General features: G+C 50.1%; 2 protein-coding genes and 1 long non-coding RNA gene across 3 annotated transcripts; all 3 read right to left on the bottom strand.

Annotated features, from left to right (window-relative positions):
• Positions 1-384: 384 nt before the first annotated feature.
• LOC139051872 (uncharacterized) lies at positions 385-6,582 on the bottom strand. Its single transcript, XM_070528910.1, has 2 exons — positions 5,784-6,582; positions 385-576 (listed from the first exon to the last, which is right to left on the bottom strand). Exon 1 carries the CDS (start codon positions 6,527-6,529, stop codon positions 5,966-5,968), a length of 564 nt encoding a protein of 187 aa, XP_070385011.1. The 5' UTR covers positions 6,530-6,582; the 3' UTR covers positions 385-576; positions 5,784-5,965.
• A 6,578-nt stretch (positions 6,583-13,160) lies between these two features.
• LOC139051851 (uncharacterized) lies at positions 13,161-28,062 on the bottom strand. The gene is made up of 2 exons (XM_070528879.1): positions 26,916-28,062; positions 13,161-16,358 (listed from the first exon to the last, which is right to left on the bottom strand). The coding sequence occupies exons 1-2, from the start codon at positions 27,821-27,823 to the stop codon at positions 16,271-16,273; spliced, it is 996 nt and encodes a 331-aa protein (XP_070384980.1). The 5' UTR covers positions 27,824-28,062; the 3' UTR covers positions 13,161-16,270.
• A 5,820-nt stretch (positions 28,063-33,882) lies between these two features.
• On the bottom strand, positions 33,883-41,795 carry LOC135914127 (uncharacterized). The gene is made up of 3 exons (XR_010568210.2): positions 41,540-41,795; positions 39,831-39,967; positions 33,883-34,730 (listed from the first exon to the last, which is right to left on the bottom strand). It is a non-coding gene; the product is annotated as an uncharacterized lncRNA (long non-coding RNA).
• Between the last annotated feature and the right edge of the window lie 19,153 nt (positions 41,796-60,948).

Here is a 60,948-nt window from a genome sequence, read left to right as displayed (position 1 = left end):
TGATGAAGACCCCGGTCAAGTTCCTAGGTCAGCCGGGGAGCACCAGAACCGGTACGTGAAAACCTGAAAGACTTAAGAACAGTGATTAGAAGTGGTGACAGTGACTGCCCGGGCAGCACAAGTTCCCGGGCAGCCATCGTCACCAAAACCCAATGAGCAAGCGCTTAGGGAACAGTGATTAGAAGAGGTGACAGTGACTGCCCGGGCAGCACAAGTCCCCGGGCAGCCATCGTCCCCAAAACCCAATGAGCAAGCGCTGAGGGCTACTTAAGCCTCCATCCGAGACATTGACGTACCTGTACCAGGACAAGGACATTTAAGGTACATGAGAAAGAAGGAAAAAGATAAGTAGCAGGGAACAAACATGAATGCGGCGTGCAGAGGCCTGCGCCAGCGCCTAAGTACAGCCGCTGCTAAAGAGAGGAATAGGGGGAGCAGGACAAAAAGAAAAGAAAAGGAAAAGAAATATAGGAGCGGAGTGTAAGAAGGACGTGCACGGAAGGGGTAACAGGTTTGGAATCCCTGCGCGCATCCATGTCCGCACCGCCCGCACAGTCGGGAGGGCCACCGCCAAAGCTGCGACAGCGGGAAGCCAGGAAACAGAACCCAGAGCACGGCGTGAGAACCAATGGACACCGCCAGGTCACCGAGACCATCCAGGTCCAGGCCGCAACATGGAGAGCAGGACACAAGTTAGTATGAGAGCCCGGAAAGTGCATGGCGCCCGGACAACCCCACGGAGGCCGAGCCTCCGATGCGTCGAAGCCTAGAGGCGGGAATATCTACCGTATGCAGCCGGTGCCCCCGCAAGCGGCGCCAACGGCCGCACAAACCAGGGCAGGCAAGACGGTCAGCAGTGGACCAAAAGGGCGAGCAGTAGCCTGCTGAGCACTACCCGGCAGCCACAGTATGGACGAGAAGCGTCAATCGCAAACCAAACCGAGAACGCCGGGGTCCTAGAAGCTGGACACGTTGAGACAGCCACGGCTCCAATGCCGGTCGTTCTCGTACATTGAGCGAAGTGACCATTCGGGGAAGCTCCGTAGAGGAGCTGAGTGCATGGGCGTGGGGTCAGCCACGAACCCCCAACCGACGCTGCATAGTTAGTACCGTCAGAAAGGGTCCGGAAAATAGGGAGCGCGGGGTTCAAGTCGCTGGATATAAGGGGCCAGCCACAGCGCCCACACCGGCCACTCCGCAGCAAGCGGCTGTCCCAGTCGCTGGAACGCCCAGCGTTGCAACAAGGTTTGCCGTAACAGAGAGTGCATGGCCACGCCACTGTGCCCATTGCGTTCACCATGCATCGACAGGAGGCACGTCCCGCGGGCTGTCCGGCACCGCCGAGCTCACCAAGCGTTCGATTCGGGTAAGAATGGCGCGATTTCGGGCGCTTTGAAGCAGCAGCGGGTAATCCGCAACCCTAATGGTCTCGCGTGAGGCAACGTCCAGGTGGCCCGCCAGCGCCCGCGTTAACGTACAATCAGTGAGGTAATGCTGAAATGTTTCGGCCAGCCCGCCACACGGACAGAGCGCGGTGCGCGCAAGGCCAAACCGGTGCAAATAATAGGGGAAGCGGCCGTGGTCCGTTAGAATATGAACTAAAGAGCGGGAAGGCGGGAAAAACGCAGGGATCTGCACGACGCTGGGCACCCAGTGCATTAGAGCTGTATCGCCATGGTCAGACCGCCACCTGAGGCCCCACTCACGGTGCATCTGAGCGTAGAATTTCGTTTTAATGGCTCGGATGGAGGTGCGCAGTACGCGCGGGAGGCCATAACGTGCAGCACTAGCGGCAGCGTGATCTGCGAGCTCGTTTCGCAGAATGTTACGGTGCCCTGGCACATGATGCAGAGCAATGGAGAAGCGAGCCGAAAGACGCCGGAGGGCACGCTTAAGCTGCACGATCCGCAAGTCAGTAGAAGTGAAGGCAGAAATGGCCGACAAAAGGGAGAGACAATCGGAATATACATTTACTGCGGTAAACGATGTCGGCATGAATAGTAAGTAGTGAAATGCCTCTTGCAAAGCCACCGCTTCTGCGCAGTAAGCACTGCTCGCTCCCCGTATGCGAAATTTCCCTATGTGGAGAATGCGGTGCTGAGGGCTCATCACTACATACGCGGCTCCCGCAGAGATCTGTGTAAAGGAGCCCTCCGTGTAGACGTGCAATGCAGGGCTAAGGGACTTACTGAAGGCTTGGCGGGGAGTGAGCCGGCTAAACGGAAACCTGAATTGATCAGCCGGGTGATCGGTCCACCGATCATAGCCGTATCCGATGTTTTCCGGGTGAAAATACAAAGGTCCGAAACACATCGGCTGTCGTAATGTAAATAATCGAAACTCGGCCAGGGTTCTGTCCAATTCTAGTGTTAAAGGCGGCGCCCGGGCAAGGATCTGCAGTTCCGCTGTTGGCGTGGTACGATACGCTCCCGTAAGAGCAAGCAGCGGAACCCGGTGTAATGATTCCGCCTTGTCCCGAAGCTAGCTATCGGGGCAGTCCGACCACCAGACCGGAGCAGCATACGTGATGATGGGTAAAATTGCCTGGCGATACAGCTTCTGGAGAGTCCCCGGTCGAAGGGAATAATGAAGGCGAAGATAAGCTAAAATTTTGTGAGTGGTTCGCTACAATTTTTGCTTGACGTAGTCCGCGTGCGGTTGGAAACCTAATCTCGAATCAAATACTACCCCAAGAATTTTCAAGCTGTCCTTCTTTCGGAGGCGTCCCCCACCCATACAAACTTTGAGCCCCTGCCCCGCGACCGAAGCTGTGCCGTGAGGGAACGCCACAAAAAAGGATTTGTCCACGTTAATGGCGACCCTGACCTCTTGAGACCAAGCGTGCACGCGATCTAAAATCCGGGCCGCCTTTCTTTCAATGTCAGCTCGGTTCACGCCAGGTACGACGATGACGGTATCGTCAGCGTACGCCTGAGCGAACGCATCTCCGGGGAGATCTAACTCCAGGAGCCCGCGGACCACCACATTCCATAAAAGCGGGCTGATGGGGGACCCCTGGGGACTCCCCAATGTAGGTGTTGCGGACACTTCTCCGGAATGGGAACGGTACACAACCGTGCGATCAGTTAAAAAGGATCGGAGTAGGTTAAATAAGTTACGAGGGCAACCGTGGTGCTGCATGTATGCGAGTACTTGCGGGTGCCAGACGGAATCAAAGGCACATTTAAAATCAATGGCGATCAGAATAGCCGGCGTTTTTGACTGTTTCAAGACTTGGAGTCGGCGGCGCAGTTCGTACAAGGCCATGACGGCACTCCTTCCATGAGTAAAACCGAATTGATTTGCGTGGATAAGATGAGAGGAATGAAGAAAGTAATAAAAGCGGGAATTTAATAATCTTTCAAGAATTTTGCCAAATAGTGAATTCATGACAATAAGCCTGTAGGAGCCCGAAGAATCCGGAGGGCGTCCGGGTTTAGGGATGAAAACCACCCTGCCCTTCTTCCACTGCTCTGGAAAATGTCCCAATTTTAATGCCGAATTGAAAATAAAGAGAAAGAAACCCGGGTGATAGTGAAAAAGTAATTTGAGAATGGGAAGGGTAATGCCGTCAAGGCCCGGGGCCGAGCCGGTCCGACCAATGTGCAGGGCATATTCTACCTCAGACAGGGTGAACAGTTTGTCATCCCTTCTTGCGACAGCCGGGGCACCTGCGATTGCGCGTAATTCCCTGTGCAGAGCAGTGTCGTGCGCCGAATCATCACGGGCAACCTGCGTTCGGAGCACTAACGCCGCGGAATCCAGGCCGTCTTTGGTCATGGTACCCGCCGGCGAGCGTAAGGGCGGCAACACGATGGGGTGGCGGAGTTTTTCAAATGCCGACTTGAACGCTTCGCCGAACATGCTTTTCCGGGAACTTTCTGTACAGAAGTTCTTGAGTGCCTGAGATTTGGCTACCTCAATTAATCTTCTGTAGGAGACTCGCGCACGCACGAACGCCAAACGGAAGGCATTCCGTAGGGACGGGTCTCTAGTCTTTTGATAACGTCTGCGCAATGCACGAACACGGTTGCGTTCGACAGTTAATTCCGGCGACCACCAAGCATTCGCTTTGTGGGGCCCCCGTTTCGGCACCTGCAAGTTTCTCTCGTAATGGCGGTCGTACAATAGGTAGAACTTCTGGATGATACGGTCGAGGGCCTGGCCAGTATACACCGGTAGCTGTTGCACCGTCGCGAACCAGGGCTCGTTGACTAGCCAACGGGTGAGGCGTAAGCGGCCCGCGAACGTGAGCTTTTTCCTGAGCAGGAGCGGCGTTCCCTCAAACGAGAAGACGATGTGGCGGTGCTCGGAAAGTGTCTCCTCCTCCGACACCCGCCACATGTACCCTATGTTGGCCAGAACAGCACTGGCCAAGGTGATGTCTATCCAGCTCTCGGTATAGTGGTTTTCATACGTAGCTGCCGACTCGGGATCGTTTAAGATATGCAGATCATGAGCGCAGATCAGCTGCATCACCGCAGCACCCCGGCCTTCACAGCCGCCACGACCCCAGTTAACATGTTTGGCATTAAAGTCACCGGCTATTATGACATTGTCTTCCTGGGCGCGTGTTAGACAATCAGATACTGTATCCAGGAATGGGGCTATGTCCACATGCGGCGGCGCATAGAGTCCGAGCAAAAGAAATGTGATATGGGGCGTGGACAATTTCACCGCAACGACGTTGCGCGTTGGCCAAGGCGTTGGGCGCGCCCCGACCACGTGCGCACAGCAACGGAGCAACGAAGCCTATCAAGGGCTCGCAAAGACGCGCGAAGGCGTTCCGAGCCGCCCAAAACTGTGCGGGCAAATAACGGAAACATGAACGCGCTTGGCGCGCCGCAACCCAGCCCTCAACACGGTGGGGCCAATGGGCAAAGCCAGGAAACGCCGAGAAGCGTTGCACGCAGCCCGAGCGGCACAGACAAATAGCACGTCATACGTGATCACGGGCACTTGCTTAACATTGTGCCAATGACACGGCGGGGCCATGCAACGGGGCTCTGAGACGCCGAGGGGCCTTCCGCACGGTTCAAGCGATTCGAACAAAGGAATGCAACCCTGTTGCCACGCGTGGGTGCCACGCCGACGTCAGGAACGCGACAGGTCGGACCGGCAGGGCCGCAAGACGTCGGGAGGCCTACGGCGGGTCGCCGTAATTGGTGCGCGCGCGGAGGCGCGCCACCTTTTCAACGAGCACGGGACACGCTGGGAAGCCGGTCGGGTGGGACGCGTCGCCGAGGCCCGCCCTATCGCACTCGGAGCAGCGCACCTCGGCGTCCCCCATCTTCACTCTGCACGTGGCGGCTAGGTGATTGCTGCCGCACTTCAGGCAGCGCGCCTTAGTCGGGTCCGCCTGGTGAGGACACGTCGTGCGCCCGTGTCCATACGTCGCACAAAACGTACCGGTGGGCACGTGTAGGTCTTCGCGCGCGCGCACCGACGTCCACCCCACCGTGAGCCGCGGCCGCGACATGACCCTCCTAAACCCGTCCGGGTCAAGTTCCGCCACGTACGACCGCGCGCCCGCCCTTTCCCCAAACGTCACGCGAACCTTGCATTTGTCGAGGTCGAGATCCAGACTCTCGTTTCGCTCGTTCAGCGTGCGCAGGAAGTCATCCGCGCCGATATCGGGGTCGACACCCGTGAACTTCACGCAGGGGTTGCATGGCGGCGCGACGCGCATGAGGATAGACGCGCGCGTGGCTGGGTCGGCGGCTATAGCCTGCTCGAGGTTGGCTAAGGATTGTTCGTTACCCGTAAACACGGTCAGTCCGTACCGAGTGTGGTGCAGCGTGACGTCCCGGATGTTCTGGGCTCGCGGGTCCACCTTCGACTTGAGGAGGCGGAGCACGTCCCGCGCCGGCGTCGCGGTCGTCGAAACAGGCGTCAAGAAGGCGACGTGTTTGTGCAGTGTGCCGGGCCTCCCCGCCGCAGCGGCCGCCGCCGCAACACCACCGGGTCAGCCGCGGGCCGCGCCGGCAGAGGGCGCAAGGCCCGTCTTCAGAGCGGCCGCGTAATCCATGCGGCCGGCGGGCGAACCCGCCGAGCCGCCAGCGCCCGAGGGCGCAGAAACGCCACCCGCGGGCGTAGCAGGACCGCGGCCGGCACGCCCCGGGCCGTCCACCGAGACCACGAGACCGCCCAGCCGGGCCTCGGCGACCGCCAGGCACCCCCGCAACTCGGCCGCCTCCCGCCGCGCCTCGGCGAGCTGCCTCTGCAGTACGCAGGCCAAGGAGGTCTGCCTGGACGCCTCCAACGCCACCCGCAAGCAGATGGTGGCCGACTGCAAGAGCTTGTCCACGAAGAAGGTGCGCGCCTCCGTGGGGACCCGGTTGGCCGGCAGATTCGCAAACTCGAGGACCGCGCGTTCGAGCTCCTCTTGGTCCATCATCGACTGGGTCAGGGCCGCGTAAGGGTCCGCTGCCGCCACGGCCGTGATAGCGGATTTCGCCGAGGCCTCGGACATCACCTCGTCCCTGTCGTCATCGGCGGCCGGGGGTTGATCGTCTTCAGCAGCCTGCATCCGATCAACGAGGGCAGAAAAGCGAGCGACCGCCGCGTCGCCGTTCTCCGAAGAATCGGGTCCCCGCGTGCGGGGCAACTCCCCAGCGGCCAAGGGCCGCGGGGGGGGAGCGAGACGGCGACGCGGTCCTGCCTCTGCGCGAGCGCGGCATGGCCAGGCTCAGGCTCAAAGGGTATGAGCCCTGGCCATTTTGTGCCCGGTGGCCGGCCGAACAAGGATTCACTCGAAAAACGAAAATAAAGCCCTTCCCCGCCCGGTTTTTGCGCCGAATCGAGTCCCTGCACGTTTAAAAACAACCCCAGCTACAATTTGGACATGGCGAATCGGAAATACCTGGTTTTTCTTGTGAAATCGCGGAGCCCGACGCAGCCGGCCAGCCAGACACTTGCACGCGCGCTCGTGTACCGCCCCAGTAAACTTTATTTCTGTTGGCCTCTAGTGAGCCACATACGGTGAACTGGACGTGGCAACGCTTTTGACGCCTTAGTCCGGTCATGCACTCTAATAGAAGGCCCCCCGCAGGGGCGTCTGCGTCAGCAGGCGTTTGGTGTGTTGCGACACCACGTACCCGAGCACACGAGGGTTGGACCCTCCCGCGTGTAGCCGTGCGCGGCTTAGCCGTGTCCAGGGAAAGGGGGATCCTGGGGGTTCAGCCGATGCCGGGTGTTCGGACCTTTAAGGCCCCCCGGCGGAGGCAACACACCTCTTTGGCCTCTGCTTCACGTAGACGGCACCCCCCGACTGACCCACCCGGGGGAAATCGGCAGTCGCCTTTTCCTGTCTCTCTCTCCTTCAACTCTTCGTCTTTCTCTCACTTTCCAGCTTTCCTGTCTTCTTCTCACTTCTGAATTTTTGATCCTTCTGGCAGCTACGGTTAACCTTGTGTGAAATAGCCAAGCTCGGTTATATCATATTTGGTTATAGTGGTTGTGTACAGCTGGCAATGGCAGGCCTCGTTTATTTACAAGGCCTGTCACGTCCCCTTGTTGGGCTCCATTGTGGGTGGCTGACACCACTGCCGAAATTACTCCAATTTTTATGGCTTCTTCTTTCCCCAGGCTTCCTAATCGCCCTCTCGCAAAAAGAGGGCGCACCGAAGAATGCTTCAACTTCTTTAATAAGCCCACTGAAATTTTTCCACGTTTCCACGTGATCACAGCGAAACCCCCGACGAGACCGTAAGAACTGTATCACCTTTCGTTGTCGTGAAATGCCTAACTGAGACCCTAGGTGCAGGATACAAAGTCACGAAAATGGCCAGTGCTGACATTCTCCTTGAAGTCCGTGATAAAGCTCGGCATGAAAATCTGCAAAAGCTCATCTCGCTTGGCGACACCCAAATCTCTGTAAGTCCTCATCGTTCATTGAATAGTACACGAGGGGTAGTATCAGATCAGCACCTGCTGGAACTGACTGAGACAGAGCTCCTAGAAGGCTGGAAAGAGCAACACGTTACGAATGTACAGCGAATTAAGATCCGACGTGACGACAAAGAAATTCCGACAAAACACCTCATTCTTACCTTTTGTACGAGCACACTCTCTGAACAAATCGAAACCGGCTACATGAAAATAAATGTAAGACCATACATTCCAAACCCCCGACGCTGTTTTAAGTGCCAAAGATTCGGTCACGGCTCTCAGAGCTGCAGGGGCCGTACCACCTGTGCAAAGTGTGCATCACATGATCACCCTGCAGATAACTGCAATGAGCCTCCCCACTGTGCAAATTGTGACGGTGAACACCCGGCATACTCTCGCTCTTGTCCCTTGTGGAAGAAAGAAAAAGAAATTATCACGCTGAAGTAAAAGAAAATATTTCCTTCAAAGAAGCTAGAAAACGCCTCTGGTTTGTGGGGCCTTCTTTCTCCGACGTGGCACGGCAGGGGGCAGTGCCACAACGGTTCTCGGCGGCCGTTAGGACCACGCAAAGTGGACCGACGGTAGCGCCACTCGCCCCCACTGCGGGATCAGCTAGTGCTGTTCCGCAACCCAGCAAGAGCCAGCAGTCCACCGGTCCTGCGGGCTCCACGACTTCTAGGGACTCTGTTCGCACAGAGAAGCCCGAAACACCCGCGAATGTACACCGCGAGCGGGCATCCAGCGCCTCTATGGAGGCGATGGATACATCAAGTGTATCGGCGTCTCGGACGCCGAAGGATCGGCGAAGCTCTCAGGAGCTGCCCAAAAAAGGCAAATCCCGCATCACAGGGCCTGGCAAGGTTCCTGTGGGATAACATAGTTTTCCTCTCTTTAACACACATCACTATACACTTTCACTATGGATACACAAATATTTATTGGAATGTCAGGGGCCTTCTTCACAATCTAGATTATGTCAAGGAACTCCTACATAAATATAATCCAAAGGTGCTGTGTGTTCAAGAGACTCATCTGAAAAGCACACAAACAAACTTTCTTCGTAACTACTCCATCTTCAGAAAAGACCGTGACGAGGCTAACGCGTCGTGCGGTGGCGTAGCAGTTGTCGTAGACAAGTCTATAGCTTGTCATCATGTAGCCCTACAGACACCCCTCGAAGCAGTATCAGTGCGACGAGTTCTTTTTAATAAGTTGGTTACTGTTTGCTCCATTTACATACCCCCAAACTATCACCTTCACAAAACAGACTTCTACAACCTCATAAATCAGCTTCCGGAACCCTACATACTCGTGGGTGATTTTAAAGCCCACAACACCCTGTGGGGAGATTCCCGTTGTGACGCGAGAGGTCGGCTGATAGAACATTTTCTTTTGACATCCGGTGCATCCCTATTTAATAAGAGGGAGCCGACCTATTACAGTATGCATCACAACACATACTCATCTATAGACTTAGCAATTGGTACTGCTAATCTTCTGTCTCACCTGAAATGGGATGTCATCAAGAATCCTTTTGGAAGTGATCACTTCCCCGTCACTCTAAACTTAACAACACAGTATGATTCTCCACCGCATGTCCGTCGATGGAAATCAGCCTCAGCCGATTGGAAAAGTTTTCACGAATGTACTTATTTACCTCGGGACTTTTGAGAATACTATACTATAGATGATGCCGTATCATATTTTACTCATTTTATTATCGACGCAGCGCAAAAGTGTATACCACAAACAAATGGTCTTTCATCCAAAAGACGTGTCCCGTGGTGGAACGAAGATTGCAAAGAAGCGCGAAAGAGGCAGAATAGGGCATGGGGCAGGCTTCGTCGATCACCAAATGCGGAGAATCTAATTGAATTCAAGAAGGCAAAATCACAGCGCAGGAGAACACGACGACGTGCTAAGCGAGAAAGCTGGGAAAGGTACATATGTAGTATCAATTCGTACAAGGATGAGGGTAAGGTATGGAACAGGGTAAACAGATTAAAGGGCAGGGAAACACAACCGCTTCCTTTAGTAAACGCTCAAGGCGACACCATGACAGATCAGGCAGACTCCCTGGGCAAGCATGTTCAAAATATTTCCAGTGCATCAGACTATGCGCCAACTTTCCTAAAATTCAAGGAACCCATAGAGCGAGAGCGCCTTGAACGAAAATGCGCAGCAGATGAACCTTATAACCGTCTGTTTAGTCTCGCTGAACTGAAGGCTGCTCTCAGTTCCTGCGGCAACTCAGCATCAGGCGGTGACCGCATAATGCATGCAACGATCAGGAATATGCATCCAGAAACATTGAACACACTTCTGTCTCTTTACAACACCATGTGGGTATCTGGGCATATTCCATCCTCATGGAAAGAAGCGATGGTCATCCCAATTCATAAGCAAGGCAAAGACCCCGCATTAGCCAGTAGTTATAGGCCAATAGCACTAACGAGCTGCATGTGTAAATTATATGAAAAAATGGTTAATCGGCGTCTAATCTATTTCCTCGAAAGCAACCGTCTACTTGATCCCCTTCAATGTGGTTTCAGGGAGTGTAGGTCAACAATAGACCACCTTGTTCGCATTGAGGCAGATATTAGAAAGGCTTATATACACAAACAATTTTTTTCTCTCTGTATTTCTAGACTTGGAGAAAGCCTATGACACAACATGGCGATTCGGAATCCTTCGAGACCTATCTGCGATGGGCGTACGCGGCAACATGCTAAATATGATAGAAAACTACTTGACTAACCACACGTTCCGTGTTAAAGTGGGCAATGCCCTGTCCAGGCTATACACTCAAGAGACTGGTGTGCCACAAGGAGGCGTGCTTAGCTGCACCCTCTTCATTGCGAAAATGAATTCCCTCCGCAAAGTCATTCCATCGTCAATGTTTTATTCAATGTCCTGTAACCTTGCTGTCTGAGAGCACCAAGTCCAACTAGGACTGAACAAGGTCTCAACGTGGGCTAACGAAAATGACTTCAAGCTAAACCCCCTGAAAAGCTTCTGTGTACTTTTTTCTAGAAAGAGAGGCTTGATACAAGATCCTGATATGCTGCATGGACAACACATACCACTCAACACTGAACATAAATTTTTAGGCATAATACTTGACTCAAAACTAACCTTCATTCCTCATATCAAGTATTTGAAAGCTAAATGCCTTAAAACAATGAACATCCTGAAAATACTGTCACATACAACATGGGGAAGCGCCAGGAAATGCCTCATGAACCTCTATAGGAGCCTTGTACGATCGCGCTTAGACTACGGTGCCGTTGTGTATCACTCAGCTACACCCAGTGCTCTGAAGATGCTGAACCCTGTGCATCATGGTATCCGCCTCGCCACTGGCGCCTTTAGGACGAGTCCGATTCAAAGCCTCTATGTCGAATCGAATGAATGGTCGCTCGATCTGCAGCGGTCGTATTCTACATTTAATTATTTTCTGAAAGTACATGCTAACAAAAACTATCCTTGTTATCCCACCATAAACGATATGACCTCTGCAACACTCTTTCATAACAAACCTACAGCCAGAGAGCCATTCTCGATCCATGTGACGAAGCTGAGCGAGGAGATGGATGTTCCTATTCATGGAAATAGTCTAATGGCTTCTGCCAAGCCGTTTCCGCCGTGGTTGTGGCGAATCATTGACTGTGACACGTCATTTGTGGAGGTAACGAAGCACGCTCCAGAGGCGCACATTCATATGCATTTTCTGGAATTACAATTTAAATACCCTTGTCCAGAGAATTACACAGATGCCTCTAAATCACATGCTGGCGTGTCTTACGCAGCCGTCGGCCCATCCTTTTCCGAGTCCGATGTTCTGCACCCTCAAACAAGCATCTTTACAGCAGAGGCGTATGCACTGTGGTCGGCTGCGAAACACATTAAACAGTTAAAATTACGTAAGGCAGTCATATACACAGACTCATTAAGCGTTGTGAAAACATTGATGTCATGCTTCAACCACACACATCCAGTAATTGCAGATATTTTCTCTCTCCTCTGTACCATTTATGCCTCTGGCCAACATGTAACGATATGCTGGGTGCCTGGACACAGAGGTAACGTCCTGGCAGACCAAATTGCTACCTCCTTAGACACAAAAGCTTCCAACATGTCCGCAGCCGTTCCGGTCTCAGACCTAAAGTCATACTTACTGAAAAAACTCAGAACCTACTGGCAGCATAAATGGGACTCTGAAACCCATAATAAACTCGACACTGTTAAGCCACATTTAGGATACTGGCCATCACTGACCAAGTCCAGACGAAGTAATGTCCTATTCTGTCGTCTCAGAATAGGGCACACTTACGGTACACATATCTTTCTGTTGAGTGGCGGTGAACGTCCAATGTGTAGTAGATGTGGGGAGACACTCAGTCTTCAGCATGTCTTCCTAGAATGCCGCGAAACACTAGTCGAGAGGAAAAAACACTTCCCTTTAGCATACAGTCAGTGTATACCACTTCACCTGGCACTGTTTTTAGGCAAAGAACCGACCGCTATTTCACATGCAATCTACCTTAGGCTTTTTAAACGACGTTGACACGCTGCATGTTTTATGTGCAAGAAATTCGTAACACGGCCTCTTGCGAGAAGTCACTGTTGCGATGTGAACGTTTGCTCTAGCACATGCCTCCAGGCCCTTGTACTCAAGGGATCAGCTGAGGCTGTTGTGCTATTCGTCAACAACAATCACCTTTCCATTTTTATTCATGTAACACTACTACACCATTCTTGTACATCCTATACTTATAGCATACCCTACTTCAGCCATCCTCATATTTTTATTCCTTGTGTATTTTATGCAACTTATAGCTCTTAGTTTTAGGCCTCTCTACAGCCACGTCACATCAGCCATTAGTTAATTCAGTACTCGTCACCACTGCCTTGGCGCTTTTTGGCCACACTTGGCCCTTGTGCCAATAAACACTACATATCATCATCTAATAAAAGGTCATACAAAAATTATTTTTGGAACCCGTCCTCGCGTTTAACTCTGCCCCTTCAAACAAGAAAAATATCCAGAACTGAAGTTTCCGCCTTGTTTGTTGGGCTGAGGTTGCCCTGGCGCTATCCAATTGTCATGTGGCGGGTGTTCTGCCCCAGTACACTTTTTCTGTTGGCCTCTAGTGAGCCATATACAGTGAACTGGACGTGGCAACCCCTTTGACGCCTTAGTCCAGTCACGCACTCTAATAAAACGCCATACAAAAATCCTTTTTGGAACCTGTCCTCGCATTTACCTCTGCCCCTTCAAACAAGAAAAATATCCAGGACTGAAGTTTCCGCCTTCTTTGTTGCGCCGAGCTTGCGCTGGCGCTATTGAATTACCACGTGGCGGGTGTACCGCTCCAGTAAACTTTATTTCTGTTGGCCTCTAGTGACCTACATACGGTGAACTGGACGTGGCAACGCTTTTGACGCTTTAGTCCGGTCACGCACTCTAATAAAAGGCCATACAAAAATTATTTTTGGAACCCGTCTTCGCGTATAACTCTGCCCCTTCAAACAAGAAAAACATCCAGGACTGAAGTTTCCGCCTTGTTTGTTGCAACGAGCGTGCACTGGCGCTATTCAATTACCATGTGGCGGGTGTACCGCCCCGGCCGACTACTTCCCCGCTTATTCCCGAAATCAAAGCAAAAATAAATGGTGGGGAAAACCTGTACCTGCAAAGATGCATACCAGGTTTAAAGCCAATTGAAAATAAATGAAAAGGGGTTGTCAATTAATACCCAAAGCGCATATTTTGTGAAGAAAAGCCAATTGGACAAACAAAAGTGTGCGGATAGGTAACGCGTTTGTGTCCTGAGGCGTCTCAGCGAGCTCAGAAGCCCTCGCGTCGGGCTTTTTAATGAATATGAGTAAAGAGTCAGAGACGAGGGGTGGCATGGACATGCCGTAAGCAAAAAGTGAATCCCCCCGTTCCCCATGAAAAATGGAAGGAAATATACAAAAATGAAAAGAAAGAAAAAGGGGAGGAAACTACAGACAGTATGGGTGAACACAGTCATGAAAATGAAAAGAAAGAGGGAAGGAAGAAAGAAGAAAGGAAAATAAAACGTAACACAGACGCGGCAGGCGGCACAAAACACAGGAGCCGTGACAGGTCTGGTGCAGTGCCACGGGTCGTAACTCAAGTCCTCACAGCGTACACAGGCTTACGCGCGTTCAAAATCTACTGAAGGACAGCTCGTTTGCGGGACCCTCCCGTGAGGCACACACCGAACGAACGCGCACAACCGTAAAGGGAAAGAAAATAAAAGAAGAAAAATAAAAGCAGGACAAAAAGAAATGGATAGAAAACTCGCGATTCACACATAGTCTTTGGAACAGCACCCTCTGTCCTGGTGACATCAAACGCGTCGTGTGGACAAACGTGGGCGCGACTTGACGGGCGGCCTCCGGATTTGCGAGCGGGCCGGGAGCCGCATCCATATACTGTGTAGGCGGTTCACAAGCCTCTACTTGATGGCTTGGCACAGTACATTCCTCCACGAGGCCGAACGGAATTAGACACAGTAAGGCGCAGCTTGATGGGCGGCCTCGGGATGGGCAACCGGGCCGGGAGCCGCGTACGTCTACTGCTCAGGCAGTCCGCGGGTCTCTATTAGATGGCTGGGCACAGTCTGTTCCTCCACGAGGCCGAGCGTATTGATACACGAAATGTCTTAAACAGATAAAAGACAATGAAAAAGGAAAGCATACAAAGAAAGCACAAAAAGCACAGAAAGCACTAAAAGGGAACAGGAAATAAAAAAAAAGTGCAGTCGCAGGAGACGCATTGCACGCGCAAAGCGTTCTCGCATTAGTATTTCAGCCGTGGGCATAGTTCGCTGAGGTACACTTCTCACACGGCGCAGGCGACTCCTGGGACGACGGTCGTCGTCTTCAGTCATGGGCAGGCAGCGTCGGACACCTCGACCGGCGTCTTCGGGACGGGCTGACCGTATTTAGCTACGCGCGCACTCAGCCGCGTCTGGCGCGCCCCATCGCAGGCAGCGGTGCAACTGAATGAATAAGTGACCTGGGAGGGCGTTGGAGGCATGTTCCCCCTGTCCAAGGGACACGGACGAACAATCCCGTGGTCGCCAGCGCGTACGGCGCACCCCGACGCCACCCGCCTCGAGGCGGAACCAATCGGTAGCGCGAAGAAACTGGGGCCCTACCTATCACACTCCGAGCAGCGCACCTCGGCGTCTCTCATCTTCACCTTGCAAGTGACGGCTAGGTGGTTGCAGCCGCACTTCATGCAGCGCGCCTTAGTCGGGTCTGCCTTGAGGGCACGTCGTGCACCCGTGCCCATATGTCGCGCAAAACGTACAAGTGGGCACGTGCAGGTCCTCGCGCGCGCGCACCGACGTCCACCCCACCGTCAGCCGCGTTCGCGACATGACTTTCCTAAACCCCTCCGGGTCGAACTCAGCCACGTACGACCGCGTGCCCGCCCTTTCCCCGAACGTGACGCCGACCTTGCACTTGTCGAGGTCGAGATCGAGGCCCTCGTTGCGTTCGTTTAGCGTGCGTAAGAAATCGTCCGGGCCGATATCGGGATCAACTCCCGTGAACTTTACACATGGGTTACGTTGTTGCGCGACGCGCATTATGATGGACGTGCGCGTGACCGGATTGGCGGCTATCGCTTGTTCGAGGTTAGCTACAGATTGGTCGTTGTCCGTAAATACGGTCAGCCCGTAACTGGTGTGATGAAGCGTCACGTCCCTGATGTTCTTGGCGTGCGGGTCCACGTTTGATTTCAGAAGGCGGAGCACATCCCTCGCCGGGGTCGCGGTCGTCGAAACCGGTGTCAGAAAGGTGACGTGCTTGTGCAGCGCGCCGGGCCTCCCCGCCTCGGCATCCGCCGCCGCAGCACCACCGGGTCCGCCGAGGGCCGCGCCGGCACAGGGCGCAAGGCCCGCCCTCAAAGCGGTCGCGTAATCCATGCGGCCGGCGGGCGACCCCGCCGAGCCGCCAGCGCCCGAGGGCGCAGGAACACCAACCACGGGCGCGGCAGGACCGCGACCGGCAAGCCCCGAGCAAGCCACCGAGACCGCGTGTCCAGCCAGCCGGGCCTCGGCGACCGCCAGGCGCCTCCGCAACTCGGCCGCCTCCCGCCGCGCCTCAGCGAGCTGGTCCTGCAATATTCAGGCCATTCCACCCTGCCTAGTCACCTCCGCCCTCAGGCCCCAGCAAACGGCGACCGCCTCCAAGACCTTGCCCATGAAGAAGGTCCGCGCCTCCACGGAGACTCGGTTGGCCGGCAGGTTGCTGTACACGAGGACCGCGTGCTCGATCGCCTGCAACCGCTCCTGCGCCCGGCACCCGGCGGCATCAGAAAACGCCGCCACCACCGCCGTCACAGCAGATCGCGCCGAAGCCGAGGACAACACCTCATCCCTGTCTCCACCGGCAGCCGGGGGTTGATCTTCTTCCGCAGCCGGCAGCTGATCAACGAGAGTACAAAAGCGGGCGACGACCGCGTCGCCGTCCTCCGAAAAATCGGGTCCCCGCGAGCGGGGCGACTCCCCACACTGTAAACGGAAATAACTCCGAGGTGGGAGTATAATGCTTGTCCTATAGCGACCCCCCGGTTCGGAGTTTATTATGCTCCGTATGATCGGAGTAGAATTTTTACTCCGTGCGAGCGGAATTTTTACGTGAAATTACGGGAGTTATTTTTTCTATCTTTTCTTTCTTTTTTGCTTTGCAATGGACGGAGTTTTTTCGAGGTGCAACGGGAGTATAAAAAGAGGCATGACGTGAGTTTGCGCGAACATCTTTACATACAGAGGCTGCTGGTCAAATATCGAAATATGCACACGAGACCGCGTCAAATTCGACGAAACAAGTAAATGAAAGCACATATATCATGACATACATAAACATTTCAAAAACGCCCAATGCAGAAATTTGACACACATCCCACGTACACGCGATACTCAAGAAGCGACGGTGCCAGTTTATATAGCCACGATACTGTGTGCCTCGTAACCGCCTAGGGAGCAGCCGTGCTGTTTTCAGAATTACGACTCACATGCTCGTTCATACGAGATGTGCCTCTGATATTAACAGAATACGTTAATCAACACAAAACTGTTAATTCAGAATAGTGAGAGAAAAAAGTTAATGGCGTAAATTTTCACAAATAGCAAGCCATTCTTTTAGTGCTGGAGCGACTTCGCACACTGCATGCGTTCGCGGCCAAAAAGTAGTGCGTTAGGTACAGTAAGCAAGAAAAATGTAAGTGCGTCAGCTTCATAGCAAAATTAAATTTTTGCGATATTGTGGTAGCGTAGCAACAAATTATTACGTGTGAGCATGACCCGCAGTAGCCGACGTAACACCGAAAAATGCGCAGTCATACATTTTATACACCGCACTACTTGCTCCGCGTCCGAGCAATATCTCTCGGTTGTGAAAAGGAGCTACATCGCTGATCTGTCGAGTGAATCCTTAAACTCGGAGCCAGCAGGCATGCGTCTAAATCAGTGTCTAGGATAGAGCGTAATTTTATTGCAATATCGGAAGCGACGACGTGACCAAAACCTACATGAGCGATAACAATTCGATGCACTTCGCTCAATAAGAAGCTTTATTTAAAGCAGGGGCGTAGCCAGGGGGGGGGGGGGGGGCTTATGGGGCTTGAGCCCCCCCCGAAATTTTTTCGTGCTGTCATGCACCGCCGACACAAACAACTCTCGGCGCCGGAAATCATGCTCGATTTTTTCTAGAATGTCCTGAATTCACGCTCTAAAAGACATTTTAGCTCGAACATTGCGAAATCGGGCTGGATTTCGCGGAAACGCCCATGCATCTGGAGTCATATATTGTAACGCAAGGAGCCCCACCGAGCACAAGATTTCAAGGGCATTTTCATTTCATTTCATTTATTGTACCCTCAGGGCCGAAGCATTACAGAGGGGAGTGGCAAAAAGAAAAACATTTCTGTGAAAAGATACTTATACATGGAGTTATATAATGTAACAATGCAAATACAAATACTCTAATTAACAAATCAAAATAATACAGATCACCACACTAGAAAATAATGTAAAATGAGTAGGTGATACAGGCAAGCACAAGCAAACAAGAGAAAAAAAAACGAGAAATAACATGCGGTAAAGAACTAATTAGTTACTGTTAAAGCATTTTTGAAATGTTGATGGTCTGTAATTTCTGCAGTAGTGGTAGGTAGGTGGTTCCACTCTTCACAAGTCCTGGGGAAAAATGAATATTGAAAAGTAGAAGTCCTGCAAAAAGGAACGGCTACTTTATGTCGGTGGTCAATGCGTGGTGATACGTACTGGGGAGGAAAGATGAAATCATCGTGTAGAGAACGATGCTGAAATATGCGGTGAAAAAGACACAAGCGATAAAACTTACGGCGAGATGCTAGTGATGGAAGTTCAAGGCTCGATTTCATATTAGTCACACTTGCGGTTCGAGCATAATTAGACATAATAAAACGTGCAGAGTTATTTTGAACCATTTCGAGTGAATAGATTAGATTGTCATGGAAAGGGTCCCAAACAGAAGCGGCGTATTCCACCTTCGAACGAATCAGTGTTTTATAAAGTAAGAGTTTAAGAGCCTGAGGAGCGCGTGAGAAATTCCGGCGAAGATATGCAAGTGTTTTGTTGGCGCTGGCGATTATGGATTCAATGTGATCATTCCAGGTTAGTTTTGATGATATAGTGACGCCAAGATATCTATATGACGATACTACTTCTAAAGGAAAGTTATCAAGATGATATGAAACATTTGCATTAGTAGATCTAGTTACACGCATGACTTTGCATTTTTTAGTGTTTAATTCCATGCACCAAGTCTTACACCAAGCGGACACAGAATCAAGATCGGACTGTAGAATAGTAGTATCGTTAGGACTAGTTATTTCTCGAAATATTACACAGTCATCTGCAAACAAGTTGATATGGGAAGAGACGCAGGAAGGTAAGTCGTTAATGTAGATTAGAAAGAGGAGAGGGCCAAGCACCGATCCTTGTGGTACTCCTGAGGAAACAGGACTCGGAGGAGAGTCAGTGTTATTAGTAGAGACAAACTGGGAACGATTTAGTAAGAAACATTCGAGCCATGCAAGCAGTTTGGAATCCAAATTTAGTAACTGCAACTTATATAAAAGGAGATTATGGCATACTTTATCGAAGGCTTTTGAAAAATCTAAAAATATACAGTCAGCTAAAGAAGAACGATCGAGGATGGCATGAAGACGATGAGTGAAACATACGAGTTGAGTATCACACGAGAATGTCTTGCGGAAACCATGTTGTGAAGGCGAAAAAAATGAATTCGATTCAAGAAAAGAAACAAGATTTGAAAATAGAATATGCTCGAAAATTTTACACGGAATGCTAGTTAGCGAAATGGGGCGATAATTTAGAGGCGAGCGTTTTGAAGGCGAGCGAGCGTTTTGAATTAGAGGCGAGCGATTTGAAGGCGAGCGGGCTCGTCTCGGCATCTCGTGGAGGCCGCGGAATCTACGGAGCGCTTGGATTTCAATTCTGAAACTTTGTGGGTATAAAGTTCTCATAACATTTTAATGCGAAAGGTGCATTGACATTTACACAGCCGTGCTTTAGATGTTCGATTCCGGAACTTTGTGGGTTTAATGGTGTTCTAAACATTTGACGCCCAAGGTGCATCGACCTTTCTAAAGTCGTACATCGGGATACAAGTTGACAACCACGCAGCGAGGTCCGATGAGACAAAGCGTTGTGGTGGTTCATTTGTGCCATCAGGTCGCAGAAAAGAATATGAATTGTTTTTTCACCTGCGCCAAAGCATCCATGTCAAGACACTTAAGCCACCATTGTAACTAAGATATTATTTATTTCTCTACCTAGACTTTTATTCGCGAGGATACATTAGGCCTCTTTCTCATCTTTTTTTTTTTGTTCTCGCAACCCGCGGGCTGCCGATCGAGCCAGAGCGCATGCGTTTTTCTCGTGCTGCATCGACAACCGCGCAGCGCGCTTGGATGCGCCTTCGTTTTTCTCTGGCCGACTGCATTTTCACCTGGCAGAGTTTTGGACGCTTTCTGGCTAGCAGACGAGAAAAAGAAACAATGCATAGTCGCTCGCCGCCAGCACTGCATGGAATCGACGGAGTGCAACGCGTTCGCTTGCGTCCGTAAGGGAGAAAGTGCGCCGCCTTCTGCTGCACGCGATACATTTTGGTAGTGGAGGGAGGGGGGTGTGATCTGTGAATCTGTGGTTGCGCAACCTGTTTATTTGCCTTGTTTGACGCATTGTATTTAGTGATTTTTTCTTAGGTACGTAGGTTTATTGGAGACTTATACGTATATTTAAACATCTTGTTGCGATGTTTTCTGTATATGCGCAGTAAACTTTGTTTCCATTGCCAATTTTTGACCTGTATCACGCTGTATCTTCATATTTGCATATTCCAATGTATCTTCACATTTCTAATGTATGAAGGCGAGTCAAATGAAAGTGAGACAAGCCGCTCCGCGCAATAATGGTTCGGTTCATTATTTTCGAGGCATGCGCGTAGCACATACGCATCTCATTTACAAGTGACATGCAGAGGTGAGGTTAAATGTTCTTTAATGCTCTCATACACTGGGTTGAACAGGGTTATGTGACATAATGGACACTCCAAAAGTTGAACAGCTTGGTGTCATGAGGTTTTCGACAAATGAAGATGTTTCTCAAAAAGAAATTATTCGCCATATGACTGCCGTATGCGTTAAACATTGCGTTTCATTGGCCACTGTGAAGAATTGTAGCAAACTGTTGAAAGAAGGACATGAAAGTTACAAAGACGATCAATGGCCGGGCCAAAGCCACCGTGCAATCATCCCCAACACAATTGAAAAAATTGGAGGACGCTTAAGCTTCGCCTTCAAGAGTGGAACGCGACAGCGTTCCCGTCGACCCACCAAGGGGTGTAAGACAATGGGCTACAGGGCAGCCATCACTTACGAGGCGGCCCGCATCGGACGCGGTGAGCGTCGAGCCATATGGTCGAGCAACGCGGCGTTCGGCGCAGCAACGAAACGTGCGCCTGAGCAAGCGGAACGAACCAAAGAACTCGGTATCTCGGAGGGGGAAACGATGCACGCCAGCCAAACGTCGTGATCGGCACGGGCCGAGAGATATACAGACAGTGATCTAAAGAAAGGAAGGACGCTTGATTCTGGAGAGGGAGCAAGGCGAAGCGTTGTCAGGGGAGAGTCCGAGCCGGGACCCGCCTCGCACAGCTCCAATGCGCGCGTGGCGCGCCATCTGTCGGGGCAGCGCCGTACATGGAGAGGAGGGGGTCTTCTGTGTTTGCCGCAAGATGGCTCTGCGTGTGCGGAAAGCGCAGAAGGAATGCAGCAGAAACGCATTTCGCTACTCGTGTAATTGCGACTTCTGTAAGTTACATGTTTATAATTACCGATATACACCGCAGTATAACTTTCCACGGCTCGTTTCGAAGGCAACACCGCATTCACTAGAGGCGCGTTTGTACCGCTTGGAAGCATCGAACTCGTGGCTGAGTGGTAGCGTCTCCGTCTCACACTCCGGAGACCCTGGTTCGATTCCCACCCAGCCCATTTTGGAAGTTGCTTTTTATTTGTGAAGTGTCTGCCGTGATTTATCGCTCACGGTCAACGCCGCGGACGCCGCCGCCAACACCGACGCCGACGACACCGGCTTTTCTGCGACACGAGCTCCTTAACGCTATCGCGTTAAAAGGCCGTGGCTGCTCAGTGGCTATGGTGTTGGGCTGCTGAGCACGAGGTCACGGCATCGTATCCCGGTCACGGCGGCTGCATTTCGATGGAGGCGAAATGCGAAAACACCCGTGTACTTCGATTTAAGTGCACGTCAAAGAACCCCAGATGAGGGTGACGACATTTTGTCTGCAATTGTGACCGGGGATGACTCATGGTGCCGCTACTACTAGCCTGAAACACTACGGCAAAGCTTACAGTGGAAGCATTTGAACTCACCACTCCCAAAGAAAACAAAGGCCGTCATTTCTGCCGGAAAAGTGTTGACTTCTTTTTAGATCGTTAGGGGCCATTATTGATCGAATTTTCTAAACCTGGAGAGACTCTAAATCGCTTCAGATATTGTGAAAGGTCGGATCGGCAAACGACGTGGAAAATTGAGCATTGGAAACATCTTGCTTCACAACATTGCCCGTTCCTACGTCGCTGATGTGGTTAATGCGAAAATGGCAAAGTTCAAGTGGGAAACGTTGCAACATTCCTCACGCAGCCCAGACCTGTTGCCTTGCGTCTTCCATATTTGGTAAAATTTGAAAAAACTGCTCAAGGGAACCAGATTCATGTCGGAAGATGACATGTAGTCATTTACAGATTTTTGAGGCAGCAACCCAAGGAGTTTTATGAGACGGGAATGACGCGACTCGCAAGTAGGACAAGTGTCTAAATACTCATGGTGACCACTTTTGAATAAAGTACCCCGTTTATGATATATTCGCATTGGCTCACTTTCATTGGACTCGCCCTCTTATATTTTGCAGAACTCCTCCTTTTTTACATGTGCTCTCTGTTGCGACTATAATTTCGGAGCAATTGCTCGCAATACACGAGCGGTGACAGCTACTGCTGCTGCGCAATGCATTCTAACAAAGGACAGTGTCATTGAGATGTTCCCCTGGTCGTTGCATATGTACGAAAATGCAAATAAGGTTGTTGCATGAAAATGCACACACACACATACATATATATATATATATATATATATATATATATATATATATATATATATATATATCCCACGATTAATTCTATAAGGAGGAGGCCAAGCTGCAAAGTGAGCCCCCCACGAACGAAATTTCTGGCTACGCCACTGATTTACAGTACGCATACTTATGTCCTACCGTTTTTCTTCGTGTGAGAATATCCGTTCGCAGATACATAAAAACAGTTGCTTCCACTCCGATCTTTCTCACTGGCAACACAGCACCGCAACGAACTTCGGCTACGCCATTCATGTGCGACTAGCACGGATGTCGTCGCTCGAACAGTGGCTGCTGTTGCCATTGCTACGCGGTCCTTTCAAACATTCCACCGGACGTTGTCAGCATGTACCCAAAAGGGCATAAAAATCGTATTTCGCGTAGTGAAGAACACAAGCCAGGGTCACGCAGCACGAAAACACAGTCAGAACCTGAGCCGACATCATGAGCCAGTGAGCAGCTTCGAGGTATACATAAGCCTTTTTCTGCACTTGAAAACGTTGCTCTTGCATTCATCGTTGTCAGCAAAGTGATCCACGCTAACGTACTTGAAGCTGAAAATGAGCGAGCTGTAGGCACGCCTATAACACTTTCTGGAAGGAAATACGGGAAACAAATTGACGAAACGCTGTCACGGAACGACCCTTCGCAAATGTAAACAAACCGTCAGCCATGAGCACTGCCGACTCCGCCGAATGCGCCCGGTCGCTGGCGAGGCGCACAGCCTCATGGGAAGCGCCACGTGACCAAACTCTTTCGGCGGAGGGGAGTTTTTTAAAACTCCCTGTCGGAGTTTTACGGGAGAACAAGATTTTTAAGCGGAGTAAAATCGCGTCATGTCGCCCTAATACTCCCGCAGCTAGCCAGCGGAGTGAAACGAGGGAATGGCCCTGTTTTGCTCCCATACATCGGAGTAAATAATTGAGGAGGGGAGGTTTTAGAGCACATCACCTGTTAAAAACTCCCAGGTGGGTTTATTTTCGTTTACAGTGATTGCGCCCCGGTGAGCGCCAGCAGGAGCGTGCGCTGCACCGTGTTTATGCGCGCTCGAAGTCGACAATCGGGTTGCGCACTCCACCACACGGGCGAAGCATACGCGATGGCCGGCAGCAGGACCTGGCGATAGAGTCGCCTGCGGATCTTAGCATCGAGGGTCGCGTGCATACGGACGAAAGTGATGGACTTCATAGCAAGCGTCTCGGCCTTTCGTTGTAGATGTTACGCGTGGTCAAAGAACGATAATCTTCTGTCGACCATAACGCCGAGGATTTTGACGGAATTCTTGAATGTAAGGCCCTTCTTACTGTCATCGATCTTGATGGTCGGTTTACTTTTTTCCATGCCCCCCCTGCCAAATGAGAAAAGAACGCATTCAGTTTTATCATGGTTAAGGCGGGCCTTGGTGGTGGTGGTCCATGCCTTTATTGTGGTCAGGGCGGCCGTGGCGCTCGCCATGGTGTCGAGGCGATTTTTACCCGGGACTAGTACCACGGTGTCGTCCACGTACGCTTGAATGCGGACTCCCTCCGGCATTTCCAAGCGCAGCAGGCCATCCACGACAACATTCCAAAGCAGGGGGGACAGTGGCGACCCTTGGGGACTGCCTAATGTCGCGTCCGTCACGACGACTCCCGAGTGGCAGTGAAATGCCACCGTTCGGTCGCCGAGGAATGTCAGCAGTAGGTCCACCAGGTTGCTGGGGCACTGGCGCTCCCTGAAGTAATTTAAAACGAGGGGATGCCACAGGCTATCAAATGCCCCCTGGAAATCCAGGGAGATCAGCGTGACAGGCGTGCCCCGCGCTCTGTAGTTGACGATGTATTGGCACAGAGATGTTAGCGCATGGACTGCACTTCGACCGTGCGTGAAGCCGAATTGATTTGGGTGCACGTAATTTCCCGTGAGGAGAAAGTGGTAAAGGCGGCCGAACAGCAAGCGCTCCAGCACCTTTCCAAGGATTGGCGTCATGCATATGGGGCGGTAAGCCTGCGGCGTGTCAAGTGGTTTGCCAGGTTTCGCAATGAATATGCCCCTGCCTTTCCGCCACACCTTGGGGAAGTGGCCCAGGGTTAGTGCGGTATTAAAAATGTTTAGTACGAAACGCCGGTGGAACGTGCAGAGGGCGACCACCACGTCAGCCGTTAAGCCGTCCGGACCTGGGGCCGAGCCGTGTACAAGCTTGGCGAGCGTGGCAGCGAGCTCTCCGGCGGTGAATGGGCGGTCCCGCACACGTGATACGCAGGGCTGCGCGCTCTGCTCGCGTATCGCTTTATGCTCCGGCAGGTCTGTGCGAGCGTCGTCCTTGGCTATCAAGGAGTGTAAGAGCAGTGCGGCCGACTGCAGGACGCTTTCCGTCCGACCGCCGTCTGATGTTATCAACGGCGGCAAATGCAGCTGCCCTTTTCCCTTACCAAAGGCCGCCCGGAACGGCGCCGAGAACAGCGACTTGCGGCTGAAATCGTCGCATCTCTCGCGTGCATCCGACGCCTTCGCGTGTTCAATCCTGCGTCGGAACTTTGCGAGTGCCTCGCTGTAACGTTGGCGGTGGATCGGCCGCAATGCGTCGTCCCGACACCTTTGGAAACGACGCCGCAGAGCCCGCGTTCGGCTCTTTTCAATCTGCAGGTCCGGCGTCCACCAACTCTTACCCGGCTTGTGCGGGAGGACCGGCCTGAGATGTTTGCGGCGCACGTTCTCGATGACCGTATACATTTGGCTGAGCATCGCTTCAAGCGCCTGCGGCGAGCTGATGTTCGCTCCGCCAGCCCGCTCAAACCACTGGTGGTCGCGCAATTCGGCAACGAAATGTAGCCGGCCGCACTTTGTCAAGCGTCTCTCTCGCACGCTACCGCTGTACAGCACGAGATCCATCGCGTGGTGCTCAGAGAATGTGACGTCAGACGAGACGGTCCACTTGTATCCACGACGGACGAGCGCGGGCGTCGCCAGCATCACATCGATCCAGCTGTCCGTGTAGATGTTGCAGTAGGTGGGGGGGGGGGGGACGCCGCGTCGTTCAAAACGACCAACTCTCGTGCCGCCGCAAACTCGATCACGCGGGAACCGCGGTTGACGTGGGCTCGCGGGCCCCACATGGCGTGCTTCGCGTTGAGGTCGCCCATGACCAGGATCTCATGCATGTTATTGTTGTCCAAGCACGCCGAGAGTTCGTCGGGGGTCGGCTCGATGAAGCAGTGCGGCGGCGCGTACGCCGCGACGAGCAACCACTCGCGCTGTGCTGTAGTGCATCGTACCGCGACCACCCGCCGGGAAACGTACATCGGGAAGACGTCGAAGCGCGGGCGGCGAAGCGCGCGCGGCGAACAAAGACTGCGCTCAGCGGCTCCTCTTCCACTCCAAAATAAGCGAAGTCCGGCGGCAGTTGCGGCTTCGTTTTGCTGGTACAAGGCGGATCGTTTATTGCCGCGATTGTGATGTCGGGTTCCTGCAGCCGACGCGTCGCGGCCGCCAGCGCGCGCTTCGCGTGGTCCAGGTTAAGTTGCATCACCACGACCGTTTCCGGTGGTGACATGTCGACGCTCGAGCGGGTGTGTCCGCGACGCTCGCCAGCCCGCCGCCGCGTCGCACCGCTCGCACCCCCCCCCCCACCCCTCGGCGCTCTCTTTACTGGGGCTCGCCATACTGAGTGCGCGCTCGGAGGCGGGCCACCCTCTCTACAAGAACCGGGCCGTCAGGAAAACCGGTGGGGTGGCTCTTATCACTGCGGCCCGCCCTGCCGCACTCCGAACAGCACACCGCAACGTCACCCATCTTTACCTTGCATGTGACGGCCAGATGATTTCCACCACACTTCATACATTGTGCTTTTGCCGGGTCCGCCTGGTGCGGGCACGTCATGCACCCGTGGCCGTAAGTCGCGCAGTAGGTGCACGTCGGGACGTGTAAGTCTTCGCGCGCGCGCACCGAATTCCAGCCGACCGACAGGCGCGGTCGCGACATGAGCTTTCGGAAGCCCTCCGGGTCCACCTCAGCCACGGGCGCGCGCGTGCCCGCCCTTTCGCGAAACGCCACACGGACCTTGCACTGCTCAAGATCTAAGTCGAGCCCCTTGTTGCGTTCGTTTAGTAACTTTAGAAACTCATCGGGGCCGACATCAGGGTCGACTCCCGAGAACTTCACATGGGGTTTTGTCCTTTCCGCAACACGCATGATGACGGCCGCACGCGTGACCGCATCCGCCTATGGCCTTTTCTAGGTTCTTGATCGATTGCCCATTGTCGGTAAACACGGTCAGCCCATACCTCGTATGACGCAAGGTGACGTCCCGAATGTCCTTGTCCGTCGGGTCCACATTGGCCTTGAGGAGACGGGGCACGTCGCGAGCCGGCGTCTGGGTCGTCGCCACGGGTGTCAGGAACGCAACGTGCTTGTGCTGCGCGCCGGGCCCCGCCACCTCGGCGCCCGCCACCACAGCACCACCGGGTCCGGCGCGGGCCGCGCTGGCAGAGGGTACAAGGCCCGCCCGCAACGCGGCCACGTAGTCCATGCGGCCCGCGGGCACGCCCGCCGGGCCGCCAGCGCCCGAGGGCGCGGCCGCCGCACCCGCAGGCGCGGCCGCACCATGACCGGCGGGCCCCGGACCAGTCGCCATAGCCGCAGGATCGCCCAGGCCGGCCTCGAGGACCGCCAGGCGCCGCTGCGACTCGGCGGCCTCGCGACGCGCCTCGATCAGCTGACCCCGCAACGCGAGGGCCGCGCCGCGCTCCGTGGCCGTCTCCGCTTTCAGCTCCGTTTTCCATTCGACGCAGAGGCCGGCCATCTCAATGAGCCGCGTCAGGAAGAAGGTGCGCGCCTCCACGGGCACGCGGTTGGCCGGGAGGTTGCAGAACGCGACGGCCTCATCGATGATCTCGCGCAGCCGACCCCGCGTCCCAGAACCGGGGTCGCCGGGAACCGCCGCCGCCACGGCCGTGCCCTCCGACACGGATGAGAGGGCCTCCTCCTCCTCGCCACCACCCGCCGGTAGCCGGACCGCGTCCTCGGCGGCCGGGAGCTGATCAACCAGCTCAATGAAACGTGCGAGAACCGCGTCGCCGTCCTCTGAAAAATCAGAGCCCCGCGAGCGCGGCGACCCCCCGGCGGCCGGGGGCCGCGGGGGGGGGGGGGAGCGGGGCGGCGACGCGGTCTTGCCCCTGCGCGAGCTCGGCATGGCCGGGCTCAGGCTCAAAGGGTATGAGCCCTGGCCATTTTGTGCCCGGTGGCCGGCCGAGCAAGGAATCGCCCAAGAATCGAAAATAAAACCCCTCCCCGCCCGGTTTTTTGCGCCGAATAGGGTCGCTACACGTTTAAAAACAACCCCGGCTAAAATTTGGAAGTTCCGAATGCGAAATACCTTGTTTTTGCAGCGAAAAGCAGGAGCCCGATTCCGCCGGCCAGCCAGACACTTGCACGAGCGCTCGTACCGCCCCAGTAAACTTTATTTCTGTTGGCTTCTCGTTAGCTATATACGGTGAACTGGACGCGGCAGCGCTTTTGAGACCTTAGTCCGGTCACGCACTCTAATAAAACGCCATACAAAAATCCATTTTGGAACCCGTCCTCGCGTTTACCACTGCCCCTTCAAACAAGAAAAATATCTAGGACTGAAGTTTCCGCCTTGTTTGTTGCGCCGAGCTTGCCCTGGCGTTATCGAGTTATCATGTGGCGGGTGTACCGACCCGGATTTCGTCTTTTCCCCGAAAATAAAAACAAACTAAAGAAAAGTGGGGAGACCCGTACCTATACTAAAAGCAATAACGGGTTTAAAGCCAATTAAAATTAAAAAATGAGGGGTGGTAACCCAACTTACGCATTTGAAGGTAAAAGCCAATTGCAAAAATAAAAGGTGGGCACGGTAACTGCAGATGTCCCAAAACTCCTTCCGCGAGGACAGAAAACCCCGCATAAAGCGTTTATTCATGTAATGTGAAGAAGGTGACTACGATGAGGACAGAGCATAGACCAAGTGCCCGATGTGTTGATAGCTTGGGTTGTCTTGTGACTTCCGGAAGCAACAAAGACTGGATGCCTGTGCTGAGAAAGAACACTGTAAAACTTGAAAAACAGTAAGTCAGTGGTAATTCCTCTGGTCCATTATGTGTCGACCAGTAGAATGTGCGTAGGCGATCAATGTAAGGGTCATTAATGATACAAATATTAGGAATATGAAATTTAATTTCGATGCAATAGTTTGTTCCCAATATGAAAGTATTAACAAGGTTTCGTGCTGAATGGGCCACTGGGTTATGGCTGTCCTGGGAAGCAGCGTGCGAAGTGATAGACGAATTGGTTGTGGTTTTTTTTTCATGAACAACTGATGGTGAGAGTGTTATGTTCTGATTAGCCTAGCCATGGTATGTATCGATCTACCCACCAGCTGTAACCACCACTTATGTTGTCTGTTTTGCGTCCAGCAGCTGCCCCTCCCATCCACACACTGATAAGCGGGAAGGCAGAACTCCGCGGCACCTGGCAGTTGTTTTGCGATAGACTAAGGAAAAAAGAGCAAAAGAGAGCCACGACCCCCAGCCGTCCGGGGGATGTGCGTTAATGACATGGAAATGTTGGCAGCAGTATGTCCTGACCCATCCCTTTCCCGGAGCAAAGTTGACGGCCGTCCCAGCCGCTGGATTGCAGTGTCAGCCACGACACCGGGCATGCCCGTCTGGCCTTCCAATAGCACCCGTGGTGTTGACCGGCATACCCATAGGGATTGCAGAGTTGCCCATCCAGAACAGGAGCATACTGCCTGGAGAACAAAGCGCTCCAGCCCAGCTCCGCTTGTAATACAGACGCATTCGATGTTGTAAGTGAGGAAAATTAAATTGATGTGAGAATCTGTGATACGAACGTGGGGCCGGCAGCGCGCCCTACGACGCGTCCACCCGCGGGACGCCCCGCGGATAATCTGGCAACGAGTCGCAAATAAGATGGGCCATTCGGATAAGGATTGCCCGATTTCGCTTGGGCCCCAAAATATGGGGGTACGCGGTCCCGTCAAGACGGCCCCCCGGCGCGCCCGCAAGCTGCTTCGCGAGTGCCGTGTAATGTGGCATTCAGTCAAGTAATGCTCAAAGTATTGGCAGACCAGCCCACAGAGGCACAGATTATGTGGAGCGAGACTGAAGCGTTTTAGGTAATTGAAATCTGCCGTGTCCAGTAATAATTTGAACTATGGATTTGTGAGCTGGGAAAAAGGCTGGGAAGGATTTGACTGTAGGAATCCACAAGTAAGTTGCCGTACTGGCGTTCTCAGTGGCCCATTCGCTTTGCCATTCTCTTTCCATCTGTTGATAGAATTTGGTCCTGATGGAACGGATAGATAGAGGAGCACGGCGCGATACGCCGTATCGCGCAGCACTCGCTGCCACCTCATCAGCCAATTCGTTTCCTAGGACGCCTGAGTGACCCCGTACGTAGTATAACCTGATATCAGTGGAAGTTGACAAATTATCGAGCACTCTCTTAATGTGTACTACACGGAGATCAAACGACGGCGGTGCCGCGATCGCTGACAACAGAGAGAGGCAATCAGAATAAATATTAACAGGCCTGTTAGGTCGTGACACTGCCACGTAATTGAGTGCCTCGAGCAACGCTATGGCCTCCGCACAGTACGCACCGCCAGCTCGTCCTACTTTAAATTTGCCGACTTTCAAGATTCTGTCCCGTGGGCCCAGTGCTACGTATGCCGCCCCTGCAGAAGTTTCAGAATACGAGCCGTCTGTATATATATGTAAAGCCTTTTCGGTTGATTGCCTGGCCGCCTCCACGCTGCTGAGTCGTTCAAAGGAACAGCGGTATCTGTCTGCTGGGTGGTCGAGCCAGGGATCGTATGGAAAGTCGACTGTTTGGGGAATGTAATATTCGGGACCGTAGCAGGTCGGCCGTCGAAGCATAAATAAGTGAAACTCGGCACGAAGGCGCTCTAACTCTAAAAGAAGTGCTGCCGCTCGCAATAAGATCTGTAAGGCCCACGTACGCGTCGTGCGATAGGCCCCTGTCAGACTAATTAGGGGAACTCGGTGTAACGATATTATTTTGGCCTTTAATGGGCTATCAGGGAATTCTGGCCACGAGACCGGGGCCGCGTACACTCTAAAAATTTTAACACCCTTAAGGGTGTAAATGGCTTGTCCCATGGGTGACACCCTTTTTGGGTGTATTGCTACACCCCAAGCAAAGGGTGCACATTAACACCCCACAAAAGAAGGGGTGTTAATATGACGTCACCTCACCTATGTGTGTAAAGCAAACAACACCCTTTCTATATGGGGTGTAACACAGACAACCACCCTTTCAATATGGGTGTAGCATGTGACAACACCCTTCCAAATGGGTGTTATCCCTGCAAGTATTTTAGCGTTCACTACAGCCATGTAGTTAATGGGCAGGCTAGCTGTTGTGAATGCTGCCTAGCCTTAGCTATGGTAGTACCTTGTTCAGTATGAGCCAGAATCTGTGAGGCGTCGTCATATTGCGCTTCTGGTCCGTCATGTGGTAGCATAACGTGCGGCCCTTTCAGGCAAACAATTTAAGGTTTCGCCATTGCAGCAAGGCACACACGTCATGCTTTCGTAACCTTCCTCTGCAGTGATAGTACACTGCCGGCAGGATGCAGAGCGCAATAACAATGCGCGCTGCAATAAGGACACAGGATCTCCCGCACCTTGGTGCACCAGTACTTATAACTCCGTGGAAACAGCACACAGCCAAAAGCATAGTTACATGCATTTCAGAAATGATTAAAAACCTCCTTTTCTTGGTCAAAAATTTTCGCAACACCAGCTCGACCAGGAGGGAAAGACACCACAGCTCGCTACTGTAGCTCATATTGAATGCAATAGAGCGCAAGCAATGCATGTATTGGCGACGGTAACAAGTGCAGTACTACAGAAGCATAGGTTTGCCTGTCAAGGAGTTTTTTGCCGTTTTAAGCACATATTTTATACCTCTATTCGTCAAAGTTGTCATTTATCTCCACGGGATGCTTCTACTAGTACCTCCACATATATGACTTAAAGGTAGCACTGAAAGCCCAAGAACAAAGTGCTTCCACGTCGAATAATCTTTCAGCATTTACGAACAAAACAGCATGTGTAGCTGTGCATGCTGTTCAATATGTAAGCATGCACTATTTTCTGAAATATACGTATGCTCCATTTACTGACAGTGACCTGCTTATACCCAATAACTTAGTGTATTTTTCACCATGTGCTTGCATTGAATATTCTACAGGCATTGTAAGTTAAGCTACCAGAATAACAATCAGCTAGTCTAAGGTTACCTAATTGAACAAAATCATTGTAAAATTTGTGACGAAATGTCAGAAGTATTTATTTCATTCAAGAGAAATGGTTACATAATAATGTTTGCACATTTTAAAAGTAAAAAGGAAGATGAGTAAAACCATACCAATACAAAGACATAAGCACCGAATAATGGCACAGGCTTGCTCAATTAAATTTTAAGCAGAACAGTTTTTTTAAATAACCTCACTACGAACTATCACATGTTTTCATTTGAAAAGCACTGCATCTTATTATAAAGCACAAAAATAACCGGTTACATAAGTAAGAACAAGTCTGAGTGTGTCTTTAACACAAGGATAAAAAGTTGGGCAAGTTGGTACAGTAACCTGATCTTGGATTGTAGCGCGAAGTGACACGGACACAGACTAGAAGCAGACAGGATGAGTGCTAACTCTCAACTAAATTTTTATTGAAACGAAGAATATATATCTATATATATATATATCCTCCTGAGACCCGGCTATGGGGATTTGTCCAATATATTGGACATTCAGAAATGAGACAGTACTCCTGTGACAAGGCTTTCATCCTCATAAAACCGCGCTGTCCGAGTTATTGGACACCTGCTTGTGCCATCTCTGCAGCATTAATGAATATACATCGTTCAAATTCCCGCCGAAACAGTTCCACAATGGCGGCATTCTGCGGCGCGGCGTTTTACGGCAACTGCCGGAGAAGCAAGCATGGTTTTTCGTATTTCGACCTGCTTTCAGGGCATACCTTTGATTTTATATTAAAGTTAATACAACAGCGTACGCGCAAAATACGCAATTTAAACTGTTCGCGCGCATGCTTTTTTTACACTTCCTTTGATTTCGCGTGTCCATTACGTTGGACGCTAGGACTCAACCTGGTTTCTTTTACTGCGCTTTTGTGATGGCCTTGTTACGAACAGCAGAAGAGTACTGTTCGCATTTTAGTGGCTTGTGGACAAAATCGCGTCTCTTTTTTTCTTTAGGGGCCGGCCTCGCGTGTCTGATGAATTAGGCCGACACATTTCTTTTTCAATACATGGCTGGGACCCAGAAGACACCTGTCGCACGTGGTCTCGTGAGGGAAAAACATATCGATATCCCTCTACCAGATATTGTGCGCATGTAAAATGTCAACATGGGTGGTGTTGACAAGGCAGACCGAATGAAAAGTTACTACAGGATAAAAGCACGCGTGAACAAGTGGACAATCAGAGTCACCTTTCACCTCTTCGCCATTGCCCTCAGCAACTCCTGCGTGCAGTACACGCGGGACATAAGCTCTGTAAGGAAACAGTGGAAAGAAATACTCAAATTTATGCATTTCTGCCAATCTGTTGCTGAGAATCTCGTGGCTTACGGGAAGAAGCAGGATGAAACGGAGAGTGAGAATGAAGCCGTGCGGCATCCGCCATCAAAGTAGGCTCGAGTGTCTCCTCGAGAACCCCAAGAAAAGAGCACTACCCACTGCTCAATGCTGGCACACATTGCAAACGCTGCCCGTTGCAGACTACAGGGCTGCGACACGAAAACAAAGTTTTTTTGCACCAAATGTCGGTTCTTCTTCTGCTTCACCAAGGACACAAAGGTGTTTTCAAATTGCCCACAGGAAGTGAACACAAGAGCAAAATTTTCGTTGAGCAGAGGAATGCTCCTTTTATGTACTTTATTCACTGCTTTGCCTTTCGAGTTATTAAAATATTTTTGCACACGAGTTTGAGCGCAATATCTGTGGTACGGGATTACGTGCGCGCTGGGTGAAAAAAGACCGGGTAGCATCCCAGTGTCCAATATATTGGACATCGCGTTGAGCTGCAACTATCAGGGCTGTTGAAAAAATATTTAACACTTTTCCCCTTCTCAACCATAGTGACTTATTCTGCAAGTTTGGGAAAAATCTGTGCACCAAAATACATTCCGGGTCTCAGGAGGATATATATATATATATATATATATATATGTGTGTGTGTGTGTGTGTGTGTGTGTGTGTGTGTGTGTGTGTGTGTGTGTGTGTGACTGCAAAAAACCGCAGCACATGTAAATGAATATTGAATACATAGTAGTAACATGAAGACGACAAACAAAAGCTATCAGCCATCAACTGCGTGGCAAATCTGAGTGCAAGCTATTCTCTTATCAAATATACCTGTAGGCAATGCGACCAATGTGCTCCCAAGATGTATGAGGCATTAGTCATTGCAGAGTTGTAAGGACATGACAATCCTAGGATGATTATGTTCTTGAGGCTTTTTTCCCCACTTTCCATCTTTTGAAACATGTATACTTTAGTCTTGAAAACAAAAATGCTACAACTGGTGTGTGATAAGTTTTGCATCTTATTTCCTAGCAGCTCACTGAAAAGAGCCACGATGACAAGTTTAAATGCTGTTACCTCATCAGACATTCAAATTTCTTAAACACAAACAAAACCAGATAGGCATTAGAGTGAGCATCACTTAAATACATTACACTGGTTTAAAGTTATTGCACCACTTTGGGCCAGGTAAAAACGTTAGAAACATCAAAAATGTTAAGATTCTACGGCCAACCATGAAAACTAAATAAAAAAAATCATTAAGCTGTCTTAAACGGGTACAGGAGCTTTACAACTGGCCATCTTGGTGATGGACACGCAGATAGATGAGCAGCCATTCCACCGAGACGAGAATGTTGAGGGCTTCGCATGGAAGTCTGTGAGACACTGCAGAGTAGTTCTTGGTCCACATGAAGGAGGTTGCTTGCATACACGTCTGGGCCACCATACTGAATGCAGTGTTACCGGAACCTTTTCCCCCTGCATTGTGGTAAAAAAGCATGGTTAAGTTTATACGATATTTAATATGCAAAAAAAGAGGTGAGGCATGCAGACAGGACACGAGAGTAGAGAAGTGAACACGAACGCGAAAAACATGAAAATTTTCATTAAATTGTTTTATTAGATAAAATTTTTATACTGCGTGTCATTCATTATGAGGGTTCATAACCGCAACACATTTATTATATAAGCAGGTAGAATTATCAGCTTGGTCAGTTTGTACAAGCTCGTTTGAGGCAAGAAATCGAGTTTCACAAACACAACTTCAACATTCTTGATTGAAAAAGGAACACCTTAGATGACATGCAGTCCTGTGAGTGGGAATTGCACAGTTCAAGAAAAACAAATTAGAACTCACAGACCGATCCTGAAAAAGGAATAAGCACCTGCTACTGCAAAAAGCGAATTAATTGGTAGGTTTTAGTAGCACAAGGGCATCTTTGGCCAATGAGCGCCAAGTCTATATTGCAAAAGATAAAGTTAGTGCATCTTTACAAAGCAAATATATAAAGATGACTAATGCCTCTCTGCACTAGTTGCTTTGCTCTAGCGTGAAGTCATTTTAATGCATGCACACGTACGTACACATGCTACACCCAAGTGTAACAGCTGCAGAATTAAAATTGGGCAGCAACAAAGTCGCAACCTTTAACCATTGATCACAAGCTGTACTAGTGACTGGAGGTAGTACCAATATCGCCATTGACTTGTTGCACTCTTTCTGCCCGACGTTATGCTGCTCTTGTTGTCAAAGATGAGTTACAGTCGGCATTGAGGGAAAGCTGCCCTCAAGAGCAGCTCCTATTTTTGTGTTATTTCTAACCAGAGACCAATGAAGTAATATATTTTTAGAAAGAGAATGACACCGAAAATTGAGTACGTAAAACATTTGGTACATTTTCCGGAATTAACTTGGGGGTTAACAGCTAAAGCGGCAATCCAGACACTAGAACATGTTTTGACATGTTTGCTACCAGTGAATGCTGGAAAATATGTTGGCATTCTGTAGTTTTGTCCAACAATGCAAAAGGGATTCTTAATAACTGAGAAAATAAATGGAAAAGTATCATGAAGTATATTTCGTGAATGTAATGCAGAATCACTCAACTTCTGTTGCTATATAATCTCCACTTGATTAACCTGCACTTTCTGAACTAGTTCAGGAGGTACTGCATTTCACTACTCATTCCACCAGTTCAACGTGGTAGCAACTGCACGTTGTGATTTGTTTTACTTAGTGCAGGCTATGTACATGGCGAGTTCACTGCATTCCCTGCACTCGGCCGAGAGGCAGTGCATGTTTACGCAGCAGGTGTGGTGCCGCGTCTGCACGAGCGAGGCGCAGAAATCAGAGTTTCATACAATAATTACTAGAGGGAACTCTGACGTTAGTGTCCACAGGAGATCAAACAAGAACGGCTGTACCAGCATGGAAATTATGGGAAGTACATGGATTTGCCTAAACTTCGTCTGTTTGGCTTCAAACGGCTTTGCGACTTTGTATTCTAGTCATTTTCAACAATATACTGTGTAATAAATAAATAAACATTAAAATCGTCCGACGACAGGATTCAAACACAGGAACTCTAGAACAGAAGTCTGATATTGAAACCATTAAGCGACGGAGGCATGTAACGACAAGCGAGTGCAACGCCCTGATGAATTTATCGCGGGCATACTAGTGCCTTGAGACGCTTGGTGCCCTTCGATTTGGCTACCTGGACAAGCTCAATCGTTGCAATTAATAGCAATTGTGCGTGTTGGCGCCGTCTTCTGCACTTCGAAGAGTATAGACTGCGCTGAAATTTACGACAATAAGATTTATATAGCGTATAATATACGAAGCCACAAGAACGTCTGAATTCACAAGCACGAATATCAGACAAATCCATGTGCTTCCCATCATTCCCATGGTGGTACGACTGCGGCGCCAGAGTTCCCTCTAGTAATTACTGTAAGAAACTCTATGGCAGAAATAACCGAAGTGCCTCGCATTTTGTTCTGGAGTAATAAACTAAGTTTTGCTGGTCCCATAAATCTTACTGGTCATTAATTCCAAGTTTTAGTGCAGTCACATGTCTAGTAGGCAATTGTATTTTGCATAAACATTGCAAAGCCAACTGTGATGAAAGTTCACTCTGGTAAATTGTTTATGATCGAGTAGCATAGACTACTGAAGCAATCTCTGGAAGGCAAGTGAAGTAATTTTCTTATTAGCAGCCTTTAAACAGCATTCGAGCATATGACACGTGCACGTCAGATATGCAGATATTTCCTTGACTAAGCAAGAAGCGATGCTTCATGTTCCACGAGGCTACTTCTATCATAGCAGTATTGGTGCTCTCTAAAAACAATGCCAATGCAGATGATCCAAATATTTTTCAGGGGCAACAGCTATGCCTGAAATCATGCTAGATTAGTTTTTTTAAACACATGCTCAGACCATGTTAGAAGTGCTTCTTAAAATCCTCCTATTTATTAGACTAGTCATATATCTGTACACAAAGGCTACTAATTAGGTCCCATGCTATATCATCTTAACAAAAACTTCACTTAGTAATACACATGCTGTGATAAGATTTGAGACCACATTGAGATGCTGAACAAGGTAAATTCATTATTTTTAAAATGAAGCTCCTGTTCTTCCAAACGAGAAGAACGGATACTGAGGGTCAAAATTTTTCTGAATCACAGCTGGAAGATGCCAGGGAAGGCATGTGGAAACCTATTTGTAATTTTCTATTTAAATGTAGAAATGATAAAAGGAAATGAAAATGCTAAAAAAACACGCATGGGGGGAGAACGGACCTACAGCCTTTGCATTAGGCATGCGATGCACTAACCACTGTGCCACCGAGGCAGCATTCAACCGTCCACAATGGCCCCTCAGATTGTCGACGCTCGAACACGGCCGTAGTACCACAGTGGTTAGTATATCACATGCGTAATGTGAAGGTTATGGGTCCGTTCCCCACCAAGAGGTGGATATAATTTAATCCACTTTCACTTACCTAGAATTCATCATTTCTATACTTCATATAAAAAACTTAAAACATGTTCCTCTATGCTTTCCTTGGCCTCATTATCTGCTGGCTTCTTCCAGTGCTGTTACTTCCAACACTTATACATATTCTAATCTGGTAAGTAAACAGTTCTGTATGATGCTGGAATGCAATATGAAACATTATTGCAGGGCCGTGTTATGTAGAATGCCTTACATTGCCCAGGCAAGGTGTATTTATGTCAATCTGAAAAAAAAAAACAATTCCCACTCTAGGCAGAAATGCTGTGTACTGCTGTGTGCAACAGGGTTTAACGAAAACAACTTGTTCAGAAATAAATCCACCAAACAACGAGGAAATATGTAAACTAGATGAAAATTTGTGCAGTTGCATGTTAAAAATTTAGCACAGCAACAGATGTATACATAATGAAGGAAGCGCGAGGATGGTTTATTTTGGACACAGGGGGCAATATACTTGAAAGATGCATATGAGCTTACATGGGGAGAAATATTGTTTATGTAGCAGCTAAACTACGAACAGGCCTAGAACACACTGATGCAAGGTGTCGAGCATGTAAATCTTATCATGCCCTTAAGTGAAAGAAACATGGCTGTTTCTCATGATTTGCTACATATGGCTGGCTCACACAACTTAGCCACTTCTATATATGCCTTGTAATTACCAGGTGGTCTGTATGACATGTGCAAGCTTTAAATATGTACAAGTGCCACGTAGCTGGACAGCACCAAGGCAATGTCGTTTGCCATCGTTTTGAGGAAGTGAAACCAATTCTTACATTTCTTCTAATTAGTTAATTAGTTAGTAACGATTACTTAACTGCTCAAATATTATATTCAAAGCAAAAGTGTCAGTGCGAAAATTGTAGAGCATCCTGAAAAATTCCCAATCCAGCTTTCTAGTGCTCAATAGGTGCAACAAATTTTTCTTTCAAGCTATAAAGAAGCCAGTGAACACATGCAACAAGTGCCGTGCAACTAACTGCTCGTGCACCTGAACACCATTTGGCTCCTCGTTTCATGCTTGAAAAAAACTTTTTGAAAAGAATATTTTAGAAATTGATTCATTATTATTGACTATGTTTTAGGCAAAATGCATGAAATAGTGTGACTGCCACCGCCATTTTCGGTGACATGAATTGACTCCATTTTCATGTCCAAATCCAGCTATACATGGTGCGTGTTTTGAGCTGGTTCTGTAATTTAGGCTGGTTTTGACTAATTGAAGTTTCGCACTTTAATAATGGAGTCAGGTTAAAAAGAAATTGGTACATAAACGGCCACTGACAGTACTACATACTCCTTTAACTTCGTGCAAAGTGCTTGTGAGCCAAGAAGTTGGTAGTTCTACGCAGTATTTCTCATTTTGACCTGATGTAATAGCCCACTTAGTATGATGCCATGCTGCTCAGTCATGCTGGTCCCAGCTTCAATCTAGGCCATAGCAGCTGCCCTCCAATGAGGGTAAAATGCAATACCGCTTATGCACTAAGATTCAGGTGTACATTAAAGAAGCCAGGTTACCAAAACTTTAGGTTTTGGGATGTAAAAGCCCGTAATTTAATTTTAAAATCTAAAAGTGCTTTATTAGGAGCAGGGTCATCATTCTGAGCTTTTACTGCACTGCCATGGCACCAAGCTCCAAGTAAATAAAAACAATTTCTTAGACAATGTACATATCTTGCAAACATTTACAAACACTCCTCTGCATGCACCTCCGTTGCTGTTATATTTAGATCCGTATGCCAAGGCGGGCTATGATGTTAGAACATGTTTCAAATTTTTTTTACCGTTTTAAAGTTGTTGGTTATTTTGCATCTCACTGTGTGTCGAACGCACATTTCAGTGCATCAATTTCTTCAGAAAGTGCACTCCTCTTTATTTATTTGTGCATGCAAAAAGGGTTCAGAACTGCTTTCTGAAGGTCTGTATAACAAGCAAAAAACAATTCTATGTAGGCTGCACAAAGAGAAAGGATTGGTTTGTAAATATGTTATTTAGTTCTTAAAAAAGTGGCAGCTGTCAGTATTCTGTTCCAAAGTAAAAATTGCCCCTACCTGGCTTTGCTTCATTTTCCAATGTTGATGGTCCATTCGGGGGCACTCAGCTGATAGGCTGCACTTTGGCGATGTCGGGTGTGCTGTCACCAGGCCCAAGGTCGATCGACATCCTCACCAAAAGTAGAGTCCAAACGCTATAAAAGAAATATCTCATCATTTTGCTATCGGTTTTGTCATCTTGCGTGTTTCACACACGGCCGTCAGTGAAATATTTCGTCACTTGGATACTGAAAGAAATTCAAGCATTTTCTGGCAGCCAAGCTGATGATGATGATGTGTGGTGTTTTATGGCGCAAGGGCCAGGTTTGGCCAAAGAGCGCCATGACAAGTGGTAATGTTGACGATGTATTATGGAAGATGTGACTTGGCTGTAAACTGGCCTAAAAATTGTCGATGTGAAGTGCGTAAAATCTACGTGCTATAACATTATGGCGATGACTAATGACAAATACTATTAACATTAAAATCCATCGTGGAAGAATGATGCAAAATAGAAAATATATAGGATGGTAAAATTACTTGGAGCACTGCTGCCTCGCGGGAGCCCTTGAAACACAAGGGCCTAGAGGCATGTGCTATACGAAAGAGCTATCACAGCGGCATCCTCTGAAGAGAAGGTGGCAGCCAAGCTGAATACACAGTAAATGGAGACCATTAAAGAGCAGATGCAGTTGTCACATTAGATTGATCAAGTACAGCAGAAATGGAAAATAAATCAGTGATACTGTGTCTGTTGGCTTTGAATGCAAGAAACGTAAAAACAGGGCCTTGCAGTGTGAAACATAGTTCCAGCGTACATTTGAACAAGGACGAGGCGAGAAAGACAACACAAACGCCTTGCAGCCACGCCACTTTGAATTTCCCGCGTTTGCTACACCTCATAAGTTTGGCATCGTCCGGTACTCGGGGATAGTAACCGCTTAAAATCAAGATGAACGAGCGTCAGCATAAATGAACAGGATACTTAACCGGGCAATATAGGCGCATAAAACAACTCACGTAGCGAAGCTACTGTCAATTACCCGATGACGCATCTGGGGGCGGTGCAGTTTGGGCGAACAATTCAAAAAGGAATGCGAGTTTCACTTGTTTCACGCCTACTAAGCTAACACAGAATTTGAGTTTCTTACTAAACTATACTGGATATTTACGCTCCGAATAAAACGCTGGAAATTTTGTTACCTCACATTGCATACGTGTGAGTGAAGAAATTGCTTTTATTGTATTCTACCCAGACGGCACGCAGCAGCTACCACTCTCATGCAACAAAAGCATGAAAGTGGTACTCGTGACACCGAAAACAAACATATACAGCGCCAACGTTACGCCCCTTAGAGTTGGAACTAAGCACGATCAAGCCATTTAGTTTTCTAGCTTTCATAACGCCATAAACACGACCAAACATCGAGCGAAAAAACTCTGCTCTCGAAAATTATTACCGCTTCCATTTATACACCTATCACTGCCACAAGCAAACGTCAATGGGCTAGCTATCCACAAGCCGCAGATTAGACTGACAGCAACATATTACGGTAACGTAAAACAATTTCCACGCTGACTTAGCAGCCGCGGTGTGCTCTAAGTGCCAAAGTTCTCGTTTGCCGCTCGAAATTCACACCGTGATCACGGGCACTGCATCTTTCACATGAAATATTGCGCGCTTTGCTCCGGAGCTCAATGGGAGGGCGAAACGCATTTGCACGTACCTGAAATCCGCATGCCGGAAACCCGTCGACGCTTCCGAGAACGGGGCGCACAGCCATACACCCGTACGGCGGCTTGACTTGGACGTGAGGCACTTCTATCAAGCATTTCACATGCGACATGTTTCACACCGACTGCGCGAGCACCAGAAAATGACGCAGGCCGCATTGCGACGCCGAGCAGACGTGCAGCCACCGATGAGCTGTGTGCGCGGATTGCAGAGAACAAAACCATACAAAACGTTAGGCGCGAGAAGATGGCGGCTCTCATTGCGGAGACGACGCGGACGAAGCAATGACGCGCGAATGAATGTTGCCAACAGTTGGTTCCGCGTTATGCCGGCGGTGGTGGCTTTAGTGGCGTGTGTTGCGGCTGTTTAATTTTTTATTTCTTTTCCCCAAACAGTATAGCTAAGATCAGTTCTTTATTTGAATTTTTAGTTGTGTCGTTTGGCATTATCTTTGTCTTTTTATGCTATTAAGCGGCCAATTATGGCCTCTCAGGTTCGCGCGCGCCAGCTTCGCGCGCAAATCTCAGAGGCCATAAGACAACTCGTTAGAAAATGCCGTTATTGTCGTTGTTAACGCTTCATCATCCTTTCTTCAACTGAGATAGGAAGGTAGTGTCCCTTTTCCTGGGGTTGGGAGGGGGCGATCAAGACGGCATCGCTCAGCGGGGGGTGGGGGAGTAGGTTGGTGTTGGTTCTTATCGCGAAATTCGCGAACCCTGCGATTTTTTTTTATAACGTAAGCATTTCTATACTTCCCCAACAAGAAAAAACCATCCGTCCGTCAGTCCGTACCGCACGATATCTTTCAAAATAGAACCCGCAGCAGCGAGTGAATTCGCCTTCCTGCTAGCTCTCGCTTCAACGCGACCGAAGCGGCGAGAACACTGCGCTCACGAAGCTTTCAGCTTTTGCCGCACTATGCGCTTTTCGCAGATCACTTTCAAGATAGGTGTGCGCGTCTGTTTTCAAAGCGAAGTAAACGGTGAGAACACAGCGCGTGAAGTTTTCAGCTGTGGGCACACTCTGTCCACAATGCAGTTCGCTTTCAAGATACGGTTCGCGCGGCCGTGCCACAAGCAGCCGCCGCCGGAGAACGGTTGATAATGGTTCGTCGCGGATGAGGAGGCCTAAAGAGCGATAACGGCTCAAAACGAACGGAACGTCACCAGCGCGCCTGGCCCCGCCACCTGCAGTACTTTGCTTGCGCTGCCGACCAGAGCAGCCCGTGTCGCCGCAGCGCTGGCGCTTATACTTGTCGGATCAAGTCTCATAACATTGATAATGACATGGACTGCGTGTAGATGAGGAAGAGTCACAATGCTTACGCACACTTAGACAAATCCGAGAGGAGTTCGTGGGTGATTTTTTTTTACCGGAAATGTACAGTCAGCGGTGGGACCCAGAGTTGACAATGCCTGTAAGAGGGGTGCCAAGCTTTTTTTCTTTTGTGAGAGTCTTGCCCAGCTCCCAAAGATCTGCTCAAGCTAAGACTTTCTGATGGCTGTATGTGTTTTTTTTTATTGTCGCATGCCCTCGAACCGCCACGAATCCTACAGTGTAATGGCATTAATGCAGTATTCACGTCCAAAGGGAAATGCAGCCGTTAATTGGGCTGCCTAAGGTTTGCGGCCCGGCGGCAGCTGCCCTCCCGTCCCCCGTTTCCGTTGAGAAGTTAGGGGGAGGGGTCTAGAGCAATCTTACACCCCCCCTCCCCACAGTGGCGTAACCAGAAAATTTTTTCGTGCGGGGGGGGGTCCCAATTGACCGTGGAGGGGGAAGGAGCGGTGCCATTGCCATAGAAGCAAAAATTTTACTTTTAGTGAGCGTTACAAGTGCCCGGTGTGCCCCACTTGGCTACGCCGCTACTAGCGCCCCCCCCCCGCAATTGACGGAAATCGAGCTATCAGAACGTGCATGACATAACATGAAAGACATGCCGCGAAGCTAGCATGGATGTCGTCACATCATCATCATCATCGGCTTATTTTGACGTCCATCGCAGGACGAAAGCTTCTCCAGCGATCTCCAATACCCCTGTCTTGTGCTAACTGGTTCCACGTGTTTTCAAGTTTCCCGATTCCATCACGTCCACATTATTCTCTGCCGTCCTCGACCCCAAGAATTTTGAGCGTTTCTTTCCGTTGCAACGGGTCATCACCCACAGCCACGCGGAGAGCACCTGTCTTCATGGAGCTGCATCCGTGTGGAAACGCTATGAAGAACGATTTCGCCGGGTGAATGTGAACGCGTGTCTCCCGTGCCCAGTCATTTACGGAAGTCAAAACCGCCTCTGCCAATCTCTCGATGACCGCCCGGTTCGTACCCGGAATAGTGATTACAATGTAGTCCGCATACGCCTGTATTACGACTCCCTGTGGAACTGGAAGTTCCAACAGGCCAGGTACCACTATGTTCCATAAAATTGGGCTCAACGGAGAACCCTGAGGACTACCGAGCGAATGCGACGCAGGCACCTCACCAGAACGTGAGCGATAAGCTACTAATCTCTCACGGAAAAAACTCGTTAACAGATTGAATAGATTACGTCGACAGCCATGTTTTTGTAGAAAGTAAAACACCAGCGGGTGCCACACGGAGCCAAAGGCGCCCCTGAAGTCAAGTGCCACGATCAGTGCCGGTATCTTCTGCTGTTTAAGTTGCAGGAGCCGCTCTCTCAGGGCATACAGGGCCAAGACGGCACTCCTCCCATGTGTGAAACCAAATTGATTAGGATGTATGAGGTTGTGGGAATATAGGAAAAAATTAATACGACAGTTAAGAAGCCGTTCTAGAATTTTGCCAAAGAGAGAATTCCTTACGATAGGTCTGTAGGATGATGTCTTGTCAGGAGGACGACCTGGTTTTGGAAGAAATATATTTGCGGCCCCTTTTCCAAGTATGAGCGAAATGACCCAAGTTTAAAGCCGAATAAAAAATAAACTTAAAGAAATTTGGACGGAATTGAAAAATATTTTTGATCTTGGGAAGAGTGACGCCATCGAGACCAGGAGCGGAACCGTCTCTGCCCTGCGCGATCGCGTATTCTATTTCAGTGAGGGTAAAGGCCCTGTCCTCAGTGCGACTCACCGCGGGGCTGTTGGCGACTTGTCAGATAGCCGCGTGTATAGCATTATCCTGTATCGTGTCGTCCACTGGGAACTGAGCTTGGAGGAGCAGAGCTGCTGACTGCATTGTGTCCGTAGTTTTCGCACCACTCGGCAGGGTGAGCGCCGGTAGATGTAGTGGCGGCCGAACTTTATTAAACGCTTTCTGAAAAGGAAGGCCAAAGATAGTCCTCTTCGAGCACTCTTGACAATATCGCTTAACAGCATTCTCCTGGGCCTGGGCTATGTGTTTTCTGTATGTGCCCCGTGCCCGAGCAAACAGGGCCCGCAATTGTGCAGGTAGGGCCGGGTCACGTGCCAGCTGATAGCGACGTCGCATGGCACGTACCCTGTTTCTTTCCACCCCTAGTTCCGGGGTCTACCAGGAGTTCGGGGTACTTGGGCCATGTTTTGTGGAGCGAGAATTACGGCGGATCAGGTGGTTATAAATGGTATAGAATTTATTAATGATGAGCTCGAGGGCGTCACCGGAGCGGATGTCAGTGCCCTGAACCTGCGAGAACCAAGTCAATTCCAGAAGGACTTGGAAGACATGGGCGCGGCCTGCAAGTGCCAAACGCCTCAACGGAGGTGGCTGTTGTAAACTGAATCCGAATTCAATATGTTTGTGTTCTGCGAAGCTTTCTTCATTATTAACATGCCACTCATATTCTAAAGGGGTCATCGAGGAAGTCACCATGGTTAGATCAATCCAACTAGCATTGTAATGATTTTCAAATGTAGCTGCGGAATCGGGGTCGTTTAATAGCTGTAGCCCATATTGACACATCAGCTGGACCACTGCTGTGCCCCTACCGTCTCACCCTCCTCGGCCCCAGAGGGTATGTTTGGCGTTAAAATCACCAGCTATTATTGCCATTCCCGGCCCAATCCGGACAAGGCATTCAGTGATTCTAAGTAGGTGTCAATGTCGGTGTGCGGTGGAGCGTAAACCCCGATAACTGTAAACGCGACTGAATGAGATGAAAAAGTTACCGCCATGACATGTGTGGAAATTGTGACAGGAAAGCAATCGTAGCCATGTGCTGCACAAAATATAGTCATTTTAGGGTTTTGCATTCCCTTGAATTGAAGAATACTAGCGGGGATACCAATGATTTCGTTCACTCTTACATATGGGTCACTGATTATTGCAAATGAGATGTTCTTGGTTTCCATTGTCCTAATTAGAACGGCCATGGCGTGCTTTGTATGGTCCAGATTCGCTTGTGTGAATTTGAGTTTTGGATTTAGGGCCATCGTGAAAGTTGGGACAAGATACCCTTAACCAGAACAGGCAGTAGTTGGCACCCGTTAGAAATCATTCTCGGTTCATCTCCTTCATGTTGGCCGCTACCCTTTCTGGAATATCACCTCGTTGACTGCAATACGCATCCACCGCGCACTCCCCTTGGCACTCGACGTTTCCCCACGCACCACCCCGCGATGCAGTGCGCCTGGGAATAGCAATACCTTTTATCGCACAGGAGGGACGCGCACCGGGGTTCACTGAGACAGCTGAAACATTCGGTTAGTTGAGCGAGAGGGACGAGCGCATTGCGTGCACCCCGCTCTTTCTTAGTGTTGGTTGATTTAAAATTTTTCAGAGCGCGCCCTTGTTGCGCTGCCTTGGACGTATGGTTCGTATGTATGCAGTGAACCCCGCTGCGCCACGAGCGATGCCCTCCCGCGCCGCCTATCCGGCTACTAGCCATAGTCTGCACGCGCTCGAATGCGCGCCACCCTCTCGGCCAGCGAGGGGCAATTGCGATCGCCAGCCGGATGCCCCGCCGCCTCCCGTCCCGCGCTCCCACACACCGCGCACCGCACTGCGGCGTCCACCATGCGCACTGTGCACGTCTGGGCCAGGTGTGGTTCTGCACACTTCGTACAGAGGGCTTTCGAAGCTTCCAGTTTGTCAGGGCAAAAGCGCCGTGAATGCCCATAAGTCGCGCAACGTGTGCACAGGGACACGTGGAGATCCTCTACCACACGCGCTGACGTCCAACCAATATTAACGCGGCCGCGATGCATGAATGTGTGGAAAACCGTGAGGGAACATTCAATAACATGCGACTTGTTACCACTGCGTTCCGTAATAGTTGTTTGAAGAATGCATGTGACTGTATCAATATTTAGGTCCGGATTTCGGTCTTTGATTTCCTGAAGGAGCCTGTTTGGCGCGACCTCAGGGTCCGAGCCAATTAGTTTTATGTGAGGTTTTCTTTTTTCAGGAATACGCATTAGTAAGCTTGTTCTGGTAACCGTGCCCTGATCAATCACCTTCCGAAGATTCTCAATGGATGTTTTGTCCTTAGCTATCACCGTGACACTGAAGCGTGTACTGCGTAAGGTAACTTACAAATGCCTTTATTTCCATAAACGTACAATTCATGGGGGATTTAAGGAAAAAGTTGCTCGCAGCAACTTGACGGGCCTTAAACCCGGTCTGAGGGCAGCAGCAGAAGGCACAGGCACTGATTTAGAACCGACAAAACAAATACATAAGTGAAAAAATAACAATGACAAGTTGGCTTAGGCAGTATGCCAGCAAACAGAAGTGCAATGAAAAAAAAAGAAAGAAAAACATTACAAATCATAAAAACTACGCGAATCCACAGTGTACAGTATTGTACAAAAGAAGCAGCAATCATCATCATCATCATGATGGGTGCTGCTCACAAAAGAAGCAGCAATAGAACAAGGTAATCATTGCAGGAAAGAATAAAACATGATTTGACAGAGGCTAATATCAAATTGAGATGTGTGACGACAGTCTACTTCAGAAAACAGTCACAAAAAACCCATTAAATCGTCTTCAAATGTCACTGAAATGCACATATAAATGCGATACAGGACAGGAAGTGACATCTATGTTATTACATTTAAGCGTGTTTAATAGGCGTGGTAAGCGATGGTACAACATTTGAAGAGCATAGTTAGTGCGAGGTGCGGCACATACCAGTGTTCAGGTGACCGTGTACTGTATTGTGTTCTGTTTCTAGTTAGTTGTGCTAACGATGTGATGTATGACTGGCTTTGTTTTGCTTCTTTACGATAGGCGAGTAGCAGCCTCAACTGCAACAGGGAATGCAGTGTGAGTTCAACTGTTTGAATAGAGGTGCAGTGTGAGCGTCTACTGGAGCATTACAGATACTACGTATTGCCTTTTTTTGAAGCAAGAATATCCGGTTTATGTTTGTAGCAGACGTCGTACTCCACACGAGGCAGCAGTAGTGTACGTGCCTTGCGCAAGTTTGACCTTGCGTGCCAGCGGTCTTAAGCTGAAGAGCGCCCCAGCTACTTGCGCAAGTTTGCCTCGAAGGAAGTCGATGTGATTATTCCATAACATATGGCTGTCAAAAAAGACACCTAACGTCTTCGCAGACTGAACAAGCTCAATTCTTGAAGAACCTATTATAATGTCGGTCTCTAAGCTCACACCTTTATTTTTTGGTTGAAATAAAATAGCTTTTGTTTTGTCAGTGTTAATTTTTAAGCCACTATCCTGACCATCTGTGTATTTTTTCAAGAACAGAGTTTGCAGTTGAAACCAGCTTTTCAATTTTGTTCGATGAAAAAAGCAGCGTGGTGTCATCTGCATAGATGATGTATTTAGGTTCACTATCGACAAGAACAAGGTGATTAACGTATATGTTGAAAAGCAGGGGGCCCAATGTGCTTCCTTGGGGAACACCAACTGTTACTTCCTTGAACTGGGAGCAGATGCCATTAATTTCAACAAGTTGATTCCGCTGAATAAAATAATATTTCACTATATAATAATAATAAATTTTATTTCTGCCTCAAAGATACATGGACAGAGGAGCTGCAGAAAAAGCTGTAAAGAATAAAGCTTGACAAAGCCGCAGTCCCCATTTTACAGGCAACAGCAGAAGACAAATGACTCAACTTCAGGTGTCGTATAAACGAAACAAAAGAACAAAAAATGTAATGCTATACATCGCAAGAGCACTTCAAGCGTACTGAGTAAACACAGGGATAAAAAGATTGTTATTGCATATCACACTCTCATACATGAAATATGAGATACGGAAGCAAAGACTTATTTTGGCACAACTGAGGATGAAAATTGTTCGGAGCTACCTTCTATATACATCCTACGCAATACCTTATGAGTACAGCTGAATAAGTCAAAATGTGCAGATGTATAAGCGTTCATAAGGGAAGGGAGTGTGAATTGCAAACGTTATTGCCCGGAGTTTAGGCGTGCTGTTCGCACCATCCATTGTTCGGGTTGTCTGAAAGGGTAATTTGTGGTTTTCTCTTGCAAGTTTTCCAATCGTCGAATATGGTTTGTACCATTTTTTATTTCTGTTTTGTAAGGAATGCTCAACCGGTATCGATATAGTTCATAGATTTGGACCACACCGGCTGTAAGAAAGAGACCTTTGCTGGGTGACCCATAGCTAACATTGAAGGCGTAGCGAAGGACCCTTTTCTGCAGCATGTGTATTTTGCGAAGGCAAGAATGTGTTGCAGTTCCCCATACAAGATGACAATAATTTACGTGAGAATAAAAAAGCGCGTTATAAATAATATTTGGGGTTTTACGTGCCAAAACCACTTTCTGATTATGAGGCACGCCGTAGTGCAGGACTCCGGAAATTTTGACCACCTGGGGTTCTTTAACGTGCACCTAAATCTAAGCATACGGGTGTTTTCGCATTTCGCCCCCATCGAAATGCGGCCGCCGTGACCGGGATTCGATCCCGCGACCTCGTGCTCAGCAGCCCAACACCATAGCCACTGAGCAACCATGGCGGGTTGGAAGCGCGTTATAAAGAGTTAGTTTGAGTGACGTCGGAAGAATGTGCCGTGTGCAACCAATCATGCCCACTACTCTAGCCAGTTGTTTCACAACGTGAGTTACATGGTGATCCCATGACATGGTTGAGGAAAATATAACTCCAAGGCATTTAAAATGATTAATTATTTCTATAGGTCGAGAATTATATAGAATATAACTGTGAATAGAAACCGGCTTATTTTCCGGGCGAAATATTACGGCCGAAAAAAAATTGGAGGACGCTTAAGCTTCGCCTTCAAGAGTGGAACGCGATAGCGTTCCCGTCGACCCGCCAATGGGTGTAAGACAATGGGCTACAGGGCAGCCATCACTTACGAGGCGCCCCGCATCAGACGCGGTGAGCGTCAAACCATACGGTCGAGCAACGCGGCGTTCGGCGCAGCAACGAAACGTGCGCCTGAGCAAGCGGAGCGAACCAAAGAACTCGGTATCCCGGAGGGGGAAATGATGCACGCCAGCCAAACGCCGTGATCGGCACGGGCAGATAGATAGAGAGATAGTGATCTAAAGAAAGGAAGGACGCTTGATTCTACAGAGGGAGAAGGCGAAGCGTTGTCAGGGGAGAGAGTCCGAGCCGCGACAGCTCCAACGCGCGCGTGGCGCGCCATCTGTCGGGGCAGCGCCGTACATGGAGAGGAGGGGGTCTTCTGTGTTTGCCGTAAGATGGCTCTCCGTGTGCCGAAAGCGCAGAAGAAATGCAGCGAAACGCACTTCGCTACTCGTGTAATTGCGACTTCTGTAAGTTACATGTTCATAATTACCGATATACACCACAGTATAACTTTCCACGGCTCGTTTCGAAGGCAACACCGCATTCACTAGAGGCGCGTTTGTACCTTTTGGAAGCATCGAAATCGTGGCTGAGTGGTAGCGTCTCCACCTCACACTCCGGAGACCCTGGTTCGATTCCCACCCAGCCCATCTTGGAAGTTGCTTTTTATTTATGGAGTGCCTGCCGTGATTTATCGCTCACGGTCAACGCCGCAAAACGCTGACGCCGACACCCGACACCGACGCCGACGACACCGGCTTTTCTGCGACACGAGCTCCTTAACGCTATCGCGTTAATAAGACCGCCGGGAACCTCGGCCCGCACCACGGCAGCAAAGGATCGCGGCTCTTCCACCGGCACCGCCGAGGTCGCCACCCGTACCCGGAGATCAGCAGCATCTCGCCTTCCCTGGTCCAACTGCCGGCGGAGCTCCTCAACGACACCATCATTTTTCGCCACCGCTGCGTGTAGCTCTGCACAAATCTGTGTCATACTGTTAACCTCTGTTATTATTTGCGCCCGAATGGGACTTGAAACTTTGGATTTGTCTTGAAAAATGATTTCCTCAATGCGCCGCTGGTGCGTGGCCATTGCCTCTAGACACGAAAAGCGTCTATTTACAAGTCCCGAAGGATTCGGCCTCATACCCGTTTGTGTTGTCACGTCTGTCAGCAGTTGAGTGACTGTTTCACCAGCCTTCGGTGAGAAGCCTTTGGTGAGAAAGCTCACCGAAGGCTCGTCCGTCTCGTTTCTGCGAGCTCCAGCCCGATGGGCGGCTGGTTTGCGAGCACCTGCAGCGCGGCGGTCCTCGTCGTTCGATAAGCACCCGTGACCGCCAGCAGCATGGTGCGTTGTACCGTAATCATACGGGCCTTCAATCTGCAGTCGGGCGACTACGACCACCATATCGGTGACGCGAACGCCACCGCCGGCAGGAGTACCTGTCTGTACGGGCGGCGCCTCATCGTGGAATCGACGGTCGTGTGCAGGCGCATGAGAGCGAGTGACTTCATGGCCAACGTCTCCGCCTTGCGCTGCAGGTGGTCCGCGTGCTCAAAGAAGGACAGGCGCCTGTCGACCACCACACCCAGGAGCTTAACGGACGAACGAAACGGTAGCCCCTTCGCGCTGCCTTTCAGCCGGATGGTCGGGTGGCTCTTCTCCATGCGTCCCTTTCCGAACGAAAACAGCACGCAGAACGTTTTCTCATGGTTGAGACCGAGCTCGCACCCGGCCGTCCAAGTCTCGATGCGTGTTATCGCTTCCGTCGCGGCCTCCATTACTTGCGCCCTGTTCTTCCCCGGCACGAGCACCACCGTGTCGTCGGCGTACGCCTGCACGCGCACCCCGGGCGGCATCGGCAGCTGAAGCAGCCCGTCCACCACCACGTTCCACAGGAGCGGGGAGATGGGCGACCCCTGAGGACTGCCCAGCGACGCCTCCGCCGAGACCGAGCCGGCGTTCGATGTGTACTCAACCGTGCGGCCCTCGAGGAAGGAGGCCAACAGACCGACCAAGTTTTCCGGGCACCCCCGATCTCTGAAGTACTTCAGGACCAGAGGGTGCCAGACGCTATGAAACGCACCACGAAAATCCAGAGATATAAGCACCACGGGCGTGCGGTCGTCTCTGTGGCACCTGATGGTTTCGCACAGCGCGTGCAGCGCCATCACCGCGCTCCTGCCGTGCGTGAATCCGAACTGGTTGGGGTGCGTGTGGCCTCGCGAGGTGTTAAAACAATACAGGCGGCCGTACAGCAGCCGCTTAAGCACCTTCCCCAGGATGGAGTTCATGCAAATTGGTCGGTATGTGCTGGGTGAATCCACCGGCTTGCCGGGCTTTTGTATGAAGACCAACCTGCCCTTCCTCCAAGTCCTGGAGAAGCACCCCATCCGCAGCGCCGCATTCATTACCATGCACACGAATCTCGGGTGCACGGCGAATAGTTATTTAACGACCTCGGTCGTGAGACCGTCCGGTCCGGGAGCCGAGCCGAGCGGCATTCTGCTCAACACTGCCTGTATTTCGCCCTGCGAAAACGGCCTCTCCTTCTCCGCCGTGGCGTACGGTCGACCGACCACCGCACGGATCGCGGCATGCTAGGGCTTGTCCGTCTCGGGCCTTTCGCGGGCGAACAGATGTTGCAGCAGCAGCGAAGCCGACTCGAGGTCGCTCTCCGTCTGGCCGCCGTCCTGCCTCGTCAGCGGATCGAGGCAGCATTAGCCTTGACTGAGCGGCCCCGAAAGCCAGGCGGAAGGGGGCTTGGAATAAGGACCGCCGGCTGCACTGATTGCAGACCTCCCTGTCCGCCTCCTCTTTGACGCGCGCCACGTCTCGGCGGTATGCCGCTACCGCCCGGCTATACACCAGAACACCGTGAATTCAAAGGGCGCCGCCATATTGATGAGCGCCGGTCGCGCCATCTATCCCAAGCGCCGCGAAGTAGCAGGCCTGGGCTGCCACGCCGGGAGATGCGACCCGGCGCGAAAGCGAAACTTGGGTTTTTAGCTGGGCGGAAGGCGTTTCACGTTTTTTCTAACCTGTCATTTTCGCTGTCTGGATTCAATCAAACTTCAAGACCTCGTGCAAGTCCACAATGGACACACTGAGTGCTGTGCAGACTGCAGAAGCGAATACATCGGGTAGGTACGCTATTACGTTTGTACAAACCGCGCGCTATATGCTAGAACACCTGTGAGCTTTTTGGCACGTAACCTGTGAAGGAATTTACAGCACTGTGTTGGTGCCATATATTATTAAAGCACGCAGAACACTGTCATCTGCACTTTCAGTTTGGTCTTGTTTGTAATGGTCTCTCCTGGGTTGGCCGCGCTTGGCAACCAACTGGCGAGGTCGTTTGACTGCCTGGTTAGCAGACGCCTGCCCTTCACCACCTGCACACTGAAAACAAAATAGATGTTATAGTAAGAAGGGCTGTAGTTCTTTCCCATGCCATCGCTTTTGCGAAAATATAAAGTCCTCTCAAAATGAAATAGAAAATACACCAGGCCAATTGTATCGTGCAACCACTTAAGAGTACAACATTCGGAACAAAAGCCTACAGCACTCGAACAAGCAGCATATGATGCTAAACCTGCACTCATTGGAAAATGAGGTACTACAGTAGTTATAATGTTCAACTTTATGTGCAGTCAAAGCCCGTATAACAGGGCGAGCATGACAGCTGCAGGTGTTGTACAGTTGCACAAACCATGACAGGGCACGTAAAATTACCATCCCTACTTAAAGCTGCACCATCAGGACCCCTTTGGTACAAGACAACAACCGCACCTGCATTCCAAGAAATTAGCCCCACCAACTGCAGCTACCTGGTACCAGACCTGTTTCGCTTGTGCGAGGCCATCGGATTGTTGGCGCTCCCTTAGAAAAGAAAACAGTAAAAAAAATCTAGTGAGAACGATCAAAATTTTGTTACAAAATACAAGAATAATTAAGCACCTTATTTTCCTCGCCATATGAACGGAAATATTTTGCGCTTTGCCCCGCATAACAGCCCACACGCAGTTTAGAGCTCAGGAGGCTCAAATGAATTCGTTACGAATGACACCTGCAACACCAGCTCGTAAAGGTAGGTGCGCTGCAAGAACACCTTCGGCGACGAGTAGTCGTCGTTTACGTTTTTGTGGACGCATGCTAAGTGACGAGCAGACTTCGGTTTACTTTCATTAGCAATAACGCTCACCAGCAAGGCCTACAACTTGTCGTTCACGCTTAATAGTCATTCCGTGCACCAGCTGCAAGTATCGCTAACCGCAAACTCAACTGTTCCGCTTAACCGTCGGGAGCTCTGCCTGAATGAAAACACGAAAAGGCTTGCGTTTTTATTATAGCCAAGGCGAAGCACCGGCGCGGGATTCTGCACTGTAGGCTTGTTGCCCAGAAAGTGCTCGGAGCAAACCTGCGTATTACGTTTGTAGGGCGCAAAGTTGAACGTGGCACCAAAATATGCACAGATCGAATACTCACTCGTGCTTTTTCACTGGGTTGGTAGTTCTTCCTATTCACTGCAGCTATCCACCGGTGGCGCAGCTTGGCATTCTTCGTTGCGGATGGAAATCGGCGCAGGCTGAAAACACCGCACCGGCACGATTCCCTACGTGTGTTGTGCTCTTCGCAAACAGCGCTAAGCAACCTGCTCCTTTTCCGCTGGTTGTTTTGGCATCCAAACACGACGCAATGATGCCCAGATGACTTCTTCTACTTTGGATCCGTGTGAACGGGCACATTTCCGCACTTTGGAGCCCTAGAGCTGGCGCTTGCCATGTCTACTGGTCGCCGGCGAACACACTTTGGCAGCCCAGTACAAAATAGCGCCGGTCGACCGGGCAACCCGGGTGCGAGAGTATGCGTTCGGTTAGTCTGGGTGCGAGACTAGCGTGTTCTGGTCTATATACGCTGCGAAATATGGCCCGCAGAGCATCGCAGCGACACCTCTGAAAGCGCCGCCGCATCGCGTTTACCGCCCTGCGTCGGCCGTCTAACTCGGGCGTCCACCAAGACTTGCCGCCCGCGCCCCTTTTCTCGCGTGCCGGACGAAGCTGTTTGTCGCGCTCGCGATCAGTAACCGTGTAGAAATTCGCGAGGACCGCGTCCAGGGCGGCCGGCGAGGCGATGTCCGCACCGCCCGCGCTCGCGAACCAGCGTGCGTCTCGAACGGCCTCCAACCATTTTCGCCTTCCGTAATTGGTAAGACGCTTGCCCGTCGTGCTCTCGCCGGTGTGGATGGTGATTTCTGAGCGCCGACGTTCCGACAACCTTTCTTGTTCAGAAACGCGCCACGTGCAGCCGCGCCGCACGAGCGCCGGTGACGCGAGGGTAACGTCGATCCAACTGTCGACGTATTTTGTGACATACGTCGGGGGCGAGGCCGCGTCGTTGAGGACCACCAGACCCGCAGCCGCCGCGACCGTGGTCGCGCCGCCGGCCCAACCCGCTCTCCCAGGGCACCGGCACCCCCCCTCCCGCGGCTGCCCGAGCCGCTCTATCGCGGGGGGGCCGTAATTGGTGCAGGCCCTGAGGCGAGCCACTCTCTCCATGCGGATGGGGCACTCGGGGAAACCTGCGGGATGGGACGCCTCGCGGCCGGCCTTCCTGCATTCGTTGCAGCAGACTTCCGGCTGCCCCATCGTCACGTGACACGTGGCGGCCAGGTGGTTGCCGCAACACTTCATACACACGGCTTTCGACGCGTCCGCCTTGTGCGGGCGCATCGTCCTGCCATGTCCGTAGGAGGCGGAAAACGTGCACGTGGGCACGTGCAGGTCCTCCGACGCTCGCACCGCCGTCCACCCCACTGACAGTCGGGGCCGCTTCATAATACGCGCAAACGCGGTCGGGTCGACCTCTGCAACGTACGCACACACACCGGACCTCTCCCTGTACGTCCCGCGCACCTTGCACCTGTCAACGTCCAGGTCGAGGCCCGGGTTCCTTTCATTTAAGACGCGGATGAATTCGTCGGGCGCGACGTCCGGGTCGACCCCACTGAATTTCACGTGCGGATTGCGTTGCTCGCCCACCCACACTAGCAGCGAGGCCCGCGTGACGGTATTTTCTGCAGTCGCCGCCTTCAAGTTATCGATGGAATCGCGCGCGTGCGAGAAAACCGTCAGGCCGTACCTGGTGTGTCGCAACGTGACCTCCTTGATGTTCTTGGCGGGCGGGTCGATGTTGGTCTTGAGAAGTCTCAGGACGTCCCTCGCCGGTGTCGTCGTCGGTACCGTGGGCGTCAGGAAAGCCACGTGCTCGAACATGGCCGCCGTCCGCGCGCCCTCGCCGCCCCCCGCCACGTCCGGTCCGACGCCACTCGCCTCCGCCGCGGGCGACGCCCTCAGCGCCGCGGCGTAGCTCACGGCGCCCGCCGCCGCGGCCGGAACTCTGGGGCCCGAACCGGGAGCCGCCGCAGTCGCGCCGGGATCGCGTCCCGCACTCCCGGGACCGGGTGCCAAGACGATTGATCCCTCAAGGCGCCCCTCGGCGACTATGGCCCGCCTCTGCAACGCCGCGGCCTCCCGACGCGCCTCGACCAGCTCGCCTCGCAGGGCGATGGCCGCGCCCCGCTCCATCGCCGCGTCCGCCCGCATGTCCCGAGCACAGGGCGACGATTTCCTATATCCTGGTCCTAATGTAGTTCCTCGCGGCGACGGGCACCTTTTTCGCCGCGTTCGAACAGAACAGATAGATCTCGTTCTCGATCTCACAGATGCGAGCCTGCGTCCGGCCGCCGAGGTCCCCGGCGAGCGCGGGAGACGCCACCGCGATCGCCTGGGAGACCGAGGACATCAGGTCATCGTCGTCGCCAGCCGCAGCCGGCTCGGTCCGGTCCGTGGCCTCCCCCTGAAACGGAATTGCCGCGCGGATGTCGTCGCCGGCCTCGGAAAAATCCGATTTTGGCGACGCACCCGCGCTGGCAGTCTTATATATAGTCGGGGACGACGAGACCTTATGGTCTCTTCGGGTGTTGGGCATGGCTGGCTCAGGGGGTATGAGCCATCGCCATCTTGGGCCCGCTGGCTGGTCAAACAAGGAAGCACCCGATAAATTAAAATAAAGCCCTTTTCCGCCCGGTTTTCACGTCGAATGTGGCCCTATACGTTTAAAAACAACCCCAGCTAAAATTTCGAACAGCGAAATCAGAAATACCTGATTTTTCTTGGAAATACGAGGAGCACGAAAAGCAGGCCCAGCCGACCACTTGCAAGAAATGTTGCAGGAGCAGCGAAGCCGACTCGAGGACGCTCTCCGTCTGGCCGCCGTCCTGCCTCGTCAGCGGAGAGAGACGCACTCTAAGCCAAACAGGACTAAAACGGGTATGGCTGTTAGTCTCTTGGGGGACTAAATGACCTGCCACAGATTTTGAACCAATTTTGGACTAACTGCGGGAGCAAATGCGGCGGCCTAACTGGGGGAGCAACTACTGCAGACTAAAAGTGAGGGTAACTTTTAGTCCCCCCCAGTTAGTCCCTAGAGGATCAACGCTTAGTCTGTTAAGGTTAGTCCACAGGTAGTAACTGCAGGAGCAACTTTTAGTCCATCCCAGTTTGTCCCTAGAGGATAAACGCTTAGTCCCCTTAGGTTAGTCCACAGAGAGTAACTGCAGGAACAACTTTTAGTCCCTCCCAATTAGTCCCTACACTGTAAAATAACTTACACCCCTAAGGGTTTTTTTCGGTGTCTATAACTAACCCCCTAGCACCCTTGAAAAAGCTGGGTTCTATAGGGAATTACACCCTTATGATGGTTAGTCTATATTCCAATAACACCCTATCCCTTGAGGGTGTTTTGAACAACATATTACCCTTCGACCCACGGGGTGTAAGGGTGTGATCAGGAATATATTACCCCTTCACCTATCGGGTGTAATGAGCAATATAATAACCCTTGAAGTATTGCATGTGGAAGCGGGTTCATATGCACTTCATTGTTTGTTTCGTAAGTCTACAGTCAGGCTAGCACACAGAAATGTTATGTATGGTGTGCATACAATAGGTAATGTGTTTCCAAACGCACGGCATAGCAACTTTGAGAGAAAACACATAATCATGTGTGAGTGTTCCGCGTGAAATGGTCCCATTTACCACAAACACAGAGTGACTGCATGGAGGGTCATTTATTCTAGCCTCCTGTACAATATTTAGAGCTTGCACTATGCCTTTTATGTGGTGACAAGTCTTGTGGCCGTTCTATGTTGAAGAACAGTCTCATTCAAACCAAAGTTCCAGGGCAGAGGCGAGGATGATGATGCCTTTGTGTTGCTCCATTCCAATGTCCTAAGGCGAGCCATCATAGATGAAGCCATTTCTTCACTGATCGCTGTAGCCATCTGCTAATTTTCTACCTGCAAAATGATTTGTTGCAATTTAATGTCAGGAAAAGTACACGAAACATGACAAGCTGTGCTTCCCTGCATCATTCACTTTAATATTTCAAGATCACATGAAGAGCAGGTTAAAGAAAACAAGCACAGATAGTGCTTACTTCCAAGAAATCGTTATTTCTACAGAATAAGGCCTTCAATCTGCCACATCATGAATGTAGGAGAGACAGGCTACACAATTATATGAGGGCAATTCAGAAATTATTGCTTCCAAGCCCACTACTTTGCCAATATTACAGCAAACATTTTGAACTCTATCATTGATGCACTTATGTTTAAGCTATCGAATGTCCTTTGCCTCGCCTTCGTATCTCTTCTCGTTCCAGAGTAATCGAGCAATTCATGGCATCCAGTGGTGACGTCCAGTTGAAACAACAGGCTGTAATTGAATTTCTGACTGTGGAAGGTTGTGTGCATATCAACATTCATGGCCATCTGACTGCAGTTTACAGGAATGCCTGTGAAAGACCAAAATCCTGCTTCATCAAATCTCCCGGATCAGCACCGAAATGGACGGCCCACAATGGCTTCTGATGAGGGTCATGAACATCAGGCAGATCAGTTGACTCTGGGCAATCGCAGGATCAAGCAACACCAGATTGCAACAACACTCGCCATTTCCGTTGGCTCAGTGAACAACATCATTAAAGACCTGCGTTACAAGAAGACTTGCGCTTGTTGGGTGTCACGGTAACTGACAACTGACATGAAAAAGTCGAAGCATAGCCAACAAGTTCAATTCTTCTTGTAACCCAGGAGGTTTTTAATTATGTGGTTCACTGAACCAATGGAAATAGCGAGTGTTGTAGCAATCTGGTGTTGCTTGATCCTACGATTGACCTGATTCAACTCGTCTGCCTGATGTTGATGATCCTCATAAGAAGCCGTTGTGGGCCGTCCAGTTCGGTGCTGATCCTGGACATTTGATGCGGCTGGATTTTGATGTTTCTCAGTGCTTGCCCGCCTACGCACAATGCTGACTTCAACACCAGCGAACCCGTAAACTGCTTTCAGATGGCAATGAATGTTGAAGGGCGCAGAACCTTCCGCAGTGAGAAATTCAATTCCATTACAGCCCACTGTTTCAACCGGACATCATCACTGGATGCGATGCATTGCTCGATTACTTTGGAACGCGAAGAGATAGGAAGATGGGGCAAGTGACATTCTATAGCTTAAACATCAGTGCATTAATGATAAAGAGCCAGAATGTTTGCAGTACTACTGGTAAAGTAGTGGGTTTGGAGGCATTACTTTCTTAACCGCCCTCATATTACAGCAATAACGCTGCGCAGTTTCTTTTTGTGTGTGACATTTGACCCAAAACTAGAATTTAGTGATCTCAGGCTTCTAAATTCGCCTCACTGGTGTGCTCTTGATCCCTTAATTGTCATGGTCGTTGCTCTGCAAATGTTTATCAAGCATGGTTCCTCTAAAATATTTGACACAATTATTTGTAACATATTCAACGACAATTTTAATATGTTAGTTGAGAGCATTACTTGTTTCGTTTTCCTGTTGTTCTCTTTATACTAAGCATCACTAAGCTGACCTTTACTTTTTTCTTAATCTCTGACTTACACAGTGGCTGGTAACAACCCCTCTGTCAGAACTATTTGGCATCTCTACTACAAAGAAGCCCTACCTACACCTTCTGACATCATCTTAGCCATCTCCACTAAGCAAGCACATAATCCTGCTGGTATTTTTATTACAGAGGTTTTCCCTAAAGATCTTCTAAGCAAGAACGCTTTAGCATTTGATCATTTAGATGCTTTTAACTGAAACAACACAGTGAATCCATCATGCTTAACAGAAGTTTAGCTATTTTAATCAAAGCACAGTTAAAGCCTTTCATGTATGAAGTTTGTGATCTGCTTTCACTTCATCTTGCTGGTTATATGATTGTGAGTTACACTGAGATCAAACATTCTAATGGCCAACATCTTTCATCTGTGAAGTGCAGAAAACTTCAGTGCACTTCTCAGTGTTGTTACGGCATTCTTATATGTGATGATTAGGCTGCTGGCTGTTTAGCACTGTAGTAGGATTGTACACGGTGATCATTTTTAAGTTTTACGGAATTTAAAAAAATGTCCTGCGGCAGATGGCATAATTCTTGTCCTCGAGCTAGATTATTTGAAGAGGTGGACATTACTAGCATGAGAAATCGAAACACATGCTCAACTAAAAAAAATCACTAATTAACATCGTAACTAATTATATTACTGCACATATTGCAATTTATTAATTGTAGCCAGTGAGCTTGGAACACATATGCATTTGAACTTCCAGGATGACACCAGTTTAGGAATATTTCCCTGATAAAGACCAATACACAAGGGTGTTCCCGTTACTTTTGTGCATCAGTGCATAAAAGCACATTTTGTTAAAAAAGTAAGTGGAACAACAGTGCATTTTTACAGCAAGTTTGATGGTGCATATCTCCTAACTGACGCCATTCTGGAAATAAATTCCAAGTAGATACACCTTGTAATCTCACTGGCTATGATTCGTAAATTACAATATGTGCCCCAAATATGTGGTGGCGCTGGCAAACACTCCCAGGGTTCTACTAGGAAACATAAATACCCAAGAAAGTGATGGGGAAACGGCGCCCGCAGTAGCTCAATTGGTAAAGCATCTAACGCGTAATGCGAAGACATGGGTACGTTCCCCACCTGCGACAAGTTGTTTTTTCATCCACTTTCATTTCCATTTATTTATAATTTCTTAATAACAAGTAATTTACCTTAACTTGTCCTTGGTGTCAGTGTTTGCTGGCTTCTTAGGATAT

This window comes from Dermacentor albipictus, unplaced genomic scaffold, assembly GCF_038994185.2.
Source record: "Dermacentor albipictus isolate Rhodes 1998 colony unplaced genomic scaffold, USDA_Dalb.pri_finalv2 scaffold_15, whole genome shotgun sequence".
Lineage (NCBI taxonomy): Eukaryota > Metazoa > Arthropoda > Arachnida > Ixodida > Ixodidae > Dermacentor > Dermacentor albipictus.
This window is presented reverse-complemented; position numbering and strand designations above follow the sequence as displayed.

Bases quoted from the DNA above. Each gene is read 5' to 3' on its own strand.
- LOC139051872 (XM_070528910.1), bottom strand. From the start codon at position 6,529: ATGCAGGCTGCTGAAGACGATCAACCCCCGGCCGCCGATGACGACAGG.
- LOC139051851 (XM_070528879.1), bottom strand. From the start codon at position 27,823: ATGCCGAGCTCGCGCAGGGGCAAGACCGCGTCGCCGCCCCGCTCCCCC. The intron at 16,359-26,915 runs GTATGGGCTGAC...CTCGTTGATCAG, and splicing joins GTCACCTTGCGTCATACGAG to CTGCCGGCTGCGGAAGAAGA.